The following is a 72,089-nucleotide window of genomic DNA, read 5'->3' on the forward strand; positions in this document are numbered from 1 at the left end:
GGAGCAGTATGAGTTCAATGCATGCAATGGGTTTCACATTCAACAAAAATTCATTCCATGCACATTAGCACAAAAACTTCCTCCAGGGATCCTTTTTAGAATTCATGGAAATAAATATTTGTCTGATCAATATAATGGCAGGCAGCTTTTCATTACACTCACCTGAACATCAACTGTTGCAGTAATTAAGGGAAGAAACCAACAGCTAGGGTAATTTGCTCCAAGAGGGATAGGTGGGTAATTTGATAGATTTTCTGGGAATGGGAAAAGGATGGAGAGAAATCTGGTGCCAGAATTAGCCAAAGAGTCCACAATTTAATGTCTGCTGTTATTTCGTAGTAGCAGTAGTCATTATGTGAAGCAGGTCATTAGTACCATTAGAGATGGATGGGTAATATGGTGAAGGTTGGATTTTTAGGGATTAAGAGAAGGGTTGGGAGAAACCTGGTATTAGCCTACTCATCATGAAAGGTGCCCAGGGGTTCACAATTTTGCATCTGACAATAGTGTACTCCACTTGAAGTACTCTCCACATGTCACCCACTTAGAGATTGGGACACCTCTGAAAATTTCTGGAATTCGAATGCTGGTCCTTCCTTATGATGAGAAGCCAGTACACTAGTCATTGCATCAACCCAATCCTGATATGCATAACACTCATGAGTGTTGTTTGACAACACTCACCAGTAATTACATGCTTTTAAAGCCTAATAAAACTATTATACCTTCTCATCATTCTTCCGACAAAAACCTCCCACCCCCCCTCTTCCTCTAATTCCTTTCCACCTGGATATAAGGATAAGATGGCACTTGTACTCATCCTGTAAAAGTACTTGTACATTTCCACATTCTGGAGGACTCATTGTTTCTTAACCAAATTGCAGCTGATTCATGAGCGAGTGAATGATAATGGAGAAAACTTGTTGAGTGTGCAGGGGTTCAGGAAAGTGAAATGAAGCAAAAGGATTAACCTCTCTTGTATCACTCTTGATAGACAGGGGGAATTTCAATGGATTTTCCTTTATTCCGGTTTATATCAAGCAAGTAAAACTTCCCTCATTGGATTTTTGTTGGCATCATCAAATTATGAACAACATTCTTCTGTTTGACTTTCTCAGGGAAATAACCATCTTCAGTTATGCCCTAATTTTTACACTATGTCTTTCCTTAATCAGCTATTCCCATATTTTTAAAAATTTCCCAACAAACATTACATCTCTTCAGTGCTTGGAATCTGATTTTGTTCTTATTTCATATTTTGGTGGATTATTCCTTATCCCTATATGTGCCACTTGTATCACCAAAGTCAGTCCAACTGTAATATCTGTTTTTTTCCCAACCCTCAACTCACATTAGATTAACTGATAGGTATTAACTGATATAATAAATAAAAGGAGCATTAATCTCACCTTGAATTCCTGATTCTTATACCATACTCCCATTTCCTACATCCACCTTGCAACTTTAGAACATATTTGACTTTCTTACCCATTTTCCCCAAATTATTGAAGACTTGAAAGCATTTCTCGGCTTTGCTCTGGTTTGTTGAACCAAGTGGCCACCCTGATAATGTGCTACTCAAATAAGGAAATAGTACTCCCTACGTGAACATACCACTGCCTCAAATTCAAAATCATGATTAAATGCAACAATTTTAAAGAGTAAAAATCATTCATTTTAATTCTCAAGGCAAATGATTTTTACACTGAAATTGTTGCATTTCAATGAGCACTGGCAGATTACTCCATTAAAATTAACTTTCATGGTATCTCCCACAGTTTCTTTGAACTTATCAGAGTGAAATTTTATTTTCTCCTTTCCTAAGAAGTATATGAACCTCACTTTATTATAACTGACGATATATCCATATGCTTTCATCTACATTCAATACATTTCCAAGAGAGAGTATCTAAATAAAATCGTAATAAGATAGAAACTACCGAGATCTGATTTTCTGCTAAAAAGGTATACACTCAATTATAATATCTTATTATTATTGAGGTATATATTAAAAGATATATATTCAATTACAAAAGGAAAATAAACCAAAAATAAAGTCAATTTCCACAATGTAAAACAAGCTTTCTATAACGCATAAAAAAATTGTCAAAATTCAGATTCATATACAATATGTGAAATCTCAGAGTCAGCTTCATATGTGTATTAATGTAGGGACTATCAATGTCACATTAGATATACAATTATTAAATACTTTTGAGAGAAAAATAAATTGCTTTTTACCAATGGTCAATAAAATTATCAAAAAGAAATAATTATTTATTTTTTCTAACCACAGAGTTAAAAAAATCACATATGAATAAATATTTGCCTTAATCAGAGTCATCATCAATAATTACAATTTTCCTCTTCTTTATAGTGGGAGTCACTTCTTCATCAGATGATACAATTATTTCATCACTGGGTTTCACTTTAGAGCATTGACTTTTTGTTTCTGATTTTGGCTTAGGATTAGTATGAACATTAGCAACTGCCAAAGATGTAGAAGCAACATTTTTTTGGGAATTACGTTCTGACGATTTAGTAGAAGAAATTTCTTTGGAGGGAGTAGCAGTTGAATCTTCCTTGATAATTTTCTTTCCAGGAAACTCCATCATGATTTGATGGCCTTCTGTTAAAGCTTCTACAGCCTTTGGACCTAAATGGAATGAAAGAGTTACAAGAAATATTTTTTAATCACCTTAATCTGCATATTGGTGTTACAAATTTAAATTGAGAAGTTTTAAATTTTTGTTTACTTTCATTTGGGAAAAACCACAGTTATGAATTATCTGTGATCAACACGGAATTTCAATTGAAAGGCTCAATGATAACACATGAAAAAAAGACATAATCAGGCAAGTTAGTATGAAATCAACTACCAATGAAAATAAGACCTAGCTATTTGTGAGCATGAAATAACTGCTTCCTCTTCAAACAGAGGAAATATTGAGTACTTAAATGATTTGCCTAGATGTGTAATTTCATTAAAAGAGTATCTTCAAATGAATAAGTACAATATTTTGTGATTTCTCAGGAGAAATAGAGAAAGACTTTATATCTTATGTAGGCGAACTAATGATTAGCGAAATAAAAAACAATCCAAAAATATATTTTATTGCTACAATAATCGATGAAGCTATGTACATGAGCACAAAAGCTCATTTGTCAACAGTTCTCCGGCATGTTACCAAAGATGATACAGTTGCAAAACCTTTTGCACTTTTGAAACATCAGCTCAGACCAGAGAGTTGAAGGACTTAGGTCCACAGATAAATTAATCAGCCAAACATATGAGCAGCTGTGATGTTAGGGGAACACAGAAGGATTAATGGTAAAATTATGTGAACACTATGAACATGTTCCATTCACACACTACTAATAAATTATAGACTGTTCTTTCACAATATTCCTGTCCAATCAAAACAGTGTACACATTTATTATTTATGTTTCTTGCTGGTTTCAATAGCTTTTTTAGCAGATCAAAGAAAGAACCCAGGATTAGAATATCAATACGAGATACAGGTTTCCATCCCTAGCTTCAACAATATGGAAAATTAATAGATGGTCATTGGAAACAATAAGTGAGCATAAAAGAATGCCAGTGAATGAAAATTGTTTCTGAAAATTAAATCACTGAATCAGATCACGAAACTCCTGTTTTTACTCCAGGATTATTTGTTTTTTGAAGGATTTCGGCTCTTTTTCTCTCGGTGTTTAGTGCTGTGGCCCCTGATTCTGATATTTAATTTTAAAAATACAGGAAAAATTATGGGAATTGTGTCCTGCAATAAACAAATAACATTGAACCCCTTATTAAGAAATTATGGATGGAATTCCAAGGGTTCTGGGAGAGCATGGACCAGTTATCTCCACTGAAATCAACTCTATGAAAAAGAATAAGAGTAAATTTAATCTCAGGAGAGGATAGAGAAAATCCTAGAGACATTTGATTAGGAAAATTATGGTTGTTAAAAGTAAGAATTCCTCTGATAGGTACAGTGGAATTCCAAAGCAGCATTTTTTGAGCCCTTTAGTTCAAGTACAGTTTCAACAATTTGAAGTGTCTTTTAATGAATTGGTCTCTACAATAAAAAATAAACATTAAATTATAAACAGTGTTCCTGGGAAAAATCCAAAGGAGACAGGAAAGATAGATGCAGTGTATTTTTATTGGGGATAGGATGTTAAAAGACTGTTATAGAGGGGAGAATCCTATGCAAGCAAAGAAGGGGAAGGCAAAAAATAGGCATTTTGGATGGATTAAATGGAGTTAAAAAGAATGAAGAATTGAGGAAGGGTTTGTTTAAGTGTTGGGCAGCAAGTTGAATCTTTTTAGGCAAGGATTAGATATGTAGTGGTGTTCAGGCTTTGTCCATCCAAAACCTACTCAATAATTCAACAATAACAATGTGAACTTTCCAACAAGTCAAATGATACTTAGTTGACTTGGAACTAATTTGTAAAAAAAACCAACATCACTAATTTCTTCAGTGAAAAAGTTATCTATCATGTGCAAATTACATTTATTCATCATATAAAAAAGGGTATAATAATTAGAGCAGAAACTTCAAACCCATTATTTCCCATTGAGTGTTATGCAGTCATTCTAGCCAAAAGATTTTCTAAACATTAAAGTTATATATATAGTATATATACACAGATTATTCCAAAAAGGTAAAGGCTATATCACGTGAGGACTACAAAACAATAAGTTTGATTTCCCACGCAGCTAAAGAGGTTCTCAGAATCAGCAACAAAAGGTTGGAAAGCAGGGCAAACTATCACTTCAGGAATTACCAGTTAGGGTTTAGGAAGGAGAGAGGCATGTGCGATGACATTGCAGGTATGATATCACTAATCAAGAGAATAGAATACAATCAGGACGTATTTGCCTGTTTCGTAAATTCCGACAGATAGAGTGAATTGGGATAAACTAATGAAAATATTGAGAAAATAGGAATAGATTGGAGGGACAGAAGGCTAATCCGCAAGCTGTACATGTCTCAGACTGCCCAGGCTCAAGTGGGGGACAAAGAGACGGGATGGGCAGTATTAGGAAAAGGTGTAAGGCAGGGTTGTCCATTATCATGGGTGCTGTGCAACGTGTATGTGGAGGAAATGATTAAAGAGGCATGGGAAGAACTGGAGGTAGGAAAGAAATTTGGAGGGGAATTTGTAAAATCAGTTAGGTTTGTTGATGACCAAGCTCTAATTTGTAAGTAAGACCAGGGGTTGCAAGTATTGCTTAATGAATTGGAAATTCAGTGCAACAGATATGGGAAGAGAATCTATATTATTAAAACAAAGGTTATGCGATTTTACAGAAAATAAAAGGCTTAGCTAAACATTAAAATAGAAGGGCAAAAACTAGAGCAGGTAGAACAGTTTACGTATCTCAGAAGTGTTTTGGACCAACACAGTCAAAGTAGAAGGGACGTAAGGAAAAGAATTGCATAAGGCAAAGAGGCTTTCACAAGGAGGAGGGAGTTGATGATAGGGACGTTGAGTAAGGATGTTAAGAAAAGGTTCGTCAAAACTTTGATATGGAGCAGAGTTACGTACGGTGCGGAAATGTGGTCACAGAAGCAGGAGGTTATATGTAGAATGGAGGCTTTTGAAATGTGGGTGTGAAGAAGAATAGATATGGTGAAATGCACTGAAAGGAAAACAAATGAAGAAGTACTAGGATGGTGGGCAAGGAGAGGGTTTTCTTGGGAAAAATGAGAAGGAGGTAGGAAAAATGGTTGACGGACGTATTGGTCGGCAGTGGGATGCTGAAGACTGTAATAGAGGGGAAAATGTTAGGCAAACGAGGAAAGGGCAGGAACAGGATAGGGTTGTTGGACAGGATGAAGGGAGGAAAGAAGTATACAGAGATGAAGAGGGGCCTGTTTTAGAGCAGAATGCTGGGTTGCGTTTGGTTAGGAGAAATAAAATATTTATTTTGTAGTTGAGTCCATCCAAATCCTACCTTAACCGGTAAACCTAATAAAAAAATACATAGATTGACAATAAATTCGTTTAAATAACAGAAAAATCAAGAGAACACACCTCTTTTAATGTAACTAATTGTACTATAAGCTGTGAAGTGGAAGTCCTCTTGAAAATATCCCTCCATAAGAAGGTATGCCACTATTGCCTCAGCTTGTTCTCGAGGTATAGCCGGTGGTGAAACTCCTTTAAGGCGAAGATTTGTAGCTCCTTTTCCCAGCCAAGCATCCACTAACTTTTGTGCTGGAAATTTTACAATATTACAAACATATACTTCATCATTTTTTCTTTACTATGAATGAAACCATAAACACAGTTATCAACCAGAAGGTGGGTTTGATAAATGAGGCATAGTTCACTCATTACTAAGCCGACTAGTATTTCACCCATCAATTTTATATTATCGCAACTATTTATACTACAGTAAACACCATTATATTCAGCACTAGCACCCAGTTTTGCCATTCAACATAAAAATAGTCTGGACAACCTTCAGGTTAGGTTAAGAAAGACATAAAGTGATGGGCTAAAATTTCTAGATATGTTGCCCAACTCGAGTAGTAAAGCTAGGCACAGTGATCTTACTATGGTTCAATATAAGTGATTGGTTGATCAAACTTAATAACTAATTGATTGGTGCTCATAGATTTGTACAAATTTGTTTTTAATACGTGATTATCCTTTTTACATTTTTAATTCATTTATTTTACTTAAATAGTACTGTAAAAACATAAATATATTCAAGTGTCTTGAAAAAAAGATGGACATAGTAGAATATGTGACTTGCCTGTAACTTTTACATCCAAACCAGCAGCATTGGAAATTACTTTATACAGTGTTCGGCAATAAGAAGCAATATTTACTTTACGAGGAATGCAAGGAGCAAGACAATGATCACACATTTTGTTGCAATCAGTACTCTCCCACTGCTCTCCAAAGTGAGATGCTATGATGCTTCGCCGACATCTATTGCAAGGAGAGAACATGAATTAAATTATTACCATAATTTTTGGCTTTGCCAAATGACTAATTGTTCAAACATTTTGTAAAAACCTGCTAACATCCAAAGAGTAATCCACCATGCCATAAAGATTTTCAATTCCAGTTTGCTGAGTAAAAACCATTGTGCTCAGGCGAAATACATCAGCCAATCGGTAAAACACAATGCAGTCAGCTGGAAGGCCATCTCTTCCTGCCCTGCCACTTTCCTAAAGGAAATAAATGAGAACTCATTCCTTAAAGACTTACAAACTGCATTGTAAAGGTGATATTAGAAAGTTATTCATAACTATCTTGAGAATTCATTCATAAAACATAAAAACTTTTGATTGCAAGATTATGCATAGTTTGCTTGAAGGAATAAGTATTAATATATCAGAGAAGAATCCATCATGAGTGATAATTTCTGAAACCTTGAACAGCAGCAAACAATAAGTATTCATATTTTTTTATATAACTATATCCAATCATATTATTTTGCACAGACAACATCTCCCTATAATCCATTTTTCTTAACAAAAGTTTAACTGGAACTTCAGTCTATTTTTGGGCCCATATGGAGAATTATAATGAAAAAATAATTATTAATATGAATAAACAACCCTCAGTTATAGACATGTCGTTGATTCTTATGCTACAAGCTTATGTAGCAAAAAACTATTCCATTTTGTTTTCTCCTTCTGCCCCTCTGTCCCTCCTGTAAATGAAAGGTAGGGAAGAAAGAGGACTTCAGCTATGCATGGAGGACTGAGTTTACTAAGCTTTACTTGAATGAATACAATAGGGAGTCAAAACATGGGACATCTCTTAGGGTATTGACCATCCAAAAATAATCCCCAAATGGTAATTCCTGTCACTAATTCTACATGTCTCTTTTAATGTGAATTCAACAACCTGGCAGCACCCTCTCAGATTTTGTTCAAACCAACCAACCATTTGTTTTCAAATTTTCAATACCAACTCATGTCCAACCAAAACCAGCATGAAACCCAGGGTTTCCAGTATGAGCAGCTAGCATGATCCCTGAGGACACCTCTAGGCACCCTCAGCTTCACCAAAACAGTGTCATTTTTTGAGGAACCTATCTACTCGAGAAACCATACGTGGCACACCAGAAAGGAACTGGCCACCCTACCCTGATGTGAGAATTTCACATGCTAAATTTATTTGTAAGTAGGTTTTATTTTGGTATCGTGTAAAATGTTGTTTCATCATAGAACAAAAAACATTTACACCACTAAATGTAAAGATTCTTAAAAACCAACAACATAGGTGAACTTCCTAATGACCCCATGTCAAAATTCTAGAGAAAATTTCAGCAATCAATCTCCTCATGCTAAGTGATTTTCCATCCAAAAGAAATGCAAACAATCAATCTGCTTGTACTCAGTGATTTTCCTTCCAAGTGGATAGTTCAAATTAAGCCAAATGAACCCCCTTTTGTGACAATTTATGTCTCCTGAAGATCCACAAACCTACCATTCCCATATGACCTGTTGAGTCAAATGTGTCAGCTCCCAATCACCTATTAGTTCATAGAGTGAACATATTATTATGTCATTTTTCAAAGTTCTCCCTGACATTTGGAGTCAAGAACTCAAGTGATCTCATAAATATAATATCTCAAAAAGTGCACCCTTATGCCATTCAATGTGTGTGATCTGTTCACCAGTATATCTGTAGCAGAATCAGTGAATCTAACCCTGATATTAATGAATTCATTTGCTTTCTTCAAGTGTGCGCAAACCAAAATTACTTTTACTTAAAATTGCAGTTACATATGAAAGATTGAGTTCACTTTGTTCTTCTTGAATGAATATCATAGAGAGTTCTTCTTTATCCATTGGTATAGTTATTGGTTTCTCATTGTTTAATAAAAATATTCAATTTTCCTTGAAACATTCATTTGGAATAATTGAAATCTGAATTCAGTGGCAGGTATATAATTGGAGGTTAGTAAACATTTATAGTTAGTAAACACAAATATTTTCCTCCTAAAAGAGTTAACTAACCTTTTTTTATTTAGGTAGCATTGACACCTAATGGATTCAGCTAGGAGCCATTGTGTCCTTGGTTCAATTCTATGTCATTTTTTTGGACATTGCTGGCTAAAACCAATCAATGTGATTTTCTGAGTGCCCATTTTCTCTTGAAAATCAAGATGACACAGGGAATAAAACTAGTTCCCTATCTTGAATGGTTGAACTTCACATGCTATAGTACTTCCTCATGAAGGCCATCAGGTTGAAATCTTTTAAGACAATTTTCAAGCATACTCAAAGGAGTTGAAAAATCTCAATGCTGTATGCCGTCCGAATAAGTAAATTTTCAAATAATGTTGCAAAACATAATACCACTAATAATGTCAACTCATAGTTGTGAACATAAAGTGTACTGGCATAAATTAATAGCATAATGTCATTTCTACCAATCAATAATACCTATTACTTAAACATTAAACCACATAAATAACAGTTTACTCAAATGCAACTCATTTTCTATAACAATTCAATAACACATAACATCTGCATATGAGTGTGGTAAATTGGAACACTCCTACCACCTAGGGGTATGTAATGGAGTTAATTTACCTTTAATACGCAATATGAAATCTGACCCTATGAATAATTGATGAAATTTGTAAACTTGAAACATACCTGGTAAAAGTTTTCCATAGACTTGGAGATGGAGTGATGAATAACAAACCGTACATCTGGCTTATCTATGCCGAGCCCAAATGCAATGGTGGCCACCACAGCCTAAAATAAAACAAATATATTTCCAATGAATTCTAAAATTAGTACCACAAGCATTTCAGCTTCCCCCTTTTCAAACTTAATTCAAAGAGAAAAAATGTTGCATGGCTTCAAATTCGAGTTTAACATTACATAACTCCAATTTTTCAAGATCTTCAAAACTCTAATGTTACATTTGGTTAAACAGATTTTTAATTCATGCAATACACCATCAACTAAAAATGCTATGAAGAATTTTTTTGACTAAAGTCATCACTTTTTACATCAAATGTTTCATTAATTTCAATTAATTATTCTTTTCAATTTAACATAGATCTTAATGAAGTTATCAGGCAAGACCATGCTTTTACTATGAGGTGCAATGCTTTGCAAAATTTATAAAATCAATTTTGTTTCCAATACTTTGAACACAATATAGACTTAATTCTTTTAACAATGGATAGTATGAAAAAAGTTCCAATAAATATGCACATAATGAATTGACAAGAAAAATGCCTTGGCTTACGAACAATGAATCTTTTGATTTTTAGTCAAATGAAAGGAGTATTCACATTAAAATAGATGATATGATTCAGATACACACTTTAATCTAGTAACCTATGATGGCATAATTACTTGATATTCTCCTGAAATCCATTTTTTATGCACTTTAGACCGTAACTCTGCATCAAGAGTGGCATGGTAACAGCCTAAACGGAGGCCCCGCGACCTAAGTTCCATCATTAATTCCTCTGTATCTTTTATTGAGGTGGTATACACAATCCCAGATTTCCCTTGATAGCGGTTTTTCAGCAACTTCTCTAGCTCATCAATGCACTCTTTCTGGGAGGAAGGCTTTGGGCGTACCTGTAAAAGCACACTACTCATAAGAAAAACACTATATTTCCTACTTTGTGATGAGATAAAATTTAAAATATTAACAGAGAACAACAAAGAAATAAAAATGAAATAAGGCTTTTCAATTTACTAATATTTTTGAACTTTTAGGAATTTAATTTAGGTTTTCAAATACCTTTAAATAAATTAGTAAGTATGGTAGACTTCCAATAAAACAGTACAGTACAACTTGCCGGCAATTGGTTTGTGAATTCAGTTCTCTAAAGATACATGATATATTTACACATATGATATTTGCTGATTGATTATAAAAATTTGAAAGTGTCTCCCAAACTTAATCACTCAGTTTTGATCACATTTTAAGCAAACATGCCCCAAACAATATCAAACTTGAAGCAGAATCTAAGAATTCTAAATAAAAACTAAAAGAGATCATGAAAAAAGATAAAATTGTAATACTTCAATGTGATATCTCAATGTTTGTTAAGGAAATAACTTAACAGAGAATATGAGAGAAAAATTCAATGATAGGATCAATCAGAGAAAAGAATATCCAAGAGGCTAAATCAATCTATTTAACAAAATTTTGAACAAAAAACTAATACCAAACGGGTGGCTAAGAGGAATTATATGTTATCATTTAGAAAGAACAAAAAATTCATCCTTAGGTTATGGACTATGGTTTAGGAACAAGGAGTGAACACAGTGATCAAGTAAATTGATTGATTTGTTCATTGAGAGAGGGCAATTGAGTTCTGCAGTAGAAATGGTTTAATCCCAATGTAAACTTGAGTAAAACACCAAATTAGTCATTGGTATATGTAAAAAATGCCCAGGGATTCAGGGATAAATGGTCCTTCAATAACTGCTTAGAAAATGAAGACAGAATGGAGGTAGAAAGCCTGTAGAGATAAATTGGACTGAGCGGGGTTAATTGTTTGTAATGATGTAAATCATTAGTAAAATTTAGATTGAGCTAGGAAGAGTAGCAATTTTTAGTACCTGGGTTGATAAAAAGCTTGGCTTAACAGTAGCCTACTGATAATCATAACGATTCATTGTAAAATTATTTTGGCATGAGGCAAAAATATGGCTTTATACTATGGAAAACTGAATCAATGATGAGAGCAAGTTCATGAGAACACTATTTTGGCCCACAGCAAGATTGGTCCAGGATCAACAAATAAACCTGCGGGCAAGTCAAGTTCAGAGAATTGACCACAGAAGTGTAATGTTAAAGACAATGAGAAACTACCATATTTTTCTTCCTAGTATCTGTATTCTTGCACTCACAATTATGAATAGATGTTGTTCCATTAAATAAATTATTCAGCAGGGAAAACAATTAGAACTCTACGTGCAGAACTACTGGGATGGGAACACGAGTCCAAGCAATAAAATAATTTCCACCCAAATCTCTTCCAGTACCTCATTCATGACTATGCTGGGTTATCACATTACCCCAGGATTGTTTTTCTTTTGCAATGTCCTGGAAATTATATTTCCTCCTTTTATAGCACTTTCATATTTACCTGCCTATGATATTTCTCCATATCCTCACACCTGGTCATTAGATTATGTTTCCTTGGCCCTATTGGTTTCTTGACTAAATAAACTATTCAGTCCTCTGTATATCTTCTCCCCATTCCCATGTTAGCAATATTCCATTTCTTTATCTCCTCCATCATTCTAACCATCTCTCCTGAGATCTATGACTTCTTAATTCTCTTAGTGTTTACTATTCCAATAGTTTTCTCTGCTGATTTTAAGATCTGCCCACTTTTCCTCAACAGTTCCCACCCTTTTGTTCACCCTCAGCTTTTAATCCAGTGATTCTTAATATTTATGCATAAAAAATAAATGTATAAAAATACAAAGTGTTATTATCATCATGACTTTGTAAGTCAAATCCTAGATCATGAATAACAAAATGTAGGTGGAAGAATAAAGTGCTTATTTTTCAGTGCGAATTGCTTCCACAAAATATGCCTCCAAATATCCAATTCATACTTATATAACGATCCAAAACAAATAATAGGAAGAATAAATGCAAATGGAGTAATAATCGCTAAAAAAGTGACATCCATAAAAGCCCTCATGCATATGCATTTGCAATCACATTTAAAACCCTAATAAAATTCTATGCATTTTACTGAAATTATTGTATGCAAAATTTACCTCATAGAAAAGATTTGGCCTATTAAATGATGCCTTAAGCACCAAACAACCTTGAATGCCTAATATTTTTTGCACATCAATTGTAACTTTAGTAGTTGACGTAGCAGTTAATCCAATGATTGGAATGTCATTAAAAATGGACTTAAGCACCCCCAGGAAATTATAATCTGCAATATAATACAACAAAACACATTAGAAGGAACCTTTGATTCAGCATTATTACCTCATTCAGTCAGGTAAATATACCTTATAACATTTCAACTAACCTGGTCGGAAATCATGGCCCCAGTGGGAGCAGCAATGTACCTCATCTATTGCAACTCTGAAAAGGCGGCCCATTTCATACGCTTTCTGCAACTTTGCCATAAACCTCTTACTTTTGGCAAGCTTTTCTGGAGTAACATACAAAAGACGGAGACTTGAAAACTTGTCAACCATGGCCTATAAAAACAAAACATTATTTCTAAGTACATAACTGAAACAATGATGAATAAATGATTTTAGTATTTATATTATGCATTACAAATAACAGATCAATTAATAAAAAATATTTCACCATTATTTTCCAGCCATTAGACAAGGAGGAAGAGGGAAGGTCAAGGCAGTCATATTCATTAAATGGACCACAAATACATCACCCTTGCTTATACAGCATGAAATGCAATAGCTAGGAGAGCATCATCAATTCTTTTCAATTTTTTCATTGAAGTGTTGAAACTTTAGCTGAAATGTTTTCAGTGACTAATATTTCAATGTTGCCCTAAGTGAGTATTTCTTTCAAAAAACTTTTCTTTCGAAATACCAATGTTTAGAGTTATCAAGGGAGGTTAAACCTTACTGATAAGGCGCATTATCTTTAAATGCATATAAGAATTTCCAGGTCATGATATTATTCACCAAACAACACACCTTTTGTATTGAAAATGATTCCTCTTTAGGGGAATTGGCAGACAAAATTGCAGCAGATACTCCAAGTTTTTTCAAAGCCAAGAGCTGGTCCTCCATCAAAGAAACTAATGGTGAAACAACTAGCGTGAAACCTGTTAACATAAAATGCACCATAAAGTTATTTAACAATCAAATAAAAATAGCACAATGGCATTTGCATAGGTACTTCATCGTCTTGATTAGCTAAAGTACCAAACCTTCAGTCTTCACTTAACCTTTTCCAAGTAATGCCGGTAGTTGATAGCAAAGACTTTTACCTCCTCCTGTAGGCATTATCAAAATAACATCTTCGCCAGACATACAAGCGTTTATGGTAGGAAGTTGGAATGGTCTAAATTCATCAATTTTGAAAACATTTTTAAGGATTTCTTTTGCCTTTCCATACCATGGGAAATCTAAATAGAAGTATTCATAGGGTCAAGAAAATTAAATAAAACGTCGGAGTTTTATTCTATTTGTACCCAAGTTTTTGATTGAAAAACACGGCACAACAAATTAATAGTCACATACCGGTTGAGTCCCAGTTACGACTTGATAGTTTCTCGCTCTTTTTTAGGAGAGCTATATCCTCCAATTTTTCTTTTCGTTTTAATAAATATTCTTTTCTTTCATTTAAAGTGACTAGCTTCGACAAAATACTTTTAAGTTCTATTTCAATCTTTTTCAGCTCAGCCTCTTCATCATCTTAAAGAAAATCGTAAAAGGTATAATGGAAATCGACAACGAACCCTATATAATAAATTTCGACATAACGAAAGCAAACCTTCATTCTTATGATTTTCTTTTGAAGTCATTTCAACGCCCCTTAAACAAAAATACAGAAATGGAAAGTTGATTTAAAATGGGGTTAATCCTTCATTGCATATACGCTGGGCGAGATGAACTCCGTCTCGTCTCTTTACCTGGCCAGACTAAATGCACAATCCAAGGATGTGAGAAATCTACTGTTTTTCCGGGGTCATCGAATAAAAAGTTAATGTTTTCCCATAGTGTCTCATATTTTACCATTTGATAAAGTGTCAAAACATATTAGGGTAAAACATAAGAAAAGCGGAAATAATAAATGCGCACGGATGCGCGTTTGAGTAGGCGTAAAAGTAGCAAACAGTTTCATCAAGACTCGTAGCAACAAAATTTACCTTCAAATGTCATGTGTGCCGATGTGAGCATTGTATGTAAAACTAAAAATAAATCAAAATAAGGGACATAATGTGTTGTGTTGGGTGCTGTATTTTTCAGAAATTTCAATGAGAAAAGTGCAATTATGGTAGTAGCTTGTCATAGTTTTTAATTTATTATTTAGGACACATCGCTAGGTGATATTTATTCAAAGGATGCCACTTCCTAACATACTGCGAAGAGCATCATGCCTAATTCTCGGCGGCCAGTGCGAATACTCAACTCCATCATATCACGATGGCGAAGTTGTATTTTGTGAGTTTCTAAGCTCGGAATCGACACTTAATGTTTTCCATTCTCAATTTTGATTAGTATTATCGGAAGTAATGTATGCTTGGTCATTTTCCTAGGTAAGAACAACGTTTGTGTTCACCCACCTACAGCCTTACGTCGACAAGACTGGGATGTTGTTCATCACCCTGGTTATTTGACTGTCACCTATCATATATGCCCACAACATTCTGGTGATGGCGTTGACAGTACCGGAGACAAGGGTAGACCCACTCTTCGCCTAAACTGGATTCCTAATGCTACCTTACGACGGAATCCGTCGGCAGCAATTCGCCAAGCTCCTAATCTTGGAAGGTCAGTGAAGTTGTTATTATCAGTGTTGTGTATCATATGCCCTTGGAATGAAAGTGGTTTGTAATTTTAGTTTATTATGACAGCTTCTTAAGATGTTCAAAGAAGAATATTTACTGATTTTTTAATACAAATCTGAACCTTCTAGTCATCGTTTATGTAACATTTTCTCTTTGCTCTTGTAATTCAGCGAGGAACAAAATGGATCAGCTTCTAATATGTGCAGGCTCTCTTCATCAGCCCCTGCTTCTGCTAGTGTCATTCCATTGGATCCCACATCGTCATCCGTTGAAGGAACAGACACCGAAAGTGAAGGAGGGCCTTCGTCTAGGGGTGATTCTAGTGAAGTGATTCAAATTCAGAATTCAGAAACCAGACGCCTGAGTGTTAGTATGGGCACTGTCGAAGATCTTTCTAGTACACCATCCCCGTCTGCTCCATTGAGTAGGTCAGACTCATTAAGCTCTGCATCCAGCACTATCAGAGTCGTATCCAGTTCTTATCTCGGTGGAGGTGGTTATCTAGACTATGGAATAGGTTCTGCAAGAGAAAGGGAAGAAGATTCACTGGCAGGTAATTTTGTTTCACGATACCTCCCAATTTTTTCCCATGTTACCCCCTTCGGACATTATGAGGGAGCGTTGTAAACAGATGTACTTTTTTAAAATAATATTGAAACAATTTAAACTAACTCAACATTTCATTTTGGTCTTGGAAATGGATTAGCAGTTGAATTTACATAAACATATTATAACTTGCCGTGGGAGATTTAGTGTTGGTTTTTTAGCATTCTCAAATAAATGAAGTTAATATTAATTTAATTCCCTGCTGCCTGTGCATACCGCTATATATATCCATGAAGTTATGAAAAGTTTTATGTGAATTTCAAATGCTCCTTTACTTCAGAATTTGGGACCAAATTCATCCTTATAAATCCAAAAGTGGTGTTTGTTTTGTCTGGAATCTGATATGAAGATTATATCTTGTCTTTACTTTTCAAAGACTCCATTCCACTATGGATGCTGAGTACTCCAGAGACACTGGCCCTTCGGCACAATCTGAATTTTCCTGAAGGTTCCAATACAGCCTCTCCTATTATAAATAGAGCTCGTCACCACCATCGCTCATGTAGAAAGTTCTCCGTTGACCTCGGTAAGATTTTTTTGATTTAATTCAGCCTACAAAGTTTGCTATGATTTTAATGTACATGCACAGCATGTTGAATGTGTGTATGAGTATATAGATATCTGGGCTGCCATATGCTCTTATGGCAATTTTCAGGGCAATAGGGGCATATATGTAGGTTAGTTGGGCAGCTGCCTCAATTGAGATACCTTAAGCAATTAACAGTTATACATGCTCATTTATTGTGATAAATGTCATGATTCCATCAAAGATTCATGATTTGTTTATAGTGTTAAAAATTATCAAACGGATACACATTTAATTTGCTTGATTTGCCGGCAAAGTTTTCCAAGGAATGTAGGTAAAGTCCATTTTACAACAGGGCACTCATATAGAATTTACTTTGTATCATCTTCTTCACTTTGTTTGCATCTGGGCTTATGTAAAGTACCTAGAATATGTCAATGCTTTTTGACTCAATAGGGGCCAGTTTTACCGTCACTCATTTGTTGTTGACTTCAATGGAAAATTCTTTGAAAAGCCACCAGTAGCTCTGGCCCTGGAGATTGACTCTGCAGTCTGTAGCCTGAGCATAATGTAAGACGTTAGGTGTTCTTTGTCATATAGTCCTGGATGCCTGGCTGATCTCTGACATACCCATTGAAAGATTGCAGGATAGGATTAATTCTTGGCTTTTCTTAAACTTTAGCTGAAATTAGTGGTGTTGCTAGAAAATAATTTTCTAAGTTCTCTGTTTGAAAAATGTTTTTGTAGTGTTGAAGGAACTGTTTGAACAACATCAATTTGATTGAATATTTTCTACATTTATATTGAGTATGCATATAATCCTGCATCTACATCACTCATCCAGTGGACTTGGAAAGGAATAGGATGATTAGTGGTTGAGTGAGTAGTTAAACTTAAAGAGTTGTAATTGGCATCTATCCTATAATGTTTCTTGTAATAGCAACATAGTGTTTTTGATATTATCCTGAGCAGTAATTACTTCTCAAAAGCACTTTTTCTAGTTTAATAAAGATCTTATCAATTTGAAATCTCCATTGATAGGGTCTCTCATGTACACTTCCTTGATTATAATGTAATGGAGAGATAAATGTTTCAATAGTTTCACATTAAGTGTGTACTTGTATTTAGGGTCATGATATTTAAAAACAATGGAACCTTGCATAAAACACCATTTTCATTATTGTGTTATGGAATCATTTTATATGACTTACATTTTCTAATAATTTGATTCAAGGTGAAATGCGATCCCTGAGATTATTCTTTAGTGATCCTGAAGAATGTACCTCAGGACAGTTAGTAGTTGCATCCCGAGAGAGTCAATATAAAATACTTCATTTCCACCGTGGAGGCCTTGATAGATTGGCTGATGTGCTCCATCAGTGGGGCACCTTACTTCAACCCCAGCATGCCTCTGGTGAGAGAGGAGGCAAGATACAATCACTTCCTTACCGTCAATTTATGGTCTGCAGGTATGCTTTCATAGTTTCCTGTAACATGATTACTTAGACTCATAAGATGATTCGAAGCTCATCAAAGTATTTATAATTGCTGGATGTTTGGGTAAATGTTCCATTTGTTAGGCTCAGTTCAGTTTATTCAAGAAAATTTTATTCAAGTGCATAAAAAGTGTAAACAATTGTAAAAAAACTCATCCTTTTATATAGATTCACCAACTAAGTCCTATTGATTTTAATTGTATTTGCATACATTCATTTTAACACTATTCTCGAAGAACATACTAGTAGCGAAATTTTTGCAACATGGTGTGATTGCGCAGGGGTCTGAAATCAGAAGAAGTCTGCTTTCTTTACTTACTCTACCCCTTAATGTCAACATGGACTTTATTATTCAGCAAGAAATTATATACAGTAAAACCTTGTTAATCAATCCCACTTATTTTTATTTCAAGTAATCCAAAGCTAAGAGTATTTCCCAATAAATAGCTCAGGTTTCTACAAGTTTTTTTAGTGTCGGTACATTGAAATATGTCTACACTATTTTACAAAGGTGTGATCTGTCCCATGATTGCAATTATTATTACCTATTGGTATTCAACTAGTAGGTTAAGGTTTTGGATGGGCACAAGCTACCAAACTGTACAACTATGATTCTCTTTTCTATCCCAACATCTGACATTACAATAAGCTCATCTTCAACTCCACATACCTACTTCTTCTCTTCATTTTTTCCAACATCCCTATCCAATCCCTTCCTTGCTTGCCTAACATTCTTCCTGGCATCAGTGCCAATGAAATGCATCTGCATCCATCTTTCCTGCCTCCTCTGGATTTATCCAAACATTTCCCACTTCCTCCTCCTCCACTATGCCTAGCACTTCATTTGTTTTCTTTTCTGTCCTCTTCACCTTCTCCATCCTTCTCCACAGCTACATTTCAAAATCCTACGTTCAACACCTATCATTCTTCTTCACTGTCCATGTTTCCATGCTATACAGAACTATGCCACATATTAACGTTCATCAAGCCTTTTCATAGCATCTTTGCTCAATGTCCTTGTCATCAATTCCTTCCTCCTTATGAAAGCTTATTTGCATAATACAATTCTTCTCCTTATATCCCTACTACTTTGACCATATAAGTCCAAAGCATTTTCAATATAGGTAAACTGTTCCTCTTGCTCTAGTTTTTGCCCTCCTATTTTAGCATTTAGCTTACCTTTTCTCATTCTCAAAAACCACGTAACCTCTGTTTTATTTAGATATATTTTCATCCCTTACCTATTTCCATTGACTTTCGAATGCATCCAGCAGAGTCTGACTGACCACTAAAGCTTGGTCATCTGCTAACTTAACTGATTTTATGAATTGTCCACCAATTTTCATTCCTCTCTCCCGTTCTTCCCATGCCTCTTTCACCATTTCCGCCACATATACATTGAGCAGCACAGGTAATAAAGGACATCCTTTTCTTAAACCTCTTCTAACATTTCCCATCCTGACTCTCCATCCCGCCCACTCTTACCTGAGCAGTCTTGAGAGATGTACAGGTTACGAATAAGTCTCCATCCATCCAAATTACTCCTATTGTCTGCAATATTATCATTAGTTTTTCCCAATTTACTCTACCAAACACCTTTTCAAGTCTATGAAACAGGCAAATACATCCTGATTGTATCCAATGTTCCTCTCTATAAGTGACTTAATTATTGCAATGGCATCACTCATGCCTCTCCCCTTACTGAACCCAAACTGATCATCCCCTTAAGTAATCATTTGCCCTGCTCTCCATCCTCTTGGTGGTGATCCTGAGAACTACTTTCCATAGAATCAGTTAGTATTGAGTGTGATTTAAGCTCTAGAAAACAAGGTTAAACACAAGTCATTTCCATCTCACAAATCATTAAGGAAAATCTCGAGCTGGTTCATGTGCTTTCCTTACTTTCTACCATATTACACCTATTTTTTCCAGCACAATGTAGGCATTATTTATATGCTGTTCATTTCTTGAAAGACTATTCTTCCAAATACACTAATTTCTATTGGCTAAGGCAATTAGTTACCATGCAATATTAACTATAATACAACTGATAAAAATATGAAGCATTTAAAATGTGAGTCAAAAAATGTATTCCTAATTTTTTTATAATAAGTGGTGTGCACAGATGTCAGTTTACCAGCTTAATGGAGCACTCTCTCGAGGTGAGTAGGGGAGAGCTCATAGATAGGTGTCAATTCTATAACTTGGCATATGGGTTCCTCCATGTTTTTTGTGAAAATTATGAAAGAGCGACAGATATTGTCTTTAAGTTTTCAGCTTTAGAAAGAAGAGATGTTTATTTCAATATGCTGTTTTTTCAAATTCCTCTATCCAGTCCTACTAGCAGTGCAGAATACTTTATGTTCTCATAATCTGATATCTTTTTCCACTAAAATGACTAATGTCACTGAAAAAAAAAGAAAATAGGAATTTAGATTTAAGCTTTATGAAGTTCTTTTTAATTCATTCAATCTCACATTTCACAATCTCTCTTAAACATTCATGAGTTTATAAAATGAAAAGCACAACTGCTTTTTTATTTTGTGACTTAAGCCCTCTAATCAGGGATAGGTGGTTGATTGATGCCCTTTGATTGTTAAGATTGTCTGTGGCACTAAATCCATTCCTGTGCCAGTTGGGCAACAATACCATAGTTCATGGTGGGCTTTTTACTGACAAACTTCTGGCAAGAAGAAACTCCAAGTCTCTAATGAAATTGGTTGTTTGAAGCATGACTTTATGGAATTGATTCATTTTATAATGATTAACTATAACTTCATAATTCCACAGTATTTCATTTAGACACAACCCGGATTTCAATGTTCAACATCATCATCAAGTACTGACATGCTCTTACCGACATTCATCTTTATATATGTTACTTCAGGTTGGGGGGGGGGGGTGGAAGCATTGTTTGGAGGTAGGTCAGTGACGAATTGCGTAACACAATGTCTATTCTATAAAAATAACCTCCTCTCCCCTTACCTTCCCCCTTTGATCTCCAAGGTATGTACGGATCTTGTTATTATTGCCAATGCACAGCTAGTCTCCCCCTGTGTGTTCCTTCACCATTTGACTTGAGTACTTCGTATGGGGGTGCTCCTCAGGCTTTATACCCTCCCCTCCATTGCACAATCCCTCCCCGACCCACCTCCAAAAAATGCCTCCCCTTCCCTACAGTACCCTCCCTTTAAATGCCATTCTCCCCTACCTGATGGTAACATATATAAAGATGGATGCCCTAAAGAGTCACTATCTGATGATGATGATGCCCATCAAAACCTGGGACATATCAAAAATAAAATACAGAAGAATTATTAAGTTATAGTTTTTCATTGTAAAATGTGTGATGGGTTTTCCCATATTGGTGGCGAAAGCTTTCTGCTGATGGTATTAAGGGTGGGTTTCTGCAAGAGAGTCATATTTGGTGATCAGTTTTCTGTGCGACCTTTAATGAATGCCTGGTGCAGGTGTAAAATCATGTTATTGGCAACTGTTCTCAGAGTTTCATGCCCTCTCATACTATTATACCTCTGAGTATTATGCTACACTCACTTTAAATGAAGTATTTGTAACAAGATACATCTGCTTATAAATGTATTCTTCCATATATACCATATAGAACATGGGTATTACCATAAGCATTGGTAGAGAATCCTAATATATGTCATCCTAATCGAAAAATCAAAGAAAAACAGTATGCAAAAGTAAAATAATAGAATCTTAAAATGTAGTACAGGTGAAGAGAATAATTGGTTTGAAATAATGTTAATTTTAAAGATTGAATTAAAGACATATTGCATCATTTCATGTTTAACTTCCCTGGACAGCATTACTCAGGCAAAAATGGTCAATAAATTATGTTTAAAAAGACTGCACCTGTTTCTATTCCTTGTAGATTAATTGACTTGTTTCTCAATCTGTTGTGGCAACATACTCTAATATGAGCATATATATGTAAAAATAGATGCAAAATCAAAACAGCCACAAATATGAGCAGCAAATGGTTTTTATGTACTTCCACATGTTTGCATTGAATCAGAGAACTGGATGTAAACATCAAATACACATTTGACAGCAAGATTAGAAGAGAACAGTTTGCTGTAAAATGCTTCAATGACATAGATGTTTTATCAGTATTTGGTCGAAGACTCAGAATGTAATGTAATATTCTCATAAACTGTGTGCCACGTGTCTTGTTTGGCGGAAAGGCAAAAATGGTAGCAATGACACTATGTAGTTATATTGATCCAAAAATAATTGGGTGGGTATTACATTTTGTGAGAAGCCATTATTTACATTTCTGTCCTGGAAATAGAATTTCACTTTATACTATCATAAAATTATGAAATAATTATGTGAAGTTTCAAAAATTGTTTGGTTAAAAATATATCAAAATCAACATTTTTGCCTACAGGTTGTGTGCACCATTGGGTTAGGTGGAGGAGGAGCTTACTATGTGGTAATGGCAATTTTGATTTATTTTCCAGGCCTGAGGTTAAAGAGGAAGAACTCCACCCAGAAGAGGGTCTAATACCTGTCGTGGATCAGGAATTTTGGAGTAGTCTTCTGAATGAAGAAGGCCAAATTGAAGATGATCTTACTCTTCGGAAGGTATTAAGGGTTCTAATAGGAAGTGAAGGTGTCACTAATAGTAACTAGTGTAATCATTTTTTACTTGTGATCTAATGGTAGAGTAATCTTATGTTTTTGAGCCCTTTGGCCATATGGCAATGTTCACTTTATGTTACTTTATGTTACTCAAATAAGATGTATCTACATATAAAGGGGTGATGAAAAATTGTCAAGTTAGACTTTTAATCACATTTTGTGGCAGTGAGAGTAGCTAGCAAAAAAAGACAGTGGGACAAGTTTCTGTGCAACAGGAACAAATCTTTGAAATAAGGCATTGATTATGTATTTGATTGATCATTGTTTAGGCTACGTCAGTGGACAATAGTTTGGTGATGGACACAATTTGACATTTATTTTCATATATATATATATTTTCTAAATATAGCAAAATAATACCATGTACTTTTAAACCAGTATATTTTTAGATTTATGTTATGTATGTTTTTTTGTATATAGACTATTGGTACATTTTGACAACATCCAAACATATATTGTGCTAAGGGAAAATTAAGAGTATTATTACCTTAGGAAATTTTGGGAATGAAGTCACTCTCATGGCTCTTGTTTATTGCATTTTGCAAGTATGGATATGTTATTTAAGGACTTGAATGTCAAGTTATTATAATTTTTCATGAATTTTCTTCCCGGTTTTCTTATATTGGTTGCAAGGCATGTATTTCAGCTTATATGCTTCACTTTTTTTCCAATATATCGCCTTAATCTTTTGAATGTGGAATTTAGGGTTTTAAGCTTCATTTATTTTGGAAAGCTTATGCCAGGTACATATTGACACCAATCAAATGTGTTTTTTCTCCTTTTCTGTATAGTATCCGCCGTCACTTTGTGGAAACGATTCATAATGAATAAGAAATACTTAGTTTTTCCACACAAACTTTATTTTTACGACCGGGTTTCGACGAGGATCGTCATCATCAGGTAATTATTTCAGAAATATACACACATATATATACCCTTGCAATGCTGAACATATGAGGTGAAGGAGTAAGGGACAGAGTTATTGGTCAGTATGGCTAGGGGGGGGAGGGATTACGGGGTGTAATTTGGTCGGAGAGTGGGTGGGGACGGTTAGTCCTTTGGGCAGGCAGGTAGAAAGAGGAAGGAGAATGGGGGGGGGGGTCCCCCTTGTTCTCGGGGCTGTTGGAGGGAAACGGTTGATGTGGGAGTGAAAGGTCGAGGAGAGGAGATCTGAAGGTGTATAATACGTCGTTAACTATTTTGCACTTGGTCCTTTCACTCTTGATGATTTCCATCTGTTCGAGCGCGTCCATCCGGGGTCCTTTTCTTTCCACATGCATAATTTCCAGCTTAAAATCACTGGAATGTCCGTTATCCAAAAGATGTTTTGAAAATTGGGATGCACCATTCTTGTTTCTGAAGGAAGCTTGGTGTTCCTTGAGCCTTTCCTTGAATTTCCTTCCCGTTTGCCCCACGTAAACGGCTGAGCACTCACAGGAGAGTTTGTATACTCCACTCTTCTCTAGATCTGGGATTTTTTCCTTCCCGTTGATTATTAAGTTTTTTAAATTTGTTTTATTGTTAAAAGCGGGTATGAATCTATCCCTTGGTATCCTACTGGTGACTTTCAGGGACAGCTTTCCTAAAAAAAGGAATCTTTGCCATTTGGCCGTGTTGTCTCCTTCGGGGGCGGTGCTATAGATTAATTTTACAGCCCTTTTCTCCATTTTCTTTTTGTACAATTTATCTACTAACTGAGTACTAAATTGTACAAAAAGAAAATGGAGAAAAGGGCTGTAAAATTAATCTATAGCACCGCCCCCGAAGGAGACAACACGGCCAAATGGCAAAGATTCCTTTTTTTAGGAAAGCTGTCCCTGAAAGTCACCAGTAGGATACCAAGGGATAGATTCATACCCGCTTTTAACAATAAAACAAATTTAAAAAACTTAATAATCAACGGGAAGGAAAAAATCCCAGATCTAGAGAAGAGTGGAGTATACAAACTCTCCTGTGAGTGCTCAGCCGTTTACGTGGGGCAAACGGGAAGGAAATTCAAGGAAAGGCTCAAGGAACACCAAGCTTCCTTCAGAAACAAGAATGGTGCATCCCAATTTTCAAAACATCTTTTGGATAACGGACATTCCAGTGATTTTAAGCTGGAAATTATGCATGTGGAAAGAAAAGGACCCCGGATGGACGCGCTCGAACAGATGGAAATCATCAAGAGTGAAAGGACCAAGTGCAAAATAGTTAACGACGTATTATACACCTTCAGATCTCCTCTCCTCGACCTTTCACTCCCACATCAACCGTTTCCCTCCAACAGCCCCGAGAACAAGGGGGACCCCCCCCCCCCATTCTCCTTCCTCTTTCTACCTGCCTGCCCAAAGGACTAACCGTCCCCACCCACTCTCCGACCAAATTACACCCCGTAATCCCTCCCCCCCCTAGCCATACTGACCAATAACTCTGTCCCTTACTCCTTCACCTCACATGTTCAGCATTGCAAGGGTATATATATGTGTGTATATTTCTGAAATAATTACCTGATGATGACGATCCTCGTCGAAACCCGGTCGTAAAAATAAAGTTTGTGTGGAAAAACTAAGTATTTCTTATTCATTTCTCTTTTTCATTAATTCATATTTATCTCAATGTTTTGTAGTATTATCTGTACCAATGATGCTCATTACTAAAGCTTGTTCTCATTTGTAAGTGTTTTTTGCACAAAAACTAAATTTGGTTACAAATTCAATCTATGTCCCATATAGATTCTAAGTATATATTGATAATGATATTTGTACAATGAATAATACATTAAAGCATTATGATGATACTTAATATTATGAGGCATCCCTCAGGTGTCATTAAGGCTATTATGTCTCAGAAATTTGGTTGGAAGTAACAGATCTATGCAATATTCCGCAATTTGCCTCATTGGCATATGGCAAGGGGTTTCTGGGCACCATGCATTCATCAACTTTTACATATCTGTGAATATGTATTTGCTCATATAGATTAACTCATAAAGATGCCTCTCTATTTCGTTCTGTAATGAATGTTTTGAGAATAGATAGATTAGAATAGATTTTGCTTATTGAATTGAAAATGTTGGGGCACTTAGGTTTGATTATATAATAATTTTGTTGGGATTTCAACTAATTAACAGATAAAGAATTAAATATTCTTATTCTTTTCACCATATATCCCATTATGCATGAATAATTATAAAACATTCTTCAAATATAGATTTTTCTGTCCTTATGATATGGCAACCATAAACACACTATCAGCAGCACCAGCTCATTGATATTAATATAAAAAATTCCAAATTCACTCCAATCCAGAAGAGAAGAGATTTATTATAAAAAACTTTTTATTGAAGAGTAATAAAAGTAACGGGGGTTGATTGCAAGACTATTCCTTCATTTTGTTTTGCAGGGAGTTTAGAAAAGTTGGAATAGACCGGAGAAATGCTAAAATTACTAATAATTTGTATTTTTGTCCTTGTATTTGATCATAAGAAGAAAAAACAACAGAGAAATTAATTTGCTGGGCATGAGATTTTTATATTTGTAATGGGTATGTTTTAATCTATTTGAAATTAATGTAAAATTCAACCATCCCATGATATTGTTTCTAGGTTTCAAATGTCATAATGGGTAATAAGTTAGATCATCTGCTTGGATATATGTAGAAAGATAATTTCCTCAGCCACTGGATAGAATCTTTCACCAGATTGCCCTACTCCAGTCGTATTTATGACTTGAAATAGTTTTGAATAAAAATGAAATATTATGTAATTGTATCGGTGTTTTAGTTTATTTAGTTTTTTTAATAATATTATGATTTTAGAAATGTATTTGATTTCCCTCATCTTTCATCTATTTTCAATATTTTTTACTTTTTGTTATGGTGGTAACCACTTTCTATCTATTCCTTTAAAAATGTCTGTCCACTATTTTATCATATTACCCCTCAGTTTGTATAGCATTGTCTTCCTCAGGTTTGACTGATAGAAGAATTATTCCACCATCCAGGGAATATTTTTTGGCGGATTGGATCCCAAATTAAGGAAAACAGTGTGGCCTTTCCTTCTGCAGTGCTTCTCATTCCAGTCAACATATTCAGAAAGAGAAAAACTGATAGCTGATAGAAGAAAAGAATACTTAGAGATTATGTAAGTGTGCACACTTTTAAAGGAGCAGTTTACTTTTCCATTCTTGATGATGGTATGAATTAATAAAAATGTGCTCTGTCAAAATGATCAAATTGTGTAATATGGTGTTTATGCCAAAATGAAACAGTGATTAATGTAAATGAATACTTAGTAAAATCAAGTGCTCTTACTAAACTATTTAAAAGAAACATATTGGGATTTTCTTGGGGCTCTTGTTTTAACTTATCTGTGCTATTTTTAAAGGGTTCCTATTGTAAAAATTCCATTTCTTTATACTAAAGGCTGATGTCAATGTTAAGTTTAATGAAGCTTCAGTTTTAATCTATGCATGCTACACTAGGGAAATGAGCTTTGCTTGAGTTTATGTGCCCCTTCATACACTTTGTGCAATATATCTCATACTTGGTGGTGTCACTTTTCTGAAAATGCACTAATATATTACATATTTGGCTATAATCTGCTTCTGTGGGCTTAGTACTTGTATCTTAATACTAAAACTTTCTTTTTCAAAAACCTGCTCTATTTGTATAGAAGGAAACGGGAATGTATGTCTCCAGAGGAGCAGGTAATATTTTGGAGATCTGTTCAATGTGTTGTCGAGGAAGATGTGGTTAGAACTGATCGCTCCAATCCTTATTATGCTGGTGAGGACAACCCTCATGTTCAGGAAATGAAGTATGACAATTTCTAACTCATGCATGTTGTCTATTATAGCTGCATGGCATTATTGTCATTCTGTTAATTTTCTAAAAACAACACTCCTTTCTCTGATCTTTGGTGCATTTAGAAATATCCTACTTAATTATGCTGCTCATCAGCCAAAAGTTGGTTACACTCAGGGTATGTCTGACCTTTTGGCTCCATTATTGGCTGAAATTGAAGATGCATCTGAAGCATTTTGGTGCTTCTCTGCACTGATGCAAAGACACTCATTTGTCTGTACACCCACTGATAATGACATGGACAGAAATCTGGTACGAACCTAAATTGTAACTTGTATTTTTTATTACTTTAATAATAATAGTGTTTTTTTTAAATTTGGAATATCTTGCATCAATAATAGCTATAATCATTTATCAAGATTTTCAACAAAAGTACTTCCTCTAATGTAATTTTCAATAACTGTAAAAGTAAGTCTTTAGCTTTCCACCACCACCTCCCACTTCAATGAAAGTAATCATTATGTTGAAAAACTGTGACTAGCATATGTTTCAAAATTTATATGCATTCATTTTTATGAGAAAAATTTTTCTTTCTATAGTATTGTTGGGGTATATCTTAAAATTATCTTATTGTATCATGAGCAGGAACAAAAAATTGATGAATGCATTTCTGGCATTCCTTCCCCAGATTTGAATTTGAGTGTTTCCCCAAGGGAGAACATACTGCTCAACTTTTTTCATGCATATTTAATGGTATGTAAGATGCACCTGTATTTCAGGAGAGAATATTATTGAAAAAAAGTTGATGGAAAGTTTTAAAGTAAACAATTTCCCATATGAAGTTTGGTTTGTAGAATTGGTAGAATGTAGTTAACATTATCCAATTCAAGAGCCATGATATCCTGAATGAATTTCAGTCAATCCAATCTTTTCTTGTTTTTATTCATTATCCTGCATATTCCCAAGTTTTTTCCCTCTGTATTACCATACTGCCTCTTTTTATGATTTCCTAGAAAGCCTTTGGAAGAGCTTATTCCTGAATTTTCACATATTTAATGTCTACAAGTCCATTGGTTTGCATTTCTTAACCACCAAAGTCAGTCTCTTTCTATTTCTGTTGGCTAAATGCTAGTGGATAAAGTTCATTATCTCCACTTCCTTGCCTTCTGTAGTTTACCATTGTGAATTATTCATTAAATTGTTGTCATTGAATTGTTTTGGTTGTTCATGTCCATCATTTTAATGACCCTAATCTCTGTTTGGTATGTAATAATTAGTCAACTTTGGTTTCATGCATTTTCACATTAGTGTTATAGACGAAAATACATAAAAGTTTTATTTGCCTAGTTACCATGGTACTTTACTTCCTTGATCAAGAACATTAATGAGTGTGGTCATCTCCTAGGATACCTCAACCCTCTGACCTAAACTTCACACAATGAATGAAATTGTTAAGCTATTTTTGAGGAAAAGGTGCATCTCATATGCCTAAAAATATGGTAATCATAGTAATCCTAAAAAAATCTCATTTTTTCATTGATAAAAATTTATGAAATGAGATCAATTATATTGTTAAAATTGCCATACTCCTTTTTAATCAGTAAAGCCTCATTTTAACATATCATTGGGACCATGTAGTGGGGTATATGGACCATTGATATTGGTGGTAAACTAAGAACAGTAAAACAATAGTATATATTTTCATAATAATACTAATTCAAGTCTTTTTATTTTCTCCGTACTACAAATTTACTGTCAGGCTTACATTTAATAATGATCAAAATATTTTTAAATGTAGGTTACTTTCATGAAAATATCCAGTAAATGCCCATATGCATGATGTTTTAACTTATGCCTTAGAGTGAACCAATGTATAAGTTATCCAAATTATGCATTGTAGTGGTTCATTGCTTGGGTTTCTGGTCATCAATCTAATGTACTTCAGATGTAACATTGTGGTTAGAAACCTCCCGTGGATTATCTGGTGGCACCTGGGAATCTCATATTCATTGCAGGGATGTTTAACTTAGAAAACACTTTTCTTGATCTAACATAAAAATAAAGAGTGGACTACTAATTCGACTTAATATTTCAATTCTCATGGCAATCAGTTTTAACACTTTGTATAAGAAGGTGGACCAACTAATAAATACTATCTTCTGAGAATTGAAATATTTAGTTGTATTATATTTGTTCTCTTACTTTGCCCATTAATTAACAAGAATGTTTGATGAAGTAGCAACACTGCAAGTTCCACATATAATTTTACTTTTCATTACCATAGTTTTGTTGCAAGGAAACAGCTTTGGGTTGCATTACCTGAAATGCAGCTGCATAGATATATGCAAGGCAGAAGAGGGAGAGGGAGTGTCAGGGGAAGGAAGGTTCAGGGCTGCGTGAGGAATACCTAGTGCAGGGATCACATCAGATGGAGAATGGGAGGGAATTGAGATGGACAAAGGTTTGTGAAGGCATGGAGATTTTGAGGGATAAAAATGGTCATTAACTAGTTGGTTATTTTGAGTTACAGGACTAAATATTTCTAACTCCTTGAGGGATTATGATCTGGGTCCCTTTCACTCAAATTTCAAAACCTTTGGGATGAAATCACTGTTGTTTGACAGTTTTGACAGATGACAAAATCCCGATTTTATTAGCATCAGTTTCCCATTCAAAAAGAAAAAAATCAAAACTAAGCTGTTGCATAAAATTTTACACAACACATCAATCAAATTATCATATAAATTGTTTACATCTTTTCTTAAAAGTATTTACCCTGTTAGGAAAGGGCTCGAATAGTTTTTCAGGTAAACTGTTCCCATCAACAATTGTTTTATCAAGAAATGAACATTTTTTGATATCTTCTTTGTGTCCGGCATTTTACCTTGAATGTGTGATTATTCCTCCCTATAAAATTTAGATTTCCTATCTATTTCCTTAGTTCTGCCCAAGCTGTCTCTCCCTTCAGAATGCACAACATCCCACGAAGTCTGCTTATTTTTCACCTATTTTGTAAAGGTTCATAGCCCAGCATTTTTAACATTTCAGTCATTCTCTCTATCCTCCTATGCTTCCCCAGTACATATCTGGCAACCTTTCTTTGTACCTTAAGTTTTGTCGTATGATTTGGGTCCCATGCAAGTGATGAGTGCTCTAAAAATGGTCTTACCAGTGTCTTATATGCCTTTTCCTTAGTTGCTCAAATGTTCCCGCAGAGGTTTGTCATCACCCAATGCAGAGTTTTGAAAGCTTTCTTAACAATGTATTCCACGTTTAGCCCCCACCCTAAATCCTTGGTTAAATATACACCTAAGTATTTACAACTATCACTTCTAGGAATGATATTTTCTAAGAATTTGTAGTCCCTATTGGTTCCATTTACCTTGTTACTAAAAGTGATGTATTTGCATTTGCTAACATTAATATCCATCCCATTATTTGTCACTCAGTACGCCATTTTATTAACATCAACGGAACCCCATCTAAATGGCAGCACAATGCCTTGTATCGCTACATTTGCTTCTCATCATGTACATGAGCAATGGTAGCTTCTTTAATCAAGCTTCTGGTTAGCCCAAAAGAGGGGCAACCATCCCATGAAATTAACATCTCCAACTAAGTACATAATATTATTTAGAATCTGGAAATTATTTGTCTTTGGAAAAAATTGGGCATTTTTTCATGTACAGCTACTAATTTCCACGAAATAACTTTAGCAAATTTGTCATCTTTCTGGAAATGATGATATATGATCCCAAAGTGGTATTGAGCTAGATATTTAGTAATATGAATTTGAAGTTTGGCTACTCCTTTTTTTTACCACCCTTCAGTAACATTCACACAGTCTTGAGAATCAGACACAACTGCCCTTTCATGGGACCAGGGATATCGGTACTATTGAATTTCTATCTCATTCTGACTCTAGTACTAAATTTTAAGTTGGAAAACTCTCTAATTTTGGATTCAATGCAACAATTTCAGAGTGTAAAAATCATTTGCCTGGACCGGGATGAAATGCACATTAGCAGATGACTCCGTTAAAAGTTACTATTGCGGCATCTCCCGCAGTTTCTTTGGAATTGTGGATTCATATCAGTACATGCTGGAAAATGTTATAACAGCCATCTTGTTGCCAGGTGTTTTTCCTGGCAATTAAACCGTGGTACATTTTTTAGTACATATTTCTCCTGGTGGGGAGACTTAGTTGGCTGGAGTGGAATGTTTTTAATCGGCATATTCTGTTAATTATTTGCTCCTTGAAATGATGAATGTCTTCATGTATAATTATCATAGGTATTCAGAGATGTATTTTATTTACATAATGGGTCACTTAGATCCTTCAGTTTTGTAAAGCAAAAGCTGAAATAGATCATTGATTTGCATACATACATAGTACCCTGCAAGCCACCGCTAGGGTATGTGGGAGGAATGATCAAACACCAGAGTACATTTAACTCTTCTTCTTTAACTCTAATATCTTTCCACCCTTACATGGTCAGACAGTGTTGTTTCTCTCACTCATTGTTCTTGCAGAACATTGTTTCAGAATTCTATTTCTGTTCTGTAGAAGTGTGGCCATTGCAATTTAATTTTCAGATATTAGGATAGCCAACTTGGTTCTTGTGTGCTCGGTGTTCTTCATGTCAGTTTTATCATGTTATTTGTAGTTAAATGTGGTCTGTGCACTAAATGCACAAACTGGTACAATTTGGCAGCCATGACGTGGACCATAGCCCTGCCCACTAGTGGCACTGGTTGCCTGAGACCCAATGAGCCACCTGTGCTTGATGGATCATCAAGCTGTGCGTATGGTGCCAGTTATGTTAGTTTCTGTTGTCCTTATTTTTCTGTTTGTCGAAAATGGAAATTGACAAAATCATGGAGCAACGAAACAACATCAGGTTTTTCGGTGAGGTGCAGTAAAAGTTATCAAGAAATTGCTGACATGTTGACAGCTGTTTACAGTGTAGACAGTTGGCTAACCAAACATGGGGTATGGGCAAGGAGTAGCAATGAGGAATTGAGTTACAGTGAGGCTCAATCATCCATTTGTTGAGTGTAGCAATTCCAATCTGAATTCATTGTCTAAAATTTATTCCATTAATGCCGACACATTGCATGTATGTATTTAATTCATGTGTAAATTTTTTCACCTTTAAAACCCTTTATTCCCTTAATTTTTATGAATCATAAATATACCTAAACTACGCAGTAAAATGTTTGTTTTTGTCATAGACATAAATGATTTTGTTAAAATGAGGTTTGACTCTACATAACAGCAAAATTTTCATCTCATTTTGTGTGATTCAGTTTTTTGGGGGATTTTTTTAAATTAAGTACCTATAAAGCTGTCAACTACGAAAGAGCCATGATCATGGAGTCCTAGTCATGCATTAATTAAATATTGATTTTGTTAGTTCATTTAAAATTAAAAGTGCTTCTGAGAAAATGAATAGTATGGCTATGCTATCATGCTGTCTCATTGAAGACAACTGAATTTATTTTCTTTATGCTAAAAATGAATTTTTTCTGAACTTATGGAGTACCACTCTTAGCTCATCTAAATCTGAATGTGTATATTTATAAAGGAATGAGCTATGTGATTGAATATCTTTTCAGTGTTATCTTCGAGAGCTTATCCGCATAATGGTTCCACAATTTTATGAACATATTCAGCAGCACACGGATGCCATGGAATTGCTGTTTTGCCATCGATGGATTCTTTTGTAAGGAAACTGAAAAAATTTTAATTTCTTCTGCATCAACCAAGATGATCTTTCCATTGATTTAAAAATGCCCGTTCACTCATGGATTAGTCAACCCTAAATTTTCTTCTTGAAATTGAGTATTTTACAAAAGATAAGTCATATTTTACCAAGTAAATGTAACCTTAGCGATATAATCATCATTATTATTTAGCAGTTCCGATTCTGGTTTTTAGCAGATCTCCAGTCCAATTGTGCATAGCTTACCAAATAAATATTTATGGATCGTGAAATAATTTCAAAATCAGATGGAAATTTACTTACTGAGTGGCACAATCAGTTAGCATATGTATTAATTTGTTTACTTTTTCTTAATTTATTTCAGAACTATTTATTTATTTATTAATGAAATCTTGCACCCATGAGTATTCCCGTTTGCTAATTGAGAAAACTTATTGGTTGAAAGTTAGTAATAACCTGAAAAACTTGTTATTAAGAAAGATTGGAATGAAAGAATGCTAAAGATGAAGATTTTGCTGAAGAGTAAAAAGGTCATCTTATGTTTTTATCAGAATTTGTCGTTTATATTGGAATGAATACCCAAAGAAAACGTAACTAACTCTCCACTGAGTCACTAAAGTATATTGTAAGGAAGATCTTAAACAAGGTTTACCAAATTATCTGAGAATTACATCTCTGCAACTGGAAAAACGCTGTTTATCTTCGAGAGGAACTTTTCTTTTAAAAAAACTTGTTTGTTTGTTGTTTTTTAAGAAAAAAGTGGTAGAAATTTTGAAGTAATTACCCTTTCTGGTGACACAACAAAATTTTGACAAGAATTGTTAACAAGAAGATGTCTCAAAAAACTCTTTTGCCAGTTCAACTAAGGAAAAATATTGTGTGGAAAAAACCTAACAAAACTTAATGAATTCAGTTGGGAATGACAATGCAATTAGGCCAACTCTTATTGTCATCACTGCAATGTTGGCTCAATGCAAAATGCAATGCACTGCAATGTTGCAAACTTACTCAATGCAAAATTTCTCCTTCATTTCATTAGGTGTTTCAAAAGGGAGTTTACAGAAAACGTTGCCCTGCAGATGTGGGAAGCATGCTGGGCCAACTGGGCTACTGATCACTTCAACCTCTTCCTCTGTCTCTCGATTATTTGTATATTTGCAGAGGATGTGATTGACCAAGATCTTCGAGCTGATGAGATGCTGTTGCATTTCAGTTCTCTCTCTATGTATATGGATGGGCACTTGGTCTTACGTAAGGTACAGGTGACTCCTATTGTTTTAGACAATTTCCTAGCATTAGGAGAATTTATTTACATGGAAATATGGAATGAAGATAATTTGTTTTCTTGGCAAAAATGTAGTTAGGCAGTACTCTAGGTACCAAAGCCAGACTAGATTGCTTGTTCTTTTCAGGAAAACAGAATTAAGCTGGCTATTTTTCTTACCCCAAATGACATTTTTGAGTATTTTTTTTGTCTAACATGGCTTTTCAATTACCATTATTGACATGCACAAGAGGATAGACCAACAAAGGATGGGATTTGCCATGTGTATAAAACTTATATTGGTGTAACATAGCTTGGAAATTTCTTTTGGTAATTTTTCTGTGCTACACCCTTTTTGGTGTTCAAATTAATGGAAAATAAAATATCTTCCTGACATGAGGATAAAACAAATAAGGTACTTGATGATGGTAGCAGTGAAATTAGTAAGAGGGAGTGTGATGGAGAGATGAGGTAGAGAGAAAAATGAAAGGAATGAAAAAAGGGATGAGGAAGCTCATAGAATGGGGAAAGGATGTAACCAAGGACAAGAACCTGGAAAGTCAATCAATCCAAGTTGGTGGAGGTTTGGCTACACGACACGCAGATTCATAAATTAAATTAACCAAGGTCTGGGCATGATTGGATTTGCAAGTGGCTAGACTCCACCAGTTGCATCCCAGTTGGTCCCCTACAAAGGCGTATACCCAGTTTACTATCCTCAAAATGACTTATGTCGGCACATGTCCCAAAGATTTCTGAACACTATAATAATTTAAAAGTTTGTGTTTAAAATAGGGTTTCAAACCTCCCACTTTGTTCTTATTTGCTGTCTAGTATTAATTCCACTGCAGCCTTATTTAAGGCTAAGCAGCAACAGGTTCACAACAGAAGATTAAAAGTGTTTCATCAGACCTGAAGAAAATTGAATATTGTTATGAGAAAAATCATTAAATATTTCCCTTGGAAGTAGACAAAGAACACGACATTTTATTGTGTTCATGTGATTAACCTAACCCAACCTAGTCCAAAGGCAGTTGAATCGATAATGGCATGACAGTGCACCCATAGGAGGGAGTTGATATAGGACTGACATCATAATTTCAAATGTGAAATGTATAATAATACTAGGGTAATCCCACAAGTACATGACACAACAAAGTAAACACAAAAATTTTGGAAAAAATTTATTAAGTTTTCAACAGAATCTCTTTTCAGCTCTATGCACTTTTCCCAGCGATGTTCAATAAGTTTGATTCCCTATTTATAGTAAGAACTGTCTTGCTCCTAAATATAACCATTGACTGCCAATACCACTTCTTCATGGTTGGAAAATCTTTGACCACCGAGCCATTTTTTCAAGTTTGTGAACAGAAAATAATCCAAGGGAGCTAAATCTGGCAAATAGGGTGCATGACGTAGCAATTCAAACTAATTTGTAAATTTCTGCGATAACAAATTTGTGAGCTGGTGCATTGTCGTGATAAAACAACACTTTATTCTTTGCCAAATGTGGTTGCTTTTGCTTGATTTCTTCGCTCAAACGTTGCAATAAGTTTGCATAGTACTCGCCGTTGATAGTTTTTCCTTTTTCAAGATAGTCAATGAAAATTATCCCATGCGCATCCCAAAAAACCTATGCCATGACCTTGGCTGCAGATGAAATGGTCTTTGCCTTCTTTGGAGACGGTTATCCCTTTTGAATCCATTGTTTTGATTGTTCTTTTGTCTCAGGTGTGAAGTAATTGACCCATGTTTCATCCATGGTTATGGAACGGTGCAAAAATTGTGCTTTGTTGCTGTGAAACTAAGCTAAACACTCAATCGAAACATTTATACAACACTGGTTTTGCTCAAGTGTGAGCAAACACAGCACCCATCGTGCACACAGCTTTCTCATGCCCAAAAATTCAGTTAATATGCGATGTACTACACTTTTTGAAATGCCTACTATGTCTGCTAGCTCGTGGACTTTCAGTCGATGATCATTCAGTATCACTCTGTGGATTTTCTTCACTGTTTCTGGAGTCTTCACATTATTTGGTCGACCAATACGGTGCTCATCTTCACAGGTTGTAAAGCCTCGTTTCAACTCTGCTACCCAATAGTTTACTGTTGTAAACAAAGGAGCAGACTCACCTAGAGTGGAATCCAGTTCAGCTTTTATATTGGTTGGCCTGAGGCCTTTCAAGTAAAAGTATTGTATCACATAACGATGACCAATTTTCTCCATTTCCACAAATTAACTGAAAACTTTCAGTATTGATGGCTGCCAAAAGCATTTTAAACAACGTGGCATCTTCAAACTTAAATTATATGCTTTATAGATTGCATACTTTCTAGTACAGTGATATTTTTCAAACAACTACCGCCATCTCTAGATCAGGCCGGGTACTTCTGGGAACTCCCATATACAATACATTTCTTGCAGATTGAGTGTAAATTCTAAATGCTAGTGATTAGGTCTACACATGGGCATTTGTAGGCACCTCAGCTATTAGGGAAATATGCATTCCACAGGGTTCCTTCCACAACTCTTGGTCATGCATGGAGGGCCTTAGGGACAATAAGGATTTGGTGGTGTTGTTAGCACTATTCCTGGGGTTGACAACTGCGTAGAAGGAAATCGCCCATCATTTGGATGGGTATAATATCAGGTGCGGCCCTTAAATCTGGACAACCATGCATTCCTCCGGATGAGATTTCCTTGCCGGTTAGCGAAACCTTCCTCAGACTTATTCAAAGCATTATACGCAGCCACAATATTGTAAACAGTTGATCTGGGGTACCAAAAGAACCGAACTATTTCAAAATATAACACCCAGCACGAACTCTTTCAATAGTAGCACCTCTTTGATTGTTTTCCGCCCTTGTACATAACATCTCAGCCATTTGAGGTTATGACTGTTTACTAGATGCCAATAGCTTTCAAGAATGCCAATCGCGACCTCCAGTGAAACTACGATATGGCCGGATATTCAAATTGGTCTGGATTTCGCTGCACCCTGTGTATTTTAGAAATTATCTTATTTTAGGCTCACCAATATCACCTCAATCATATTTACTTTAAATCTACTTCATTTGAAAGCACATTCGAGTTGTTTTACAATAACTCATTAAAAAAAATTCTATTATAACAGGAAAAAATTTGTTGATTACAGTAATGCCTTTTCGTACAAATTCAAACAAATACATTTTCATACAAATTCAAGCTTAAGAATGTCTTTCATAATATACATTTTACACACAAAAAGTTATTTTTTAATTTAGATCTATTTAGTCATTCAACAATATGCTCATTATAAAAAGCTTTCATTGATGGACTTAGTTTCCTAAAAACCTATTTCACTTTCCACACAATTGCTGTTCTCTTCTAAGCAGCATATTTCGTAATGCTACACTGGCTTCTTTATTCCCTCTGTATAAAAGTTTGCCACCTGGGAGTTGAATCAGTTGACAACAGCAGTCTTCCTCATCATCTTCAAACTGTAGTCCACCAAAGTACTGTTCCGACTATCGGCAACTGCCGAACATGCATGGTCGGAACCCGGGCACACAATCAAGTTTGATCAAGCAAGAGTGCTGGCAAGAGAAGGGCATTATTTTCTGAGACTGATAAAAGAAGCTGTTGAAATAATGAAGAATCCAAACTATTTCAACCGTGAGGATGGCTACACCCTGGCTCCCGCGTGAAAAAGGTTGATTCCCATTGGCCGCCAAGATAGAGCCAATCAGAGAGCTCCCAGCCAGCCAGCGTCTCCTATATATAGTGGCCAAATTGCAACGCAAATCACTTCAATCTGAAGACACCAGGACTGGGGGTGAAACAGTTGTTCATCAACTCACCTATGCGACTGAAATTCCCGGAAGAAGAATGAATTCAATAAAGTACTGTGGTCAATTCAGGAAGAAGAGGAAATTGTCTCTAGGTGCGAGGTCAAGTCATTACATTGTTATCAATTGGTAAAAAAAATGCTTGTGCGCTCGACATTGTTTACTCTTTGTGTCGTTAGGTAAGCATTTTTGTACCCACCATTGTGATATCTGAGCTTTTTTATTTCAATCATGGGACTTCCAAATCAAAATAATTTCAGTGGCCTCCGAAAGAATCAATATGTGATGCTACTTATTTTCAACTTTTTTTTGACCCACAAGTATTCAAATATGAGAAAACGTCCCTTACTTTTTCAATATGCCTCATACAATTTTCACCATTCATCATTACTTGGCAAAAATTGATCAATTTTGACATATTTCAATCACCTCCCCATCCCATGGGTCACCATTATGCATTGCATTAACACCCAGTGACCTCCAGGACCCATTGGGATCTCGGCTGAAAAAGTAAACTTAGGAAGCAATATAAACACCATCACTAATATAGTTTATTTCTTCTACAAATTTGAATCTTAGGTGAGATGTAGAATTTAAGGTACTCAGCAGTTGCTTTTATACCCAAAATATGAAATTTGTTAAAAAATTTTGTTTCTATCTACCAATTTGTAACGCCATAATTTGACTCTATTTAAATTGTAACATTTTAACTTTAATTCATTTCATTGATAATATGTTTGCTGTTACATTTAAATGTATGTGAAGTTTATTTCAGCTTTCTTCCTTCTAGGCTCGAGGTCTTCTTTATCAATTCAGGAGGCTTCCTGTGCTACCCTGCACTTTGGCCCGTCTCTGTCAACAGTGTGGCCCTGGGATGTGGGATTCTGCACATGCACCGATTGTCGAGTGTATATGTAGTTACCAAGGACTCTCAGAGGGGTGTTGTCCTCACCGCACTAATACTGTTCCATAAGTCTTTATTCTTCTTTTTAGTCATCAATTAACTGTGCAATTTTCATGAACTACATTACAAAAGTGGCATCTCCAGTTAATTATTAATGTTCAACATAAAATTTTTTGAAATTACATTGATTAATATAGCTCAAATGCTGTTGATGATGACCATTTAGGTGATCCAAAGTTCAACTTATCGAAACTTATAAAAATATATTTTTCAAAGATTTTTATAGCATAATTTTCCCTCATTTCCTCTGTTGCATAAGAATCAAATGATAGTGTTACCATTTAAGTCAAAATTTTGGTTCCAAGCTGCTAGGACAAGGGGACAGTAAAGTGAAGTCCCATGGAAACGCCCTTTTACCCTGGAAATATAATTTAAGTGATAGAATTTTAATAATTTTGTTAAAATGTTCTTAGTTCTTCCCTTACTTTGAATTTATAAGTTTTTGTTTCAACAAATAGTCTTTTACAAACTAGTGTTATATAAAGTCAATAAAATTTTATTCCACTGTTCTCCTTAAGTAAAAATTTTATATATAAATATTTATGTGATCAATGTACACCAATGAAACTTGAAAATCATTTCCTCAAGTGACCTGATGTGAATAACCTGTGAAATGATAAATATTAAATACATTTTATCTTATGGTTTCATTGTCTCAATTGTTTCATTAAGGCCTCTAAAATTGTTGTGGTCCTCCAGCAAAGCTAATCTGCTTTCTAATGAAAACAGGGTAAAAATGCATCAAGATTCCTTGTTCCTTTAATCCAGCAATTTTAGAATAGACAAATCAAAGCTCTGGGAAAAAAATTAAGAGAAGAACCAGGATGGGGAGGGAGTGACAATTATGGGAAATTGCAAGACATTTTCCTGATGTAGCTACAGTCAGGGACCTCGGTGATAAATTTTGTATTTTCATATTTGAAAGAGTATACTCGCCGACCTTGAGCAACCAGAGAAATTATCTCATGGTCGGAGATGATTCAAGGACTTGTACCATGAAGTGTTTCCTTCAACTTATTTTCATTAAGTTAATTTATATTTGATATTAATCTATCCTTCATTAAATGATGGAAGTTACACTATTGAGGGTTAAAAATTATCATTGAAAAAAATAAATGGGTGGCAATAAATACATCAAGATAACCAGAAGAATATTTATTAATATAAATGTTGTATGCATTCATTTCACATACAATGAGCCAACTTCAAATATATATATATGTAATTTTCAGTTTTAAAAAACGGTTAGTTTGTAATGAAAATTACACTGAATGTACTAAGGTTTGCCTTAGTCGAAAATTTATTTTATTATTCAAAGGTGAATGTTGTGTAAATGCCTTATGAGGAAAGTTTTATCTCAAACATAATAACAATCGTACATAATTGCTAATTGATGATCACTGCTATTAACATCATGATTCAAGGGAATAATAAGGAATTTGTTAATATAAGGAAGACAAAATGCAAGATGTATGTTTGAGAGCTTTTTAAGTCCTTCCCTTGGTAAATTTACTTGAAAAATTGAAAGATTCTAGAAGTATGCCCAGGAACAATGTTGATAATGATATATGTATTTCAAGCGCAAAAGTAGAATGGTGGTGATTAACTTTATAATATCTCATGTGGCCTTAGAGCATACCATATATGCACAGCCACTGGAAAGAAAATGCCTACCTAGTAACTAACAACCTGCAATGTTACATATAATAAAGAAATAAATCAAAACAAATAAATTCAATTTTTAAGTTTAATTGGAAAATAAATTACTTAATTAAAAATATAAAGCATACAAGTATTGATAAAAGTGTTAAAGCTAATGGAAACCATTTTATGGAATATGAAAAACAGTAACAGAAATATGAAAATGGATCATGATCACAACAGCAAGAAGCTTGGTTCATCACCAAACTAAGAACTTGTCACATCCCATCTCAATTTTAAGCAACTGATTTTTTTTAAAAAGATGGCCTCTTGCAGCCATATCCAATATGAAAGTAGAATTCTAAACTTTTTATGCCATAATTATTTTTCATGTTGAGAGTTTTTACTGACACAACATAAATCACAGCCACATGTCATGTAATAATCCATTCCTACAAGAGCCAACAGCTGTATAAAACAATCATTGATATTACCAATTCATACGAGACAACTAAGGATGTCTTCATCAAACACAAAGATGCTAAGACTACAAATAATATAATTGCAATTATAGCTTTAAAAAATTACCATGCCATCGTTTCACTTCTTAGCAATGTATCTCTAATCTATAATATAAGAGAGTGAAACAGAAATTTCATCGATCAGAATTTCGTATTTAATTGCACAAGTTTTGCTTTCTGGCACTGCACATTACATACAAATCCCTCTTTCTATCTTTTTATAATTTAACACAAATTAAACAGAAACTTTTATTTTCTTATTATGTAGACAAAAGTTTGTAGATGACATTTACATTACCAATTTATAGATTTTAGAGTTATAAAAATAACTTTCATATAAAAACTTCATACTTGAAAAAGATTGGATTAATTTTTTTTATATCCAGTCAATTCATGCAACACTGTGTCATGACTTCACATCTAAGAATATATTTGTATTTATTCAGATATATATGCATATACATATTTGATGGAGTTTTCTTGGGTTTTCCATTGGGTCAGAGACTCCATATTGGCTGACACTTCAATGCTCAACTATCAACTACGACAATCACGAGCTGAGCATCAAAACGTTGGCCAATATGGAACCCCTGACCCAGTGGAAGACCCAAGAAAACTTCATCAAGCAAATATGCCAGGAACACACCAGATCTTACTATATGTGGTCTGCCCAAAAAATATGCGAACTCCTGCAATCTGGCAGCCATGACGCGGACTATAGCCCTGCCCACAAGTGGCACTGGTTGCCTGAGACCCAACGAGCCAACTGTGCTTGATGGATCATTAAGCTGTGCGTATGGTGCCAGTTATGTTAGTTTCTGTTGTCCTTATTTTTCTGTTTGTCGAAAATGGAAATTGAGGAAATCATGGAGCAACGAAACAACATCAAGTTTTTTGGTGAGGTGCGGTAAAAGTTATTACTGAAATGTTGACAGCTGTTTACTGTGATAATGCTCTGAAGAAAACATTCCTTTAAGCAGATTAAGCATGTTAAAGATGGCCGAGGAGATGCCAAAGATGAGTCAAGGCCGGGACGATCTCCAAACGCCTGTGTTGACAACACTGATTATGTGCGGTCCCTTGTCCTTACCGGAGCGTCAAAAAACTGTCCAAATGATAGCTGATGAACTGAATTTAGGAAAATCAATAGTGCACACTATTTTAACTGAACATGATGGATGGATCCTTCACCATGACATTGCACCTTCACATTCAGCATTGATTGTTTGCCAGTTTCTGGCAAAATTCAATCATCATCCTTGATCATCCACCTTATTCACCGGATCTCGCCCCTGTGACTTTTTCCTATTCCAAAAATGTGATGAGGGGATGTCACTGAGAAGATATGGACACAATAAAGCATGAAACTATGGGACAACTAAGAAGCCTAACTGCCGAGGAATTCCAAGGGTGCTTTAAACAGCGGAAAAGAAGATGGAATAAGTGTATCGCAATGAATGGAGAGTACTTCAAAGGGGACAAAATCGATGTAGACTACATTGTGCAAAATAAAGTTTTTATGGCCTCAGTTCGCATATTTATTAGACAGGGCAGTATACATATTTGTATATATACATATATATTCTTAAATGTGAAGATATATACATACATACATACATATACTACTAAGTAAGTGTGATCGAGGCAGACCACAACAGGTATTAGTCAAGGAAGACAAAACACAATTTCCCACTGTTGTATAATGAAATCACACTCCTTTGTAAAAAAGTATAAAATTTTTTCCATACAAAACTCCGGCTCATTCACATTTTTAGTAATCATGCTACTTTAGTGTACATGCCGGCAATACAAAAATATCAGTTAAAATAGATATTTGAGATTAAAACCATTCTCAAGTTAACTTCTATCCACATTTGCATTAGCTAAATGGAGGAGCCCATCAATTAACTGTACCTTTATGGTGCCAATTTTATACTTCAATCTAAAAATAATGAAAGACATTTGATAGAATTATGAATATACATTGGCATAATAAAAATAAATGCCTATCACAGCTGCTCGGCCAACCTAATTGTTACAATTAATACACAAGCCAGAGCCCAGACTAGAACAAAAGCTACCCATGGCATACCACGAAAAGGAGAGGAAAATTTATGAAATGGCAACTTTTCCCCATTGTTCTGTCGGACTAATTCTTTACGTGCCGCTGACACAAGTATCGCTGGCAACACATACTGAACTCCAGCGCCAGCAAAGGATCCTGTAACGCCAACCAGTGTTCCTAAATCTTCTGTTGCAAATGCAACTATCCCTGGAGGAGCAACAGCCACAAGAGGCACCAATAGCCTTCTAGCCAATCGAGAGACACCAACTTCACTAGGAGATGGAGGTGAAGGTTTTGGAGGTAGAATTAGGGCCTCCAGGTTCCCTCGCAATGTTACGGCAACCACGGGAAAGCTGGCACTTAGAGTAAATACAGGAAATAATGCAAGAAAATAACCTATAAATGGCGGAGGGATACCAGGCCTGACACCACAACCTCGTGGCTGCCAAAAATCTAATGTATACAGATCATGGAGATTGGGGTAAAAAGCAAACACTCCAGTTAGTGCAAGCAGGAGGTAAAATGTTGCAATCATTACATAGTCCAATGCAAATCCCCAAGAGAGCCTAGACTTATCTGCAATAGGAGTTACTAATGCAGGGATGGAATGATGACACATGAAAGAGTACACACATGCACCAAATAGGGCAGGAATGCCTGTGAATGATACAGCAGGAGGATGTGATACTTCTTGATTATCTCTCTCCATTACTATTTCCCGAACTGCATACCCCGTCATAATTGAAAATGCTGAAAGAGAAACATTTATACGATGGTTACTAAATGATTTTATCACAGTGTGGTAATTTGTGTTTCTATACATATAACTAGTTTAATTCATCCTACAATTCAAATAAGGCAGATTAACCCCTTCAAAATTTTGAAGTCATGAAAGTGAGTACCATACAACTAATGTATGGGTGCCCACAACAGGGTTCAAGATGCAAACTGCATCATTAAAATTTTAGGGAAGTGTCAAAGATAAAATCAACTAAAAGCTTCAAGATAAATAGAAATTTGACAAAAAATTACTGCTGGTTTCATTACCATTACTTGTTAAAGTGGTTGAATGGACTCAATATATGAATAGCATGGCATATGCACTTTCACATTTTACATCAGGATCACAGATGATGATCTCCATTGTTATTACAGCTGCTAAAGTGATAATAATGTTTAACCAATACAACTTAATACAGCTGAAATCTATTTTAAAATAGTTCATAATTCATTCAAAATAAAACAAAAAAAATAGTAAAAGGATATATATGTATTAAGAATAATTCTATTGGGTTGTTTGGGGGGAGGAGGGCATTGAGCCAGAGTTTTATGGGAGTAGGCACCCCTGGTTTATGCATCAAATATGTCAATAGATTACGAAAAACTAAGAACAAAAAAGAAGCATCCTTAATATTGATGGCTGAATCCTGGTACACTTCTAGTTTCTAGTCTAGTTCCATAGAAAAATAGCTATTCATGTATTTCGCATTTATCAAAACATCTGACTCAACATTTTTTAAGGTAGTAATAATATTGAAATGATGGGGTACACATGTTAACATGCATTTTCATGACCACATTTATTTCAAGAATAGTAAATCAGGGAGGTCACTCATTTTATGAATTCCAATTCCTAATTTTTCCATAATGATTATACCTTATTTTCCCAATAGTTTACTGGTGTGTTCGAAATCTGATTAGGTATTTTTTGCGGATCATCACACATTACTTCATGAACCATTGGTATCATTTATCTTGATCAGACTAATTTTTAGTCTTACCAGTTCCTGCACAAACAACGGACCGCAGCAAAAACTACCTTACAACTAAGAGCAATGACATCCTCATTATGAATTCTGGTATCTCAGACCATATTCCTAATATGAATATCAATTTTAAAACTTATTCAACAAAGTTCACCCATTTTTTCGTAATGTTTTCAAGGAATTGAGCAATTTTTGACTTTTTCATAACTTGGTGACCATCCTGTAGTCCAATCCCATGCACTTTAAGGAGATTCAAAACTTAAATAAAGAGCAATTAGAAACTTGTTTCATCAATTTCTAGGATTATAGCGTTCCTTAATTTTTGAGAATTAAGAATCAAAACAACACCCTATCACTTAGCCTGCTTGTCTACTTTTCATTCAGAGTGAACAATACTGATACATCATCATAATATTTCTCATTGGCACAAAAACATTCAAATTAAAAATTCACAATGAACAATTTTCACTGATCAAGAATTTAGAATTGCTGACACTTTTGATAGCTGTTAGTAATTTGACCTCCAATCAAGAAAAGTTTTCAGATGCAGAACCTGCTTCTGCTGCTACTTTGCTTCTTCATCCATCACCATCTGAGCTCCTTCGAGCATTGTCTATGTAATGACAGCTTCTGTAAAATCTTAAGAATCAGTTTTTTTTTCAAGAAATTAGTTGCTGGCCAAAAGTATATAAACAGCAATTTCCTTTTTTGTTTCCTTTTCTCATAGCTATCAATTTTTCTCCCCTAAAACATTTCATTATTATCTATTTTCACTATAGCTTACATCCCTACCTCATGTTTCTCCGTCTGTATCTTCCAGGAGTATCATGTACTTTAATTGGGCATGACAGGTGAAGATTAGTGGATCTTAAAAACTAGTAATAATTCACCTTAATTCATGCACGCAGCAAAATAATTCTTAATTGACAGAATTGAATGTTTTTCTGACACAGGAGCCCTAAAAAACAGTATTTTTGAGCAAGAGGCTGAGAGATGGAATTTGGGAGTTGGGAATTTGTTTCCCCACGCATGTTCATTCCTTTTTACATGTATCCAATACATATTGAAGAAAATATTGGCTCTTGAATATGGGAGGAGAATAGGTACTTCCTACATTTGAAGTATTACCCCCTCATTCCAGAGTACCTTTTCAAGCAACCTCACAGGTATTCTGTTTACTTATGGGAGTTTAAGACTCCTTAATTATTAGGCAATGACATTTCTTCAGAAGAATCTTCTTGCAATTACAGTTCAGAAAAACTTGATTTCCAGCTGAGACAGTGAAATTAGACTACAGATAGAAACAATGGATGTTCCTTCACAGAAATTCTTATAGTTCATCCGTAATTTAGAAATGGAATATAATCATCTACACTGGGTCATTTCCCAATATGATTTCAGGTATTTCTGAAGAACTCGCGCTAATGAAAGACCATCAAAGGAACACCATGGGTTCATCTTCCAAAGAGGATACTAGATTCTTTCACATTTAGATTTAAAATTAACATTAACAAAAGTCCATAAATGTGATTTATAAAAAGCGCTTAAAGCACTTGGCCAAAATCAACAGAAGTGAGAGTAGCAGATGAAAAATAAAGAATGAAGCATGATTATATGCTGTGGAAATAAGATATTTGATGTTAAAGGCAGTGCCAAAAAAAATTAGTATGGCTGATTCTGTAGGCAATGTCATGAGAATGAAAACCTACTGTTTGCCAAGTCATGCCCACAGCCTTTATTTTTCAAGTATTACCAATTTGCATCAAAGGTGCTTTCTTCTTAAATATATCATAGAATAGAATGAAAGTTCAATTTCTTTTATGTGGTATCTGTTTTACTGCCAAAATACAAAATTTATTTTTGATGGTTTATTTTCAAAGCATACAAGCGAAAGTCATTTTTTTTCTGAAATTTCAGAAGAGCAATACCTAAATAGAATTGTTTTACTCCATAAACTGCATAGTTGGTTATTTCAAATTTGAGGAATAAGAATTTGGGAATGTATTTCCTTTTCTATCTAAATATTATACTATTCAACTTGCCAACCACATGAAAAAAAATCCAATCACATACCTAACCACCGCATCAATGTTGATATTATTTGCAAATATTTTGTCTTCTGAACGTTGAAAAATGCAAATGGTCCTAACAGCATGATAAAAATCCCCTGCAATTGGATTATCTCACTTTAATATTTTAAATTCACTAAAAATTACTTCCACTGACAGACTGAGCTCTGCACAAAAATATAGTAAAAAATTTATTACCAGGTATATGCGATAAGCATCCTTTCTAGAGAGTTTCATCCCTTCCCAGCAGAGTGTCTCTTCTGGCAGTGTTGAATTGCAGTTACTTTCAGCTGGTAAATAGGAGCTGAGAAAAAGGACAACAATATCCATACGTCAATCACATAAATTAAACAATTACATAATCAAATATTATACTAATATTTACATTTCAATTATACACGAAAGTAATTAACAGTGGCACCTTGCTTCAAAAGCACCTCACACAGCAAGTAATTCATTTTTCATAAATGCAACTTTTCTTTCCATCTCCATTATCTTTCCTGGGTCATATAATAATTTTCATACCATATCTTTCATAGAATGCACAGATTTTCCCTTTTTACTACCAGATAGCACTTTCACCTTCCTAAGCTGAGTACCCATTTTCTGAGTACTCAATTGAGTACTCAATTTTCACAAAAAGGATGCTTTTTGTGAAAATTGAGTATTGCACCGTCACTAGTATTTGTTTTTGAAAGGCAAAAAACCTAGGAAAATCAAAGAAAAGTCGGACACTGTGTACGGAAACTACTCATCATCATTTACTACTAGGAAATTTTGAGCAGGTAACTTGAAATGTGACCATGCCAGCTGGGCAGATTACGAGCATTTAGGACGGCCCAAAACTGCGACAATCACCACTACAAACATCCAAAAAGTCCACCAAATGTTACTGGATGACCATCAAATTAAGGTTAAAGAGATAACAGAGGCTATAGGCATATCGAAAGAATATTTTTGTCATATATTGACAGAAGAATTGGTCATGCCTAAGCTATCCGAGCATTGGGTGCCACGTTTGCTGACTTTGGACCAAAAATAGTTTTGAATGAACATTTCCAAGGCCAACCCAAGGAGCAATTTAAGCAAAGTGAGTCAGATTTTTTGCATTGATGCATAAATGTACATGAAACTTGAAAAAAATACTAGTACCCCCTAGAAGGAAGAACAGTCGAAACAACAGTCACCAGCAAAGTGGAAAACGGTTCCATCACCCAGGAATGTGATGGCGACTGTTTCTGGGGATAGTAACGGAATCGTGTTCATCAATTACCTTCATAACATGAAAGAATAATGGGAGAGTATTAAGCATCATTACTTGACAAGCTGAAGACAAATAATGCCAAAAAGACCTCATTGGAAGAAGTGCTTTCCTATCAGGACAATGCAACTGCTCATATTTTGGCAGTTATCATGGCTTACAGCCATGAATTGCACTTCAAATTGGTCGACCAATCACCATACATTCACCAGATCTGGCCCCCAATAACTTTTTCCTAACCTTAAAATTTTTGCTAGGAGGACAGATTTTCTTCGCATGAGGAGGTTATCGCATACAAAAATGCCTATCTAGTGGAGAAAGACAAATATCATCTGCATGTAGTGGTATGAGCTACTTAAAATGTGTGATTCAATAATTTTGATAATCTTGATAAAATAGATGAACTCTGAATCATCATACAGATATATGCAGTGTAAATAAAATGAGAAAAGAATACCAAATTTTTCCCAGATATTATTTCAGTGTAAGGAGAGAAATTCAAAACTTGCTGAATATTCAAATTAGAGATTAAAGAATACTGATGCCCAATGATTGGTTACCGAGTGCAGAGATTCCAAAATGTGGATGTGACAATCTTTGTTTTCCAGTTTCCACAAATGCTGGAGGAAGTCTAGTATCTGGAAGGTATTTGCCACCTGCTTATCTCAAAATAGAATATCAGTGTTACCAGGATTAATTTTTTCTTCAATACTTTCCTCTTTAGCATGGTATGTCGGAGATAGATAATAAACCATATTGCCTGCCAATTTCAGTATAATTTTCATTTTCCCAATCACACACCTGTATAATTCCAAACTTTTCTACTAAATGGAGCCTAAGCACCCATCTTCTTCCTGCAAGATTTGCTAGCTAGCCCTAAAAAAGTTCAACAGGGAACCCAGAACATTTAACATGAAAACAACATTCAAGATGCCTGGTGCAGTCTTAGAAGCAGTTAAAGCTGGCAGAATATGTGAAATGATTACATAAGTGTGCACATAAAATGATAAAATATGAAACAGGTAAAATGATTTTTATGCGTATTTCAAATTATCAAAGGCACTCTTAATGAGCAATTAATTGCTTTTTTGATATTTATTCAATCACTCACCTAATATACATATGCTGGTTGGTGGGGTCTACCCATGGCAATCAGTCAGCACTGCCTTTAATGCCTACCCATTATAGATCAGACAATACAGTGTCAAAAGCGGTGAAGTGGAGTAACTCAGGGATTCTAATTAGAATACAGGGCAGTTATTGGGATAATGGCCTGAGAGTGCAAGGATATGGCCATATTAATAAAGGGAATTAAGTTTCCACGAGTTAAATTAAAATTGGGCTTTTCAAATTTGGATACCTTGAAATGAAACCCTTTCAAATGACCCCGCAGCCCAAAATGATGGCAATATTTAATGTTTTAAACTTTCAGTCAAATGATGGCATCCAGCATGGACATTTGGCTCTATTAACCATTAGACATTCTTATTAGAAATCTTAATTGTACTTACCAAGTTACATCAGCAACTGACTGGGCCACAGCAGCACAATATATTGATAGATCACCATAGAGATACACAATGATGCAAAGATAAAACAGAATTCGCCCTCCTGAAAAAGAATAAAACCAAATTATCTTCAAAAATAAATACTCCATACTTATATGTTAAATGTTTTAAGACTTTTTTTGATATTTGGTCAAGGCAATGAAAAATTTTACAAATAAAATCAGAGGAATGCAGATGGGGTTTTACAAGGATTTCTGAAAACATTTTAAAGAATTTTGCAAAATATATATCACAAATATTAAAGGCATATCCTTATGGTAATTTCATTTCATCCAGGGTGATGGCCGCAGCAGGTAAAATTAACCAGAAAAATATTTATCAGGGAGAAAAGGACCAGCGATTACGGACAGTTTAGAGATGCATGGGAAATATTTTACTATAGGTCTTAAATCATGGACAAAATAATGTCCACTTATTAGTCATAAGTGTACATATTAGTAAACATCTTCATGGTTGATAAAATTGATATTTATTGATAACAATCATATAAGGTAAATAATAACTCATTCCTTAAGTGGTAAAAAGTAATTATCCCCAACATTATGAAATTATAATTTATGATAACCATAATTCTCAAATATCACCTATTTATCTTTGTAAATCATCAATACACTACTACCATTACTTTATAGATGAATTTTTCCTTGTGGGCTTGATCTACAAAAATATATATTTTGGGAAGTATTCATTATTCCAAATCAATGGAAAAACATCTTTTAACGTGTCTAATTCTCAGCATTTCACTCTAGTTAATTTATACATATTCACGTAGCCCTTGCATTCAATCTGCCAAAATCATCCGTAATACCTTAAGAAAAGATTTATGAACTTTAAATTTGTGGCCCTGTATTTTAATAGAGGCAGCTTCAGAACATTTCATTTCAAAAATATACACAGAGCAAACTCAGGGCTGAAAGAAGATTGCACTGCAATAATGACAATGCACTAAGCCAGATATTAAGCTGAGAATCCACAGGCCTTAAAAGATGACAATCATAGGTAATAAGACCTATCACATGTAATCTAGAGTTTTAGAGAGCTTGAGCAAAGATGTTCACCGATAACCACATAAGATATACTGGTAGACACTTCTGATATTTTTTCATATATCTTGGTTACTTTCTTTCTCTCTAATGTGCCTTCCCTTCACTTCCTAAGTCTTATTGCATGGTGCAAGGCTCCTTTCAGTTAAACTGCACAGTTTCTATTCTCTTAAGTCATTTCCTCTGGTAAAAAACAGATTTTGTTCATTGCATTTGTATATCCCCTGCATTTTACTCACAGGTGAATGATTAGCCACCTTCCAAGGCATATAAAATATGGAACACTCTGAAAATCATGATACAAGGCATACCTTGAACTAAAATAGCACCCTTGACATTTTTGGCAGATACTCATAGATTTCTGAATGAAAAAGTAACAATAAAACCATCATAATAGTTTTTGATATCAACTAGGCTCAAATGTATAGCATAAGTTTCAATACCTAATTAGGATCATGAATTCCAATTTTATTGAAAAATAATAGAACGATAGTTTAGAAGGAGAGCCCTATGGTATGTGCAAAGGAAACCAAGATAAAGATAATTCAATGAAATTCATTTCCTTCAAAAAATCTTGATTTGCATTGAAAAATTTTTAAAATTGCATTTTTTGAATTAATTGTGAGAAATTCGATGTAATGAAGATGGTTTGTACCAATTTTCTTGAAATAACAATAAAATGATTTTTAACAGTTAAAAATGAATGAATTTAGTCCATTTATCATGTTACTAACTAAACCAACTAAATGAGAGTTAAACCAGGGAGATTTTAGAAATACAGAAAATAATGGGGGATATTTAGTGAGAGGTCAAAATGACCACTCTGGCATTATTAGATACCTATATCAATAAACATTTAAAACAAAAAAATCACTTTATTGTTTTTAAAAATAAACAGTTAAAAATATTTAATGAGAATGCCATACTAGAATTCATTTAAAGTCACTATGTCCAACAATTCCAAAGTTTAGTATGGGAAAAAAATAATGAAACCAAAAGGGTCAACATGACCATTTCCGTGTTTCTGGTGTTCAATCTACATCAACAGTGAACTATTCAATTTTTTAATAATACTATGCAAATAACATGCTAGAGAAATCAAATCATAAATTAAAACTTCCATCTACATTAATTACTGTTTTACTAGAAAGGTCATTATGAATACATGAAGGAACACTCACCTTTACTAAGGAAAAGAGATGCCATTTGGCCCTGAAATTATGGAAATTTGAGTTAACTTGGGCAAATAAAAATTGAAATAAAAAAACAATTCGAGATATTATTAGAAAACAATCACCAAAGTAAACATACATTCACACAAAATACTGAACAAATCGATTGGCGGTTAAGTTACATAAAGTACAAAATACAGTAAGTAAAAGGAAGGAAGAATTTAAATGTATGCAGAAATAAAAAATCTAATCTAAAGATAAATTCCAAATACACACTACCATAGTACATATTTAATTAAAAATTATGACATAGCATACCTATGACTGGGAAAAAGCACAGACATCATTGAAAAATAAATCATCTGGAAAATGATCCATTAGAAGGGTTATAACAGCATCCATTAAATTAATATAAAAATATGATTTTCAAAAAAGCAAAATTATTTTCTTTGACTTGATTGGTTTTACTCTTGAATTAGGTCTCGTCACCTCATGCCTAATAGTTCACCGATGAACAATAGTTACTCCTCTGTAGCAATATCATAATAATGCAAAAGAGCCTGTTGCAGATGCTAATCAAAAGAAGTGGATTCTATTAATTATTTCCAAGTAGAAGTAGAAAATCACAAACTAAAACTAGAAAATCTCTATTGGTAGAAATTACAAATTTAATTAGATTATCATGATGCATGAGTAAAAGATAACAAGTCCGCTGTAAAAATTTGCGAGGCCACAATTTGTTGCCCACATTTAATTTTTCACCCTAAGACCCAATGAAAGTTATTTAAAATTACTCCAGTTTTATCAGATATTTCCATAAATCAACAACAAATTTCAATAAAAATTGGCAAGCAGGAAGCAATATCTAAATTCAACCAACCACCATACGACTCATTAGATAGATAATTTTGAAGAAAGGACCCACATCTGCTTTTAAAATGATCATTACCATTTCATATGAGGCCGATTGACATGCCACAGAAATGTCTAGAGAGGCTTATGTGATAAAGAACCAGTAATACCAAAGTGAATTTTCTACAGTCGGAAACTTTTCCTAAAACCTACCCCTTAAAGTTTATCTTCCCAATTTCAGCTCTATTCCTGAAAAATGGTATCTTAAATAACAGCCATTGCAAGTTTTTTAAAGCCGAGAAAATGCCATTTTTTATTGGTTTTCTACTTTCTGGAACAATCTCAAAGTTAACAAATACTTGATCAAAGGATCCAAGAATAATCATGACTATCTGAAAGAAAAGAATCCTCAGTGTTCTTGATCCAGACTACCTCAACCCTTCAAAATGCACGCTAATTGTCAATGACAATCATTGCTACGTGGGTAAACGCATTATCCATTAACGATAATTACAAAATTAATACATTTCATACCTACAACTAATTTATAGAACTCGTTTCAACATGGGGATCAATTTGAACATAATTAAGCCCATATGTTCGTACCAAGAAGAGAATGGGCCAGGGTAACTTAAGGGGATGTTCACAGGATATTATTCCAACCCTCTGAGATATAATAATACGTTTGAGAAGTCGTATCTTTACTTCCCACCTATGGATTCTTCAACACATGCCATCTAATACTTATCACCTGATTAATTCTCACTTTGCAATTTGAAAAAATATAATGATAGGCTTACTTTAAAGATTGCCGTTTGAAACTTATTAACATAGATAGCACTCTGTTTGAAATGAAATTGGTAAGACAATTTCTCGTCCACGTAGCTCCTAAAATGTCCTATGCTACACTGGTACCATTTGCTCATCGTAAATTTTTGAGCCAATGCTCTCATAACAGCCAGGTAAGCCATTCTTTAAATATTACATTCCATAAAGCCTATGCTGGTATTACTATCAGCAGTTGCATTCTCATACATACCATTTCAATTTGTTCAGTAATGTCACACTGATGGACGAGTTCGTCGCTATTATGATCCGAGATGTCTGCAACAAAAAATTGTCCATTTTTAAAGATCAACACCTACAATACCCCGAAAATCAACATCTTTGCAAATGACAAATACTCACCGGAGCAAACGAGTGGTGTGTCCTCAGAGTCATTGTCATTTTCTTGCAAATGTGATGCCCGAATGGAAACATTTCTTTCCTGCAACCGTTTCCTTTGCAGAAGAGCATTTGCTGATGCCATTGCCTCAACCACGAACGTGACTGTCACATAGCTAAACAAATTTTCTTGTGTCAGTTCTCTTGTAAGAGATGTGTCATCACCTAAAACTGAGTTCACCTCACCTTATAAACGCTAGTACAACTATGACGCCCGCTGCCAAGGCCCAACCAGCCCTGCTAAAGGCTGCAGGAAGAGTCAGAGCTCCAGTTCCAACAATTAAGTTGAAAATGTATGCCAATCCCATCTGAAATTAGTCGATACGGACTTCACAATAGGCTCTAGGATTAAATATTTCATTACCATCCACGTACGATTACCCATTTTGAATACTGTTTGTCCCCAGGGTAAGCAACAGGCATCTCAGTAAAGACTCCCTGATCATGTGAGCTCTCTCACCATCCTTGCCCGACTCAGTTGTGTGAAGTACTTCAGTCAGCGATGGCGCCACAATCAAACAGCTGACTGACTGAATGCGCAAGGGACTTCCAGGTTTAATTCATACTCAAAAATATTTTATAATAATTTATTACACACAGGGCTATATAGTACAAAATGTCATCTTCCGAAGACAATAGGATTGGCGGTGCTGTAAATCAACAAAATTCCCAATACAGGCATCAATCGCATGAAGTTTCCAATCAACTAAAAGAAAGAACATCTGTTTTCATTTTCTTTATTTTCCCACTTAATTTCCAGTATGGCATATGGGAATAAATTAATACTTTGGCCTAGCACATTAAGTGATCACTTTGGTAGGAACTACCACAAGGCAGCAACCTTATTTTTGACAGAAACAGCCACAAACTTTGACATATGAAAAATTCCCTGAAAAATGCTTACAAAACTTATATTACAGTCCACATCAATTCCAGGTCCAAATAACACCTCCAAATGAAAGCTTTGAAGAGACAAATTTAGCATGGTCAAGCCAATTCACAGGGCTAAGATCCTTAACAAAAGTAGCCTGAAAAGTTAAATTTGCCTATATGGTAGGCATGCTGCAAAACTCTTAACAGTTCAAATTAATGCAATAAAAGGTAATCCATGCTTAATTTGTCTTGTCAAGTAGTTTCCTAGTACTGGAAATAATTTTCAAGAGCAGATGAACAAGATAGATTATGTGGATCCATTTGAAGAAAAAAAACAAAGGGTATTTAAAAGCATTTCCTATGAACAATGGAAGGACCAGACTCGTCATACTCCTGTTTGCTGATCCACATTTGTTGGAATGTAGATAGTGAAGCAAGAATGGAACCACCGATCCAGACTGAGTATTTACGCTCTGGGGGGGCAATAATCTTGATCTTCATGGTCGATGGTGCTAGGGCTGTGATTTCCTTCTGCATCCTATCGGCAATTCCAGGATACATGGTGGTACCGCCGGAGAGAACTGTATTGGCATAGAGATCCTTACGGATGTCGACATCACACTTCATAATGGAATTGTAGGTCGTCTCGTGGATTCCACAAGCTTCCATACCCAGGAAAGAGGGCTGGAAAAGGGCCTCAGGGCAACGGAATCGCTCGTTGCCAATGGTAATGACCTGTCCATCGGGAAGCTCGTATGACTTCTCAAGGGAGGATGATGATGCGGCAGTGGCCATTTCCTGCTCGAAGTCAAGCGCCACATAGCAGAGCTTTTCCTTGATGTCGCGAACGATTTCACGTTCCGCCGTTGTAGTGAAACTGTAGCCTCGTTCGGTCAAGATCTTCATGAGGTAATCAGTGAGGTCACGCCCAGCAAGATCCAGACGTAGAATAGCATGGGGCAAGGCATATCCTTGAAAAAGAATAAGGCGAATTAATATTTAATGCCAAAGAAGCCACGCATAATTACGCCGCACAGATAAATAATTACCTTCATAGATGGGTACAGTGTGAGATACACCATCTCCAGAATCGAGGACAATACCAGTGGTCCTTCCGGAAGCATACAGAGATAGCACAGCCTGAATGGCGACATACATGGCAGGGGTATTGAAGGTCTCGAACATAATCTGTTGAGTAATAAGAATTTATTAGTTCACGACATTACTGAAAGTATAACTTTAAATCAACTCATCAGCCTAGAGCCATTACCTGGGTCATCTTCTCACGGTTGGCCTTGGGATTAAGAGGTGCTTCTGTCAGCAATACTGGGTGTTCCTCTGGGGCAACACGCAACTCATTGTAGAATGTATGATGCCAAATTTTTTCCATATCATCCCAGTTGGTAACGATTCCATGTTCAATTGGGTATTTGAGGGTCAGAATACCTCTCTTGGACTGTGCTTCATCTCCAACATAGCTGTCCTTTTGCCCCATTCCTACCATCACACCCTAAATCGGAGAAAAAAAATCAATTTTATTAAAGCCATTATTTGACGATACATTCAAATTAGAATGTAGGAAAGTATCAAACCTGATGTCTGGGCCTTCCAACGATGGAAGGGAATACTGCACGTGGTGCATCGTCTCCAGCAAACCCCGCTTTGCACATACCGGACCCATTGTCCACGACCAGAGCAGCAACTTCTTCTTCACACATGTTGTTAGTATAGTTTATTCAACTGAAACTAAATTTTTTAAAATTAGTAATCACAACTGTCGAACTTTCAGGTTTCACCTATAACCTATAGGTAAATCCCGAGCACTAAGCGATCAATCACAAACTGCACTAAAACCGAAGTATATCCGATCCTCGAATGCGATGAAGTCAAAACTCACTGAAAACACCTCACAAATTTGTAAGTGCCATTCACATTCGTAAATGAGCAACAGCTCAAATATTAAATAAGATTCGATGGACACGACTTACTATTAACTTTGGGAGAACTGTTGACTACGCCTACGCCTGCAAGAAATTATACTGCACTGGGATAGAGAACTCGAATACACAAGCCGGTGGTTGACTGAGTAATATATAACGACCACCGCCAGGGAAAGCCCCTCCCCTCTCCTTCCTTCCTCTCACCCGCTCTCCCTTCATACAGACGAACACCCCTCAATCCCCTTTCCCTCCCTCATACCACCTACGTCATGCTAATAAGGGCATGGCGCCTTCAGCCAATCGCCGCTTCCTTTACCATATATGGAATAAGCTCGAGCAGCGTGGAACGCGTACGTAGCCGCCATGCCGGTGAGCAAAGCGAAATGCCGGTCAGTCACAATTGAATTACTCCACTCGATTTGTGAAATTAAAGAACTTATGTACAGAAATATGAAAGATTTTGAACCACACCTACATAAATCTATCAAAAAAATCTAGTTCGCACTTTTCACAAATGATTTACTTTCAATATTTTAATATTCTGAGAAAAATTCTGAGTACTTTGAAAAAAAATTACTTAGTGCAAGGAAATAAAACCAGTTAAGTACATTTACGGACGCGCACGATCCTACGAAGACACACCCTCTTTCCAATAAGACTGCACACTACTATCGAATAGCCCATTTAATATTTCAACTAGTATTTTTCGTCATTTCCATCGCCGCAAAATCCTGCAGCATTCAAAACTCGCGTTCAAACAAGACAACACACTGGCAACGTAGCTATTCTCCTATATTTAGACACAACCACCTGCCAACGATCACAGCTACCTGTTAATGCGCCAATCACAAGATAATCATTGAAACTACACATATAATAGCTTCACACATGATTAATACTGATGCAATTCTCACTAGCAAGCCGACATACATTTTACACAACCAGCGAAGAACCACTAAGACAGTTAAAACAATGGCGACGATTTCAAATGTCACAGCACAAAATCTTTATAGCAGAGATGCACTTATTAAACATATAACCGTATGAATATTAATATCTGAAGTATTGAACAAGAACAACAAACGATATCCTCAACTTTCTTACCTTAAGGAGACGAGCACGTCTGTGTTCCACAGTACAAATTTGCCGCAAGTGAGCGAACCGTCCGTATCAGGCAAGGCTCCTCGCCGAAATGGACTCGTCCAAGGGAGGGAAGGCAGAAAGACGAGGTAACGATTTAAGTTGAAATATTTAATTAACCATTTTCAAAGTAAAATCATTTCATAAATCTACGTTTTACAAAATAATTTCATGATTTAAGCAAAATTTTAGTTAAAATAAAGCCGTAAAATTTAAATACCTTACCCTACCCCCCCCTTCGAACATTGGACTCTTCCTTTGCCCCCTCCCTTCTTCTAAGAACGGAACGTGCCATATATGGGTATAAAACCGAAAGACATCGTGATTGGCTGGCTGGAGGCTCAAGCACTGGCTTGATTCTACAATGACACGTATTGGGTGAAATATTCAGTTCGAAGTAGCTTTACATGCTTTAATAATACGGATGCAGAATCGACTTGCTTTTAAATTATTACTGCGTGGTTATAAACATAGTTTTAGAACTAAATTTCAATAATAAGGCCTACAACGGCATTGGGCCTTGATAAAAATATATCGTATCAGTAAATAATTATTGAACGTTTTCAACGTTTTTTTCTCTATTATGTGTAAAATTTACAACATTTATTTTTATTCCATTCAGCCATATGCTCAGAATTGTTATGAACTACCTTGTATCTGTTAAAGTGAGGCTCGAAATCACGGACAAACAATGAACAATTTTGTCACTGGATAGATTACCTTAAAATTCAAGAAAATTGTAATCTGTTACTTTTTGAAAAGATAGCGGGTCTCAGTTATTTCACCTAAGAAGTTTATTCATATAATAAAACTATCCGGGTTTCTTAAGAAACAGGTTTTGCTAATTCCAAGTACATATTAGAGCTGTTAAAGTGAATGTTAGTGCCATAGGCCATGGTGTGCCAATCATCGATTTAAACCCACCAAATGCATTAAATCTTAAAGTTGTAGATATGGTAAATGCTCCCTGAACATAATGCAAATTTTCTGGCTAATGTAAAAAAGTTGCCATCGCCGCTGAAATTCAAAACAGAATCAATGACAGCCATCGTGGTAACCTACAATTCAAGGAAAGTTCAAAGTTATTTGCTCCTGAAAATGATTCCGCCGAAAGCGCTTTTGGAATGATTGCGTAGTATTATATTAAAATCTAGCCAAGGGTATTATCAAAGACAAAGTTTACAACAGGTATTTTCTTACTCTTCGTTTTTTCACCACTTAATTCTAATTTATATTAATTCATTGGAAAAGTTTATTTATGTTTTTGCATTATCCGGAATTCGGTGCATAGCACGTACATAAATATCTTAAGTTATAAAGAATTCTCAAAAAATATTTTTAATTACATTTTAACTGCTCGTTTTTTTATTTTAGTGACAAGCCTAAACACGATTACAAAGGGAGATAGTTCATTTTTTTAATTGAATAGTTTAAAGACTCAAGGAATTTTAGGAAAACATGCATACGATTATATTCATTAAAGAAAATAAATGGGCAAATAAGGAACCGGTGAAAATAAACTAAACTGATACTTTAGTCCAAGACAGGGATGTGGTCTTGAAAGATAATTGGTTTCCCGGAAGTTTCTACAAGGAAAGGAAACGGCAGGAAATTACAAAGAGGATAGGAAAACATTTGTGAGCAACACGTTTTCCATTAAAGAGAATATTTATATTATCTTAAAAAATTGATAGCAATGTAGAAATAAGGCCATAACTATACTCATTTATCTCTTAAATAAAACAATTTTCTTAATGGAATTCATATTAAAATAGCCATTTAGCAACAATTTAGCGGTCACCTTTTATTATTTCTATACAAAACGTTTATAGCATTATCGTCATATTTATGCAAGTGTCTCAGATTCCGCATACATATAGAAACTGCAATACGTCACCTATTTTTATAATTAAATAAATTGGCAGAAAACCCTAAATAAAAAGAATAATACGATATGATATGTTAGGAAATTAAGTCTTAAATAAACTATTAACCCTTTATAGTGATTTGTCGAAAGATTTAAGGAAAGGTAAACTTGGCACCAGATTGTTTAATACGCTTTCTCAATTAGTCATTTTTGTGCCCTATAGCGACGTTGGCTAGCTGCAGTCCTGTATCCTTGAGCTTTATACCATTTTGAGGGGTTTTTAGAAGGAGCTTAAATTGCAGGACTCGGCACCATGTCTTGCACTCTCAAGAGCCGGTGAATTAGAGAAATATTTTTTCATTACAGCCTCCACTGCGCTGGGCCAGCGAAAAACTCATCGAATGCAATTGCAATGGAATACGTAAGGTCACAATATCGATTTCTTCCCGGCTTCCCTGTGTTCCTTCCATAGTACTCCGGCCAGACGGAAGTTCGAACGTTTGATAGTGACTGTACAGCCATAGGGTATAAGAGGGCCGGGAGGCGGGGGACCACGCCCGCCTTGTCTGCCCAAGAGAGATAGAGAGAGGGAACAACGTATTCGGCATCTGCCCCGCCTCCCTCGGTCCTCCCCGTCTCTTCCATCCGTATTTGCTGGAGTGGGTGAGCGGGAGTGAGAGAGAGAGAGACCGGTCGATGGCCAAGAGGAACGACCCCGCCCATTTACTCCCTTCCCCACCCCTATTTCCGCCAATATATACTTACTTCATCTTCGCCCATACTATCCTTCACTCATTGATGAAGAGACTTACTTTCTTCGCCGGTGGAATTTTTCGGAAGGAAGACCGTTGAGACGGAACTGGAGTTGACTGAATGTCAAGGTCGTTCCGTTCGAGACGGCATAATGACCGCAGTGCCTCGACCGCAAGGTCTTCAAGAGTGTGTGGAATCACCTTAGAGTGATGGGAATCGCACTGCACTCGTTAATGATTCGCCTCGAAGTGGTGAAGCGATATTCGGCAGTTCTATTATCGATTTCGACGGAGGAATCCCTATTTTATAGTCCAGGCGTAAGTTGACAGGACGACTGGGGATCGAAATTCGTGACTATTGCGTCCAGCTTCCCCGAAAACATCGAGAGTTCGTGGACTCGCATGACATAACAACCAGACCCTGAATTCATCTCGTCCAGCCATCTCACTTGCTGTTATAATTTAAGGATCAGATATCAAAAGAGAAGTTGTCGAGGTCATTCACACCTCGGGACGTAATCACCGGTGGGGGGGGGGTGGAAAGAAGGGGGAAGCAGTGAGTGAGATTTAGAAGATCTAAGATTGAAGAAAGGCTATCTCTTCGACATATTCAACAGCAAAGCATAAAAATACGATCATTCACTCTAAATGTACGACTACAGAAAAATAGGTAGTGATATTTTTGTATATTTTGAACTTTTCCAAATTAAGAGCACGCCTAAGTAACTTTGCGTAAATATGAATATCATAAAGTCAAATCAGTTGAATAATGCGTACCTCAGTTGAATTATGCAGTTTACTGTAAAAATAATCATCCCGCGATTCTATTATCACTTTGAACTGAATGCTGTAGTAGCTCCATGCGCCGCAACATTAGATCCAGTCATACAAAAACCCCGTATAAAAATATTCCCCGAGTTTGCTTTGCATGTGCCACTCATTCATACTCACTGCATATGAATTGTTAAGAAAATATCAAATTATTCAAAATTGTGTATTTCCTGACATCGACTTTTAGAAACCCATGTTTAAAAAAGAACAAAAAGCGTAAATCGGGCATTGATTTTTCAACAAGTATGATTTCGTATACTGTGCATGCATTTTTTTTAAGGATTCGATATGCGATTTCTAGTCTGGCCGTTTCGCTACACCAAGAAACGTGGCTATAGAGTAGCTGAAAACTAACCGTCTGGAGAGTGTCTAGAACTTCTTTTGTGGTAGACCGGGCTCTCAGGTTCTTAAATCTTACAATTAGTGGTCGGCATATCTAAGAAAATAAATGTCCACGATTGAAAGGAAAGAACTTCGGCAAAATCCTGATGGGCACCGTACACGGTTGGTCAATTTGAAACACCCTACGGCTGCGGCTGGCCTATGTTCGTGGGTCGCTGAAACAATAGCATTTATCAGAGGGAAGTAAATTGTCAATGCCGCCTTGAGAAAACAGCATCTTCGTCAAAGACGAAATACTTATCAGTTACGACCGAATAGTCGGCGGCAATTACGCACATTACCCGCGATTACCGTATACATAGTCAAGGTTCTCACTTGGAGACTTGAATGTGTGTTTCCGTAACATATTATTTTTAACTTCTTAATGGCATGACGATGAGGTTCTTAGTTTTACATAGCTGTTATGAAATGGGCTCCTTTGTAGAATATATGTGAAAACAAAGAATGAAAACTGGAAAAATATCGACATATTTCATTTAATACAATAATCGGCCAGTGACAATCTGTGCTCACTGGCCGAATTCTTGAGCATTAAATGAGATTGTTTTCCAATACTGCATTAAATTTGGAAAACTGAGCGAGCGCAATGTTCGCAGTCACGTCCATGCGTCAAGAACAAAAAAAATACTCGCAATAAAGTTCATGGAATGACAATGAGATTATTGATAAATAAGTCAAGACGGTAATAGTTAATGGGGAATGCCATGATATGACAATTTTGATGAACAAGTATATTAAAATATGATACCAACTGGTTCGGAATTAGGTCTAGAAAATAATGATTATTTTTTCTCAGGACCAAAGAAAATATTCAAGAAAAATCAACATCTGTAATTTAAATCATTTAGCTTACCATGAAAAATGGTTTTTAAAAATATGGATTTGGATGGAATAAATTGATTTTCTATTCCATTTATTTTTTACTAACGTGTTTATTTTTTTGCAAAAAACAGGGCATCACTTATTAAGCAAACGTGTTCATCTTTTGAAACGTAATGCTCTTGTTAGTCACGTTAAACAATATTAAAATAATAATAATAATAGATTAGGGTATCTAAAATAAATCTATTCACAAACAAGATTCCAAAATATTATGCCTTGACGATGTTCAAGCCGTCAACGAGGGAAGGCAGATACCTGCGCTATGAAAATCTCCACCACGTGGAGATTTTCCTTTCGAGGTGAAGAGAGGTTGCAGGCATCTTGTTCCAAGCATTCCTCCGTGCCATTCTGCCTGTGTGTGAAGTAATCTCAGAAAATACGCCGTGACGTCATCCTTTCAACCGTTTTCTGTTCATCTTCGATTTTGAACGATCGTCGTTAAAAACATGATATTCACGCAATGGACCGGCCATCAAGCTTTCATATGGAAGGTGCAGCTAATCTATAAAGACCAAGATAATAAAAAATCATATTTTGTCAGACCTGCCATTTTCAATTCCCTCCGTTCGTCGGATATAATAGACAGAACATTTTTTTGCCCCTTATGTCCATGATAACCATTGTCTAAACTGTAGAATCCGATGGAAACAGTGCAATCAATTCAAATAAACAAAAGAACCCGTTTTCGAAACATCTTAAAAGTTAATTACAAAAGGTCATACATTTAAAATATAATTCAAATTGGAAATAAAAATTAACAAAAAGATAGGAGTTTTAATGTTTTACAGTTAACTGGGCAGCACGTATTTTTACAAACACATTTATGTATAAATCTGTGAATGTTTTATTCCTGCTGATCTGAGTGATGGTGAAGTCAAAACCAACCTTGGGGTTGATTATTTTAGTTTTTTTCACCGAGCTCTCCGAGTAATTCATACTGGACTTCATTCATCGGTATAACGTGACCGGCCATAAGGCAATATCAAATACTTTTGATTTGATCTGCATGCTTAAGACTTTGTGAAAATGTTGACCAAATGTATAAAAATAGGGATACTAAATTAAGGCCCATTTTGTAGGGCCGAAGGGGTCCAATGCCGATCCACATGAAGCCAGAAAGAGCAACGGTCAATCGCTATGTCCACCGTGCTGTTGGAAAAAATAAGCTTGAAATTCTGCAACATAAATTCTTCCATTGGAAGTATCTCGGCTCTCTTTTAAAACAAATACTAACCTTAAAACTACTGTGGCATTCTTTTTATTAGTGATAATCAGCCCTAATTACATTATCGATGGGACTGCATGGCAAAATATTCCTCTGATATAGTTAAATTAACGCATTTATGAGTAGGAATACCTATTTCCTAAATGTGATAATGGCATTTTAAATTAGTATAATATTTGAATTGAGAGGATATAGATGATAGATATTTAAAATATTGAAATATTCTATAAATTTATCGATTGACACTCAATTTATTACAAAACCAATGCAAACAGCTCATCATCATTTCTAAGCTTTCTACAAGTAGAGTATTCAATTGAGGTAGTGGAAAACCTACGCGACAACCAATTAGAATCCCCACTTATATGCCTCGGCCGAATATAGGAGTCCATGCAGTAAAAAAATAAGCACAGACTTTAAATTTTTTATGCACTAAAATAACGGATTTCTTACGCTCGTCGATCAGTTTTCAAATAGGACGATCGGCGCTAATTGCGGGAACATGGAACTCGTAACTGAAGTCCCTTTTCCCTACTATCCTTTGAAAAACGCATATTTGCTCATTTATGGAATTTAAAGATTGCCCGTAAATAACGTCGCTTTCGCTCGTTAATGCATGTTTTCGCTCAAAAGGCTTCAAACTAGTAACACCGTCCGTAAATACGTGAAATTTATAAAAGGAGCATAATACAGAGCCCTGTGGCAAACGGAAGAATTTAAGTTTACTGAAATTTGTTCAAACTTTCGTAATGTGCGGTGATTGTTTTTTTCCGAGAATTAGGGCTGCTACCCCCGTTAGGTAAAACGCTGACTATTGAACAACATTTCACGATTTCATTGTTTCTAATCGAATATCGTGATTTGATTGATGCGCATGTGTATATTTCTGCGCACCAAGGGAGATTTACACATCTTTCCCGGATCCATTTCGCTCAGCTCATAAATTCATTATTCCTAATTCACTATTCAGTCGGGCTTTGGCCAGGGAGGTGAGGCGCCTGCCCATCCTTGCCCCCGATGTTTGTAGCGATGAATTAAGTCACCCCGCTTTTCTTTCTTTTTATTATTAGCGACTGTTTCTCTCTCTCTCTCGCTCTTTTCTCCTCTTCCCTTCTCAATCCCTCCCCATTCCTCTCGCCTCCCCTACTCTCTTTCTCACTCCATTAACATGGGCCGCAGCGAACGACTACAGACGCCCCACGTTCTTACGCAACATCGGCCTTGACCTCCAACGGCCAAATTTGGTTAGCTTCAATTCTTTGTGACACACATGTTTTATTATATATCATCCACCACCTAGGCACCATTTCGCCATCTCTTCAATATTTTAGTGAGAGTGAAAATAACTCGAAATAAAAAAAGTGGATTTAGACAGCTGCTACAGTGTGCACACGTAAAATTTATTCCTACATCTACAAAGGTCATCCTATTAATTCCATCGCGACCAATTGGAACAACGAATAAATTTTATATAGATTATACATTTGAACGAGTAACATATGAGAAAAAGGTAGAGGAAGTTAGCAGATGGAATTAAAAATAAAAAAATTAATATCGGCATGATAGCTAAGAAGTACTGAGGGCTAATAACATAGCCTAAATTAATTGAAAATTCACCAGAAACAACTTAAAACAATCTTAAGTCGCCAATTGACCAAATTCAGTCAATTCTTATGCTCATCCAGAGAATGAGACTCTTATGGAAATGAATCTTTATGCACTCAAGTCAAATTAAACCCATTTCTGTTTCCAAAATTGAATTTTCCTCGCTGAAGAGTGACTGATTGGATATCGTATCTGTTCAGTTCCGATTTCCAATAAGATACAACCCACAATTCTCTATTAAGCATACCTAATGCTACGAAGCAGTGCTTAACACCACGTGGAGTAGTAAAAAAATATCATTCATTATTTTAAGGAGCCATTAGTGAGTATTCAATTCATATACCAATTCATATTTTTTGAGAACTATTCAAAAACAAAGGTTGGCAAATACCTTAGCTCAAAATTCAATAATTATAAATCCGGTAATATTAATATGATGATTGATTGGTTGTGCTGACTAAGGTCACAGGCTCGAATCCTATTCTAAACATAATGGTTGTGATAACGATCGATAGAGTTCCACCTCTTATAATACTTTAACCAAACCCAGTTCATGAAAAGATTAAACTCCACGGGAATATACAAATAAATCCTTTTTTAACGAAATAAATGTTTGTATACAGCTACTTCGAAGATCATCCATTCCAAAACCGGTCCCCAAGATAGCAAACAAGCCTTCTCTGGCATAAGATTGGCTGTCCCTAAATAGGGCGAAAGTAATGTGATAGCATGGAATGACCTCGGAAGAATCGGAGAAGTCAGAAATAATGTGCGATTGCCGCAATGAAATAGGCAAGCGTGGTAATTTTTCTTGTTCCTTCAGAATAAAGAAAAACTTGAATATGGAAAAATGGAATTTGGCGAGGCTTTCCTCTGAAAGTATTTGGGTCCATGGACACCCGCCGCAGTGACCCCGATGGCATAAAAATATTTAAAACACAAAAGGACTCATAGGCGCGGTGACCGCCTCAAGGGGGAGGACAAAGAATCAGGAGGCCGAGGATCGCAAATTTCTCTTAAAACAATTAGATGGCAAGTTGTACACTCGTGCTATAATAATTTCTTAGAGAGAATAATGATCTTCAGATAATCCATAAACTGGTGCAAAACATTTGGACGTGATTAAAATTAGTAATAACAAATTAACGGCAATGAAGCTTTTAGGAAAGAGAATGGGAAACCCGAAATTATACGTGGATTAGACGAGGTCAAATTACGTACATAACTCGAGGTAGCACTTTGGAGTTACTCTAAATTTCCAACTTTTTTGGGAAACACAAATCAAATGAATATGCCAATATGTCTTAAAGAAACTTGTCTTCATTGGGTGTGTGGTCAGTAACAGCAATCAAAAGGTAAAGGGAACGGGTTTTTCACATTGAGTGAGTTGAACTTAAAATACTCGCGAAGTATTCGCGATTCATGGGAAAAAGCGTCCATGAACTATTTTGCTTAAGTTCCTCATAGTTGTAAAAAATAACGTTACGATACGATTACTTCACGAAGTAAATTAATTATTCCTTGAAGACACATGGCTAAAAGGCACCTGTCCTCTCCACACATGTGAAGTTTGATTGTAAAATTTTGAAGGGAATGGTGTTGATGAGGAGTTGTTCACTATAAGCCGCAAGTTTAATTTGGCCACAGTGCATAAATAAAAGATATCATTTCCGGAATTCTAGTTTCGTCGAGTCAAATATTTGAGCCACTATCTTTCATTCCAAACCGCAGTTACCACGGAGAGACCGATTCATAATCCCAGCTACTATTTTTAAGAGAATTAAAATACTGGGCGAATGACATGGATTGTTGAAGCAGAAACGTTTTCTCTTGGCTGTTTTATTCGGCACTCCCCATACTGACAAGGGTTACCAATCATTTAAATAAAGTGAAAATCTTCCGGGGCGATAAGTTCAATATGGCTTGAAAAACTCTAAAAGTCCCCGATTGAAGTTTTCCCCCGATAATACGGATATAAAGAGGGAAGTTTTTCATTACTAGTCGTTTTCAATTTATTCGTGCACATCCAATGGTAGGAAAAACCGTGCTGTTTCATAAAATTTACCTTTGTTTTTAAGTGTAAATAACCACGATTTCTCACCCAAAAATGTCGGACGAGCGTGACTTCTATCGTCGCAGTTGGATGGACACGAAAAGCCTAAGTGTGTCGCATAGCTCATTATTACCTACTCTTTAAGGCAGATAGCGCAAGTCGGTTGCGGTCACCCTCTTCCAAGTTTATCGCTCACGTAGCCATGATCGAAATATTCAGAATAATAACTTGAATTTAAAACTCATAATATCTGGCGGTGAGTCAGTTCAACAATGCTTGAATCATATTTATTTCTTTTCCACTGAGTCAAGTTCGCATCATATATATGCAAGACTGATGCCATACTGTTGACCTCGTAAGAATCAGAACATAGGTTTCCGTGCCAACTTCCCTCAGCGCTCAACTTCGACAAGTGGGGAATGAGAGTATGAAACAATCCATTGTTGGTAGACTTAAGATACGTTTTGATAATTTGGGAATTTCATTGAAAAACAATTTTTTCCAATTTTTCATCATATTCCTAACTAATGACATTAATTATTTAAAAATAAAAAAACGCTCGAACACCAACATTTTTTATATTTTGTTTTTGCTTATATATATAATATTCTTCAGACCCTAAAAAGATGTCAGCCAGCAGAGATTTTGTCTTATCTTTTCTTTATTATGTTCGAATTCCACCGCATTACACCGGAAACTACTCAATTTTTATGTTGCAAGAAATTTAACTTAATGCTCTATTTCAGATTCCTTTCAATATCATTCTCAATTAAGCTTTTCGTGCTATGATTGAGTTTGCGCACTTATTTATCAGAATATTCGGTCATTCGTGCATTGGTGAGAGCTATAAAAGAAAACATATTGGAATCAAAACTTGCAGGTTTCATAATTTCAGTAATTAAACCATATCAGCATTGAAGTAAACACTGCACTCGTTTGGTAACGGTTACTAAAAAATGCGGGGTTCCTTATGATTTTCCTTCAAAAAGAAAGTGTGTAATAACGTTGCCCTATTTGCAGATGAAAATGTTCCAGTTAATCAATCAACCAAGTGATTTCAATCAATGCTGACGGAATTTAAATTCAACGCGATATGCATGGACGATCGTCTCACCGCAGTAGCATCTATGTACATACAGTATCTCGGTCCTAACCGTTTGCGCTGTCTATTCTGGAGACGACGATAGATTGACCAGAAATAAACGGAACAAATGAAATGAGAGTTCGAATTAAAACGCTAGGTTGAATATTTAAATTTGCAAGTTAAGTTGACTAGTATGTAATTTAACAAAAAGGGTGGGCATCTGAGCAGGTGGAAAAATTAGAATATTTACACGGTATTTGGCAAAAAATTAGGGGGAAATATTAAGGTAATTAGAATAAACTTACGTTAGCAAAAGAAGTGTTTAGAAAGGAGTGAAGAGATGAATAGGACTCAGGATTTTAGCCTAGGAGTCCTGGCTATCCTTTAGCCTAAAGGCCCAAAAGTTGACTGATATGATGCCTAGCGTTGCAAACTTCAGAAGTTTCTTCTTTGAGGAAAGAGGATGAATGGAGTTTGGGGGTATTCTAGCACCGACATTTTATAAAAAAACAATTTTAATATTATTATTAGGTATTGTTTCACCGTTTAAGTAGGTTTTGGATGGAAACAGACTGAACCCCGATACATTTCTTAACACCTCCTAAAAAACATAACCTGACAACCGACACTAAAATAAAGCCTTGAATTTGGTATTTTTCATCTCGTCCAACACGCTTTCCTTTTTCTCCCTATACTTAATTGTATAACTAGCCTCATTCTCCCTTCTTATCGGTCTTCAACCTCCCATCGTCAATCAAAATTTTGTGCCCTCACTTTTCCTGCATACTTTTCATTTCTCTCAATAATTCTGTCTCCTCCTCCACCATGACTCGTACTTCTGTTTGTTTTCCTTTCCATCCATAACCTAAAAGTGGATACAGAAAAACTGGGTGGTGCTACTTAGAGCGGGGGAAGGAAGAAAGTTGGTGAACTTAATTCCATGAAGGCAGAAAAAGTATGTTGAGATACACTAAATAATAGGAGGGTGTTGCCACCCGTGGTAAAGAGGATGTTGGGTAAGAGAGAGAAAGAAGACAAAGAACAAGTATTGAAGTGGGGTAGGAATAATGGCAGCTAAATACGGAAAAATGAGTAATGTGAAGTTTAATACTCTACAGAAGTCAACAGTGACGAGCGAGTGTTTTTAGAAAATGTCCAAGACGGATTTTACGCTTTAAATTACACACTTAAAGGTTGTCCTGGAAAGTAAATCATGGGGGAAATTTCGATACGGAACAGACGATAAGCACTGCATAACATATTTATTCTTAAATATTATATTTCCCACTGGATTTGTAGAGCTAAAGGTTGGAGTGAATATGAAGGGGAGGAAAAGTGATTGTGTTTAGAAGCAAGATGCTTAAAAAAATCACGGCTCCCCTGTAGGTACAGGCGGGAAAGTGGGGTGGTGAATGCCTGGTTTATGTCAAGGTCTGAAGGTTCATCGCAAGGTTGCAGTGAACAAGTGGCTGTGGCCTCAAGATGCACGTTTTTGGAAATCGTCTGCGTCTTTACATAAAATGCGCCACACGCATAAATATTTCCAATTCGTGAGACATGCGTCAGAAGCGAATGAGCTCTCGAATACTTCTACTTAGTGATCCACCAAATTTGTAATTATCTCCTTCCTGATACAAATACATGTGTCAAGGGTATCGAAATTATTCTTTCTTCAACATTTACATGCTATTCATCCGTCATTTCATCAAGGTTCTTCAAGTGGAAAGGCGACACGCTGCATACCAAACTACTTCTTGGGAGCCATTTAAATACGAAAGTCTAGGTGCGGGTAGGCTTAAGTGGGTCAAAATTCCCTTGGTTATTATTCGTGTACACGTAATTTAGGGGTTTCATTTACTATTCCCAAATTTCTTTGCAGGACTAAAATTATTAAGTTTCTATTTATCTCATTTAAGAATTACCATTATTTATAAGTTTTTGGCTCTATTCTTATATAAATTTCATGCTTTGAAAAGTCATGCAGCTTATAGTGATACTAAGAGCATTTCGTATTCTGGAAAGCAACATTTCAGTTAGTAACGATTGTAAAAAGACATATGAAATCCTTGCATACTACACTAGCAAAACACTACAAACATTTATTTAGCAGTAGTCTTCTGACTTTGTGTAGGTTTTTGATTGACCCTGGTATCACGCACTACTGTACTCACCCTAACTAACATATCGTACAAATTAATAGGTAGACAGAAATAATTATAATTATTTCATTTATATGTTATTTATTCCAGTTATATTGGTAAAAACAAAGAATCAACGCCGAATCTGGTCTCTTCCCTAGGAAATATGGTATCTGCATCATTGGGCAAAGGGACTTTCAACTATCAATTTTGTATAGCGCCAAAAGGGTAGATGTAGTACGTTCATGACACAGGTAATTCATGAAGTACTAATTAGGCAATTCATGCCGTGTTAACGCTTAAGGTTCACAAGCGTTTGCCGATCTCCCTAAATGGAACAAAACGAGAACAGTCTTCGCTCTCGACGCTAAGAACATGACCATTCTACGGGTGTGGCACGAACTACGTATTGTACGAAGGGAAGCCACAGAGAGGAAAGTCACTACCGCTTATCAGTGGCACGATTTCCTTTACAGATGACCACTCTTTCCTCCGTCCTATTTCAACACAACAACACTAATGTAAGCTGCAATAACTTGGTTGTTTGGTTTGCAGCATGAACAGTCAATTCCAACGATTCACTGCAAATACATACAGCGTATGACTGGACTACACAACGGAAATGCATGACTAAAAGTAGAGATACAGTGGACAAATTGAAGATAAACAGATACGGATAGTACTGCCGGAACCTCCGGCTACGGTGAGCGATGGTTTTTCCTGGGCGTTATGATTCATTAGTTGAATGGTTAGAT

At 35.6% G+C, this 72,089-nt stretch overlaps 4 protein-coding genes across 7 annotated transcripts; 1 reads left to right on the top strand and 3 right to left on the bottom strand.

Moving 5' to 3' along the window:
- Positions 1 to 2,264: 2,264 nt before the first annotated feature.
- Positions 2,265 to 14,739, bottom strand: LOC139690285 (ATP-dependent DNA helicase Q1-like). Of its 2 annotated transcripts, XM_071587645.1 has the most exons (13): positions 14,613 to 14,739; positions 14,474 to 14,514; positions 14,221 to 14,394; positions 13,926 to 14,105; positions 13,672 to 13,802; positions 13,029 to 13,203; positions 12,763 to 12,929; positions 10,363 to 10,593; positions 9,649 to 9,750; positions 7,046 to 7,200; positions 6,780 to 6,958; positions 6,053 to 6,235; positions 2,265 to 2,656 (listed from the first exon to the last, which is right to left on the bottom strand). In XM_071587645.1, exons 2-13 carry the CDS (start codon positions 14,502 to 14,504, stop codon positions 2,331 to 2,333), a joined length of 2,034 nt encoding a protein of 677 aa, XP_071443746.1. In that variant the 5' UTR covers positions 14,505 to 14,514; positions 14,613 to 14,739; the 3' UTR covers positions 2,265 to 2,330. The 2 variants fall into 2 exon arrangements, with proteins under 2 accessions (XP_071443746.1, XP_071443745.1); XM_071587644.1 differs by having other exon boundaries at positions 14,474 to 14,739.
- A 39-nt stretch (positions 14,740 to 14,778) lies between these two features.
- TBC1D16 (TBC1 domain family member 16) lies at positions 14,779 to 39,964 on the top strand. 2 transcript variants are annotated; one of them, XM_071587415.1, is made up of 13 exons: positions 14,779 to 14,872; positions 15,014 to 15,144; positions 15,240 to 15,474; positions 15,662 to 16,044; positions 16,474 to 16,623; positions 17,858 to 18,092; positions 22,610 to 22,733; positions 26,774 to 26,913; positions 27,445 to 27,588; positions 27,701 to 27,887; positions 33,195 to 33,301; positions 34,341 to 34,557; positions 39,187 to 39,964. In XM_071587415.1, exons 2-13 carry the CDS (start codon positions 15,045 to 15,047, stop codon positions 39,367 to 39,369), a joined length of 2,205 nt encoding a protein of 734 aa, XP_071443516.1. In that variant the 5' UTR covers positions 14,779 to 14,872; positions 15,014 to 15,044; the 3' UTR covers positions 39,370 to 39,964. The 2 variants fall into 2 exon arrangements, with proteins under 2 accessions (XP_071443516.1, XP_071443514.1); XM_071587413.1 differs by having other exon boundaries at positions 14,781 to 14,881.
- Positions 39,965 to 41,098: 1,134 nt separating this feature from the next.
- Positions 41,099 to 55,010, bottom strand: LOC139690665 (transmembrane protein 104 homolog). Its single transcript, XM_071588159.1, has 9 exons — positions 54,924 to 55,010; positions 54,729 to 54,850; positions 54,507 to 54,658; positions 54,358 to 54,422; positions 52,476 to 52,506; positions 50,195 to 50,294; positions 47,621 to 47,726; positions 47,427 to 47,520; positions 41,099 to 44,337 (listed from the first exon to the last, which is right to left on the bottom strand). The coding sequence occupies exons 1-9, from the start codon at positions 54,963 to 54,965 to the stop codon at positions 43,532 to 43,534; spliced, it is 1,518 nt and encodes a 505-aa protein (XP_071444260.1). The 5' UTR covers positions 54,966 to 55,010; the 3' UTR covers positions 41,099 to 43,531.
- A 253-nt stretch (positions 55,011 to 55,263) lies between these two features.
- Positions 55,264 to 58,576, bottom strand: LOC139690954 (actin-5C). 2 transcript variants are annotated; one of them, XM_071588614.1, is made up of 5 exons: positions 58,460 to 58,576; positions 57,008 to 57,161; positions 56,686 to 56,925; positions 56,465 to 56,603; positions 55,264 to 56,386 (listed from the first exon to the last, which is right to left on the bottom strand). In XM_071588614.1, the coding sequence occupies exons 2-5, from the start codon at positions 57,131 to 57,133 to the stop codon at positions 55,761 to 55,763; spliced, it is 1,131 nt and encodes a 376-aa protein (XP_071444715.1). In that variant the 5' UTR covers positions 57,134 to 57,161; positions 58,460 to 58,576; the 3' UTR covers positions 55,264 to 55,760. The 2 variants fall into 2 exon arrangements, with proteins under 2 accessions (XP_071444715.1, XP_071444716.1); XM_071588615.1 differs by lacking the exon at positions 58,460 to 58,576 and adding an exon at positions 57,404 to 57,523.
- Between the last annotated feature and the right edge of the window lie 13,513 nt (positions 58,577 to 72,089).

This window comes from Hetaerina americana, unplaced genomic scaffold, assembly GCF_022747635.1.
Source record: "Hetaerina americana unplaced genomic scaffold, ioHetAmer1.1.p SCAF_3, whole genome shotgun sequence".
Classification (NCBI taxonomy): Eukaryota; Metazoa; Arthropoda; class Insecta; order Odonata; family Calopterygidae; genus Hetaerina; species Hetaerina americana.

Excerpts from the sequence above, each read along its gene's own strand:
- TBC1D16 (XM_071587415.1), top strand. The coding sequence starts at position 15,045 with ATGCCACTTCCTAACATACTGCGAAGAGCATCATGCCTAATTCTCGGC. Across the intron at positions 27,888-33,194 it reads ATGACATGGACAGAAATCTG|TGTTATCTTCGAGAGCTTAT; the intron begins GTACGAACCTAA and ends ATATCTTTTCAG. Across the intron at positions 34,558-39,186 it reads GGCACTTGGTCTTACGTAAG|GCTCGAGGTCTTCTTTATCA; the intron begins GTACAGGTGACT and ends TCTTCCTTCTAG.
- LOC139690954 (XM_071588614.1), bottom strand. The coding sequence starts at position 57,133 with ATGTGTGAAGAAGAAGTTGCTGCTCTGGTCGTGGACAATGGGTCCGGT. Across the intron at positions 56,926-57,007 it reads TTGGAAGGCCCAGACATCAG|GGTGTGATGGTAGGAATGGG; the intron begins GTTTGATACTTT and ends TCTCCGATTTAG. Across the intron at positions 56,604-56,685 it reads ACCGTGAGAAGATGACCCAG|ATTATGTTCGAGACCTTCAA; the intron begins GTAATGGCTCTA and ends ATTACTCAACAG.
- LOC139690665 (XM_071588159.1), bottom strand. The coding sequence starts at position 54,965 with ATGCCTGTTGCTTACCCTGGGGACAAACAGTATTCAAAATGG. Across the intron at positions 52,507-54,357 it reads TTACTGAACAAATTGAAATG|GGCCAAATGGCATCTCTTTT; the intron begins GTATGTATGAGA and ends CCATAATTTCAG. Across the intron at positions 47,727-50,194 it reads TCAGTTGCTGATGTAACTTG|CTCCTATTTACCAGCTGAAA; the intron begins GTAAGTACAATT and ends CCTTTTTCTCAG.
- LOC139690285 (XM_071587645.1), bottom strand. The coding sequence starts at position 14,504 with ATGACTTCAAAAGAAAATCATAAGAATGAAG. Across the intron at positions 14,106-14,220 it reads TCGTAACTGGGACTCAACCG|ATTTCCCATGGTATGGAAAG; the intron begins GTATGTGACTAT and ends ACTTCTATTTAG. Across the intron at positions 2,657-6,052 it reads AATTAGTTACATTAAAAGAG|GTCCAAAGGCTGTAGAAGCT; the intron begins GTGTGTTCTCTT and ends CATTCCATTTAG.